Raw genomic sequence first — 68,947 nt, 5'->3', positions numbered from 1 at the left:
TACTTCTGGTGAGAACCTGGAGGGAGGGCTGAGGCTGGGGTCTAGGGTGCTGTGAGCCCACTGAGTCTGGACACTGACCCTCCCTCCTGGCCCCTTCGGCAGGCCTGGAGGTCTACCCGTCACGCACCCAGCTGCCAGGCCTCCTGCCACAGCCTGTACTGGCCGGCGTTCTGGGTGGGCTCTGCTTCCTAGGGGCAGCTGTCCTTGTGAGCATCCTGGCTGCTTGCCTAACCAGCCAACGCAGGGCTGTCCGCCACCGCCACCGCAAGCACCTCCGCCAAGGTAGGGCCAACTCCCATCAGTGCCTCCTACTTTGAGGAAAGCCCTCCTTTCTCCACCTTGCACCCTGCCTTGCCTACTCTATCCCAGCTGGGCACCTGCTGTTGGGTGAGGGTCTACATCTGGGGCCCTGGAGGGCCCTCGGTTTGCCTGTGTCACCTCTGGTTCTCCTGCCCTTACAGATCTACCTCTTATCTTCTCTCCACCCCGGCTGTCAGCTCCACCGTAAGTCCTTCCTCCTGCCTCCCCACAGTGTGCACCTATTGTTGGTTTCTGTTTGTGTACCTCAGGGTGGGAGTCCTGGGAAGTGGAACAGAAGTGAGAAGGAAGTGATGATGGGTTTGCAGAGCCCCATCCTGGGGGTGGTCCAGTGTTTGTGCCTCTCTCCACCTCTCCATGAGAGTCCTTTTTCACTTGCTTTACTAGCTTTGTTCTGTTGTGTACCAAACCTATCCAGGCCTGAGGTTGGTTCCTGGGAGAAGGGCTGGCCATTACCAAAGAACCTGATCTCTTGCCCTTCCTTAGGTCTGTTCCAGGCTCAGGCAGTCCTGACAGTGTGGCCAAGCTGAAGCTCCAGGCTTCCCCAGTCCCCAGCATGTGCCAGAGTCTGCTCTGTGGGGAGCCCACTAGACCCCCCAGTTCCCCTCCAGATCCTTCACCTAGCTGGGGACCCTTGCCCTTGGAGCCCATTTGCCGGGGACCAGATGGGCGCTTTGTGATGGGACCCAATGTGGGGACCCCCCAAGAAAGGTCAGGCCCTGAGCAGGTCGAACCTTGGACCCTGGCCCAGTGTCAGACCAGGTCCTATGACTGCAGCAGCAGCCGCAGCAGCCCCAGTGGGCTGCCCCAGCCCCTCTGCATTGCAGACATCAGCCCTGTGGAGCCCTCTTTTGCATCCTCGCCCAGTCCCCTGCCAGGTGCAGGACCCCTGCTCCAGTACCTGAGCCTGCCCTTCTTCCGGGAGATGAATGTCGATGGGGACTGGCCCCCTTTTGAGGAGCCTGGTTCTGCTGTACCCTCAGATTACACGGACATTCAGCCCTGCCAGACCTCACCTCTCCTTCAACCCCTGGACTCCCCCCCGGGATCCCCCAGGGCAGTACTTCCTGGAGCTGTAGTCTGTACTGGGGCTGTCACAGAGCCTGCATACACAGCACTGGCTGACTGGACACTGAGGGAACGGTTGCTTTCAAGCCTTGTCCCTGGTGCCCCTCGGGGCAGCGTCACCAGCCAGAGCAGTGGGCGGGGCAGTGCCTCTTTCTTTCGGCCCCCTTCCACTGCCCCCTCAGCAGGAGGCAGCTACCTCAGCCCCACTCCAGGAGACACCAGCAGCTGGGCCAGTGGCCCTGAGAGGTGGCCCCGAAGGGACCATGTGGTGACAGTCAGCAAGAGGTAAGGGCACACTCCCTGCCCATCCCTGCCCTGGCCCTAGTCCTGCCTGTCATCTCAGACTTTCTCCCCACCCCTCTCCTAGTATCTTCTGCCTTCTCTTTTCCACTCCCACCTTGGGGCCAGGAGACCTTGTCTCCTTTTAGAAGCTTTGGCCTGAAGTCTAGGGATCCTCAGGGGAAACTCATGGCCCTATCTGAATTTGGGAAGCCTAGGTTTCGGCTTTTCTGGCCACTCTTCCTCCACCCACCCCACACATTTGGCCCTTTTTATAGGAGGAACACATCTGTGGATGAGAACTATGAATGGGATTCAGAATTCACTGGGGACATGGAATTGCTGGAGACTCTGTACCGGGGCTTGGCTGGCCCTCGACCCCGACTTGAAGCTGAGTCAGAGCTAGGTGTGTGAGCTCTCCAGAAAGGCAGGCATTCCTGGCCTTGCTGGTCCATGTTCTCTCACAGCCTTAGGACCAAGTCTGTTCCCTGTTGGGCCTGGGGCCCCAGGCTCTTCCTCTTATTCCCTTGGTTCATCTGACCTGCCAGCCCTGGGGAGTTTATGGTGCCAGTCAACCTCAAGATTTTTGTCCTCTGGTTGTTCTGCCCTCCTGTTGCAGGTGCCAAGACTCCAGAGATGGGCTGTCTCCTGAACACTGCCCATACTCCTGGGCCTGAGGCCCGCTGTGCCGCACTTCGGGAGGAATTCCTGGCCTTCCGCCGCCGCCAAGATGCCACTAGGGCCCGGCTACCAGCCTATTGGCAGCCAGTCCCTCATTCTGAACAGGCCACTCTGCTGTGAACACCCTAATGTCAGGGTGAAGGTACATGGACCCTGCAAAGGAGACCCCAGCAAGACCCAGCTGTGGCCTAGGAAACTGCCCATGCGCCTTTGAGACCTAGGCATAGATGTTGACTGTGGGCTTGAGTGGGCATAGTGTGGGGTGTATGTGCTGAGCCCCTAGAGCCTGGGGACTAGAACAGGGATCCTAGGCCTACCAGGGTGTGTGTGTGTGTGTGTGTGTGTGTGTGTGTGTGTGTGTGTGTGTTCATAGTCTGGGTAATGTTTTATATGGGTGAATAAAGAAAATCTGGAAAATGTTTCTATGTCGTCTGGCTTTGAATCTAAGAGGGAAGTGGGAAAATGTTGAGCCCTTAGAACAAGGGACTCTTCCTAAATGAATGGAGGTGTATGCAATATCCATTCAAAAAGCATTTATTGCTTGTCTACTGAAGTCAGCTACTAAAGACCAGCCATAAAGCTAGATGTTGAGAAAATATGAAGTTCACTAAGTCATACCTCTGCCCTTGGGGACTCTCTTGTCAGTGAGGCAGACAACTGAAATAGTTATAGTATGATGCAGTAAGTTCTGTGATAAAGCAATGTGTTGGTTATTGTGGTAGCACAAAGGAGTCAACACAGTGAATGCTTACAGCATGGCTGGGACAAATGCTTCATGTTGGGGATCCTCAGAGTTTTTACAGAGTGAGAACAATGACAGCTAATAACTGAGCACTCCCCATGTGCCATCATTCCTCTAAGATCCTTACATGTATTGGTTAGTTCTTTACAACTGAGGTTGGTAGTACTGTTAGACTAGGAAATGGAGGGGTCCAGTGCTTTAGTAATTTGTCCACAAGTCAACAACAGTGGGTGAGAGGCAGAGCAGATGAGAATCTGTCAAGGGAGGAAAAGCACTCCAGACAGAATAGCCTGTGTGAAGGAGGAGTAAAAACCTGGAGGTACTAGAATGTAGGGTGGTAGGATTGGGGAAGAGAATGGAAAGTGGGAGGACACTAGTTGATGTCTTTTAAAAACCAGGCACAATAAGTTTGTAGCATACATAAAGAACTCCACTAATGGATGTAAGCAGGGACTCAGCCCCAGGGGACTTCTCACAGAAGCCTGGAAGGGGGGAGGGGGAGCACTCCAGCTCCTCAAAGTGCTCACTTCTACTTAGACTGAACTGTCAGCCTCCTCCACTGGAACCTCCTGTTCTGAGCTCTCCAGGATTAAGAAATGCCAAGTCACAGAAGATGACCAGGAGAGTAGTCCGAGTCTGAGCCCTGGGTCCTAGCACTGATCACACCTCTCAGGCACCAGGCAGAAATGACCTCATTGAGCTTTCCTGCCTAGGCTTGAAGTAGGCGCCAGTGCTGTCCTGGCCTGCAAGCCCGAATCCTGTCACACCCTAGTCAGTTTTGAGGCGCGGTGGGGGATGGAGGTGTGTTTTCTTGTGCCTCCATTTACCTACTCGCCCTTTTTGAACCAAGATTCTTCCCAACGTATATGCCCAACAGTCCTGAGCTAACCCTAGGTAGAAAGTGTCCCACTGGGGCACAAATCTATGGTCCTTGGGGTGGGGAGATAGAAGTCCTGGGTGAAGACATTGCCGCTGTTTGGAGGCCCGGACTCCCCAGATCCTTTAGCCCAAGCTCTCATTCATAGCCTCTTCTAACCACCGTCCAGTGCTTGCGCCACTGCGCCTTTAAACCCTCCCAGCCCTCGCCCCGCCCCCCGTCCGCCCAGTCCGCCCAGTCCTAGGAAGGAGCGGCTGAAAACCCCCAGCCCAGCCCAGGCGTTCCACACGCCCTGCAGCCCTCCTGGAGTGCGCGCTCTTTACCAGACGGTAAGAAGTTTTTGTTTGTTTGTTTGTTTGTTTGTTTGTTTTGAGAGGGGTTGGGGGATGTTCTCTGGAAAGCGAGAAGCCCTCGTGGGGACCTGCTCCACTGAGCTTGCAGATCAAAGGCTCTGGGAGAGGGTCCGGTGACCGCTTCGCCCCGCGTGGTCATATCCTGCCCCCAGCCCTGATCCGCATTGCTGGGCGATGAGGTCAGGCCATGCTGTGACTGCACAGACGGGGCATCCACCCAGAGCAGGGGCTCAGGGACTGTGCCCCACGCCCCGGCTTCAGCCCTGGGTCCTCTCCCGTGACGAAGGAGGGAGTCGAGGTTTGGCTAGTTGGCCCCGAGCTCCGGAGTGTCCCGGGGTCCCTGGGTCAGCACTGTGCGACCCTGCACTTCCTGGTCCCAGTAGCACGTGCAGACACTGCCTTCCCTCTGCGCCCTGAGGCTGTCTTTTCTGTTATTTCTTCTGCCAGCTCCTTTCCTGGGGACTCGGGGTCATGGGCTTGCGCTTGGGGTCCCACAGTAGTCTCTCCTTCCCCGTTCGGGAGGGAGTTGAAGCCTCAGTCTACCCTGGAGAGTCCCCGTAGTGCAGGCATTTGGGGACTGCAGCCAACCGGGATGCCCTGCCTGTGTGAGGCGGTGATGGGAGGGATGACTACTTGCCAGGCCCTCCTGCCCCTACATGAGCCGAGGTTCCCACCCCGTGCTTCCCACTGGAAAGCCGGTGGTTGCTTCGGGCAGGGTGGCTGAAGGGACGCCCAGACCACTGCGTCACCCTAGCTGCAGGCCCTGCAGGCCGTGTGACTCATCTCACAATAACGGCCCAGGGTGTGGCTAGGAGGGGGCTGGACCTGTAGGATCGGAAGTGGCCTGCCCGCCTTCCCACCCTGCAGTCCTCCTGGAGTCCACACCGGGAAAGTTCTGGGGGAACTTAGTATCAGGGAGTGGAAGGCGTCCCGTGGAAGTGAGAGTGAGGATGGACTGCTGTGGAGATCCCATGCAGGAGACTTGGATGGGCTCTCCCTAGTTCTTTCTCTGAATCCAGGGCACAAGACAGAGGGATATCTTCCTAGCTCAACTCCCATCCCAATTTCTCCTAGTCCACAGGGATGACCTAAAACTGCAGAGCCTAAGGCAGAGTGGGGCCAACACGGCCTTACTATTCCAGAACCAACAAGTAGTCTTTGTCCAACTGCAGTCCCTTTCTCCTCATTCCCAGTGCCTCTTCTGCCCCCTGGGGACTGGCCTCTAATCCTTTCTTTACCTCATCCCTTCTCCCAACAGAATTTTCAGGTATGGACCTCTAACTCATAATATATATCTTATATTCCCAGGGTATTTCTTCTCCTAAACTTTTTCCTTGAGTCTACTTCTCTGCCCCAAAACTCAGAACTTCTCAGCTTCTCCAAATGCACTCCGTACCCTCCACAGCTGCCTCCTGAGGAATGCCTTGCATGCACCTGGCTGTTCCTGAGAACTGCAGTGAGTTGGCACCTTTCCCAAGGACCCACCTCTGCCCCTGTGCTTGGAGCTGCCTCATCACTCCTCTGTGTTGCGGGCATGTTTCTGCCTGGTGCCCCCACCCTGCCCAGGGCCTGTTTGGTACACAGAAGCTATGGCAACACCCCCCTCACCCCTCCTCCTGCAGGCCCTGTGGCTTCCTGTTTGTGTAGCTTCAACTTTCTTTCCTGTTCACTGACTCTTGGTGGTGAGGGGGCTTACCCCATTGGTAGGTCTCACACCATCCTTGCTTCTGCTTGTTCCATGTGGTACTTTGCTTTGGGGACAGGTACCCCCATTTTGCCCTTTTACTATATAGTCTTAATCCTAAGTCTGAGTTGGGAAATTCCCCTGTATTATCTGCACAATGAATGAAGAGTCCCTTTTTCTTCCCAATTAAACCTCTAGCCAGGAACTCTCAAACCTCCCACCCCCACCCTGGATCCGCCTTTTCCTTGGCATTGGTTTGGGAGGTGAGGTAATCTTCCAGCCCAGGGTCTGGGCAGGGCTTAGAGCCCCAGTGCCCTTTGTGGCCTGTGCTCCTTTCCCAACTATTGTACCCTTTTGCTTGGGGTGTGGGGCTGTTCCCACAGATGCAGGCAGATCTCCAGTTTAGGTTACTCATAGCCAACCCACCCCCCAATTGGTCAGCTGTTGTCTTCCCATTGGATTGTCTGCTATAGGTATCTCCCACACAGCTTCTCCCTACCCTAGCAGGCAACTGGCTGTCATCCCTTCCTTTGAGGGAGAGCAGGAGTAGGTCCTGGTGGGCCACTTCTGCTCCAGCAGCCAAAGTCCATCAGCCCTCGCCTGCTGGTGTGGGGGTAGGAAGGAGAACCAGCTGCCACAGGCTGGACCTGGCTAGGCCTGCCCCTTCTGGGAGCTCTGCCCTATGACTCTAGCACTTCAGGGCTCTGGAGTAATGGCTCCAGAGTGGAGCCTGGACACTGCAGCTGGTGGCTGTGATGCTGCCAGCTGTGTCCAGGCACCAGAGTGGGGGAAGAGCCCTCAGAATCCACCCTGTGTCCAGAGTGGGTCTGTTCTCCCTGTGGGGGACACTGGAAGGGTCAGGCTTCAGGCCTGCTTTCCCTTCCTAACCCTGATGCCTGGGTTACTCATTCTCTTGCCCTTTCTTTCCCTGGGCCACTATGATCCCTGGGCTTGAGACCACTTGGGTCCATGGACACACAGCCCTAAGGCTGAAATGACCATAGTGAAGCTGCTCCCAGACGAGAGGTCTGGAAATTGAGCTAGGAAAGGGTGGCCTACTGGGAGAAGGCAGTAGCCCCCAGCCTCTGCCCCCTCCTCCCAAGCTGCCTGCCATGGCCCTGTGTGGCAGGGGTCATAGGTCATAGACTGAGTGATGGCTGAGCAGTTGGGGCTGGCCTGGGGGAAATCTAGTCTCCTTTCCACAGGCCTCAACTGCTGGACTGCCTACCCTCCCCCAAGTGAGTGTGTGTGGCTGGTGGTGTGGGGTCAAGGCCCAGACCAACATTTATCTGGCCTGGCCTCCAGGCTGGGGGAAGTGGGGTGGGGTGGGCTGCTCTTAATGTGGTTTAAAAATAACTGATTTATGGGGAGGATCTTTGCAGGAAATGTGTAGCTGGATAAGCTGGAGTGGAAAGGAGCAGCCATGTTGGATATGGGGGAGGGGGCTGGCCTGAGACATGACCACTGGGGCTGAGAGGCAGGAAAGGGTTGGGAGGCAGCTGCTGCCCCTGTGGCCTGGTGATGTGTATTGAGGCTGAGCCTTAAGGCCCATTGAAAAGGTGGCAGGATTGTTTAATCTGGAGTGCATGGGAGAAAGAGAGGCAGACTGACTTCATCCCTTAAATCTAACCTGGCCAGGAGCCAGATGTGAAAACAAGGAGTGGCTCTTTTTCCTCTCTTTGAGCACAGGTGCCTTGTCCTGGGGGATTCCCCTTTTATGGGCAACCAGACAGCTAGCTCTATTTTAAGCAGCAAGTTGCCCATCCAGGGAGGGGATGGGGTCCTGGCTACCCCTTGGCATTGGTAGCATTGCTGACAGGCTCCTGTGTGTGGGACCTAGGCAGTTAGTTGTGGGTGGGGACACACTGCCCACAGTGAGATGCTGCCAACGCAGGTCATTGGTCTGGAAACCACCCAGTTCTTCCTAACCTTGGTCCTCAAACTAAGTTAAAGAAATCTTCCTGTGTATTTTCCCACCCCTCCCTCTCTTCCTAGGTTTCCCTAAAAATACCATCCAGGGTGCTTGTATTCTTTTCCTAGTCCTACGGTAACAAATGACTACAAACTTAGTGACTTAAAGCAATGTACATTTAATATCTCACAGTTCTAAAGATCCCAACAAAGGTCTCATTGGCTAAAATCAAGGTGTGGGCAGGGCTGCATTCCTCATGCATGGGGTGTTTAGGGGAGAATCCATTTCCTTTCCTTTCTAGAAGGTGGAAACCTTCTAGAGGTCACCTGCATTTCTTGGCTCATGGTCCTACATCATTCTACCCTCTGCTTCCTTCTCACTTTCCCCACTTTGACTCTCCCACCTCCCTCTTTTGCTTATGAGGACACTTGTGAGTGTACTGGGCCCACCTGCATAATTCAGGGCACTCTCCCTATCTCAAGATTCTTAATTCAGTCACATCTGCAAAGTTCCTTTATGTCATGTAAGGTAACAGTCACAAGTTCTGGCAATTAAGATACAGACATCTTGGGTGAGGGGGACCATTATTCTACCTACCACAGCTTCCATGAAGGAAGGTAGAATTTGTTTTTATTGCCTAGTTTCTCGTAGGAAGTACCTTTTGCCTGTTGAAATCTGTGAAGGGTTTTCTCAGGTCTACCTCTTCCAGAAAGCCCTACAAGCTGTTTCTGCCCGTACTCTTCTGAATTCCTACAGCATATAGTCTGATTGAGCAGTTTGGTATTTGTGGTGTACAACTGCTACCCTTTCATATGCATTTACTTTGTCTCTGTAATGGCACTATAGGAACTTTAGTCTCTTCAGTGTCTTCTACAATTCTTAGAACAAATCTTGGGTGTTGAGTTAAAACCCAGTGGCTGATTAAGGGTTGATCCTGCCATTCCTCTATGTAGTTCCTGGCACAGGTTTCCCAAGCCACTCCATATTCTTTCTCTTTTCCTCCTATCATTCTCCTTCCCAGGGCTGCTGAAAAAATAAGAATTGGGGTTAGAATGACCAGTTTGCCTTTGCTAAAGCTTACCACTCCAAATGAGGGGCTAAACCCCCAATCTTTGCCTCATTTAACCCATATTCTATTCTGTGGGCTTTGTACTCCATTTTGGTAGTGGAACCATTCAAATGAAATCTAGTGGGAAGCCTGGCCTGTGTGGCCAGAGCTCTGAGTAGTGCTATTCTACCCCATGTCCTGGGATCAAGATGAGATTTCTCTCATGTGGCAGCTGTTCTCTCCTCTAGGGCCCTCCCTGGGGATATTGCATGTGTCCTTGTAGGCAGAATCTCCCACCACACAGCCAGCAGAGTGCTGACGAAAGGTTTGGGTGTGTCCCCTTTCCAGCTACTACCCCACTTCAGAATGGCCAACAGGGGACCTGCCTATGGCCTGAGCCGGGAAGTGCAGCAGAAGATTGAGAAACAGTACGATCCAGACTTGGAGCAGATCCTGATCCAATGGATTAGCACGCAGTGCCGCAAGGACGTGGGCCGGCCCCAGCCTGGGCGTGAGAATTTCCAGAACTGGCTCAAGGATGGCACAGTGAGAGCGGGGTCCTTCCTACTGGAAGTGCTGGGAGAGCAGAGCTGGGTCTAGGGGTCTGGGGATTATTTCACTTGAAGAACCGAGGATATACGCAACCCAGCTTCTTCCTGAGCACAGAGGGAATTCATGCTTTCCATCCTCCCACTGAGTGAAAGGGGAGGGTGAATAGGCCTTACTGCAGTGGAGGGCCCTAGATGATACATGGAATACTCTAAGGAAAGAACTGTTGGGAGGGTTACTCTAGTCAATTATATTAGAATATTGAGGTTTTCACTCTAGTCTCAGAGGCAGAGGCTGGTCAGGAAGAGCCTGAGGCTTACTTCAGGTGTGTTCAGGTAGGAGAGAAACCTCTGTGGTTCAAGCTTTCTGGAGCTGAGGGTAGTACATTCTGATCTTCAGTAGGCATGGCCTCACCTCTGCACAACTGCTGTCCTCACCCAGGTGCTGTGTGAGCTCATTAATGGACTGTACCCTGAGGGGCAGGCCCCAGTGAAAAAGATACAGGCCTCCACCATGGCCTTCAAGCAGATGGAGCAGATCTCTCAGTTTCTGCAAGCAGCCGAGCGCTATGGCATCAACACCACTGATATCTTCCAGACTGTGGACCTCTGGGAAGGTGAGCCAGGGCCATGGTGCTGTTATCCAGAAGACCAGAGATTGGGCTGGGCCATCTTGACCAGCGAAAAGGGGCAGGTTTCTGGCTTTGTGAGAAAAAATAAGGTTGTGTGCAGTGCATGTGTGTGCATGCATTTGTGTATTTTATGGAGAAGTTGGCCATGTTGGGGCTGGGATCGAAAAGGGTATGGGGATAAAGAGGAAAAGAATGGAACCTAGCCTACTGATTTAGTGATAGAGGTAGAACCCTGGCATTCAGGACCCCAGCTCTGCTGAGGCCAACACATCCCCTTCTCCTTCCCAGGAAAGAACATGGCCTGTGTACAGCGAACACTGATGAACCTGGGTGGGCTGGCAGTAGCCCGAGATGACGGGCATTTCTCTGGAGATCCCAACTGGTTTCCTAAGTGAGTATGCTGGGGCTGCCCAGGCTGTGGGCAGGCCTGCCCATTTCCGTCCCTAGGAAACAACTGATCTGCTATAGCAGCTGGCCATTTACAAAGTACTTTTACATTCTTTATTTCACTTAATCCTCTGGCATGGGACTGCTCCATTTGAAAGATGAGGCGGTGGCTTCAGAGAGCTCAAGGCTCAAGGATAGAACTGGTTCAAATACTCAAGTCACAGCAAAGCCTGTGCTCTGTCCAGGGAAGACATTACTGGGGCATCCTCAACCTCCTCCTAACTGACACTCCATCTCCACCTAGGAAGTCCAAGGAGAACCCTCGGAACTTCTCGGACAACCAGCTGCAAGAGGGCAAGAACGTGATTGGGTTACAGATGGGCACCAACCGAGGGGCATCTCAGGCAGGCATGACTGGCTATGGGATGCCACGCCAGATCCTCTGATCCGCCCCCAGCCTTGCTTCTGCCCTCCCTTGGATGGTTTATATATATATATACTTTTAGCAGTGACATTCCCTGAGTGCCAGGGTGGGGGCCTGGCCTGGTGTGTTTTTTCTGGGGGTGCCCAGTGATGGCCTCTTTCCCTGTGCTTACTAATACATTCCCTTCTCCAGACCTATAAAAACTGGACCAACTGACCCCCTTTATCACCCTGGGACCAAAATGTAAGGCCTCTTCCTCTCTCTTCATACCTCTTCTCCCATGACCTCTGTGCCTTCAATCCATTCCTTGGCTAGGGGTCAGCGATGCTGCCTTTAGGCCTTCTACAAATAATGCCTTGCCCACAGCTATGGCTGCAGGGACTTAATATACAGGGAGAGGTCTGTGGCAGCTGCCATCCTGCCACAGCTGGACTGGGCTCACCCCACATTAGAGGCAGCCTGCCTTGGCAGAGGCCCTCTCTGCTTCTCATTTTCCATTCCCCTTGCTATGGCTAAGGGGTGGGGTGGGGTGAAGGGAGAGGGAAGGGAGGGCTGCCCACCATGGGCTGGGGCTTGAAGAATCTGAGTTTGCTGATTAAATAAAGAATCTCTTTTGGATGGACTCTGGCTATATCTGGGGCTGCTGAGCCCACTGTTGGAAAGGGAAGAATATGGGGAAAGTGCTATGACTGAAGGGTATGGGGAAGGTTTTTGAGATGAAAGGTTGCAATCCTCACCCCATCCTTGATTTCCTTTTCCATCTTTCTCCTTTTGTTTAGGTGAGCGTAGGTTGGAGTTGAAAAGGGACAGGCCCTCTCAACTCTTCTTGGGTTAGGAGTCATAATGCAGGATATGTGGTCAATGTCCACAGGGAGTGGGGCCTTCACACACCCAAGGAATTGGGCAATCCTGCCAGGTGCCCAGCAAGAACGCTTCTCAGCCACTGCAGGAGGGTGGGGCTGGCTGTTGGTATAGCCCTGAGTACTGGTAAGTCTCTAGGGTGGAGGCCAGTCAGGCAGGCATGGGGCAAAGTGGCCAGACTAATTTAGGGCCTCAGTTAGGGGTTGCTATGGTGAGGAAACACTGGCAGGCAGTTGGTAATGACTAGAAGGAAGAAGCCTTGTTGGTTGATCTCTATGAATTTGTGAACTGCACGCTGGGGAGAGCCGAGCAGCAAGCTTCCCTTCTGGATGCGTGGCCTTGGCAAAGATAATCAATTTTGGGGTCAGGTTGTCCCGAGCTCCTAGCTCTCACCAGGCATGAATGTTTCACCCACATTTCCAACCCTGGATGTCTCACCTTTACTCAGTGGACTTCCCATGAAACCTTGTGTCGGGGGAGAACTTGTGAGATCGTAAACCAGCCTCCCATGTCAGGTTCCACCCCAATCAGCCAGCCCAGGGGCCTGGCCTCCTTCATTATCCCTCCCCACTTTTTCCTTCCAGGCATCTGTTTCCTTAGGAGGAGAAAGCCTCAACATTGTGCCTGATGGTGACAGATTACGCAGATATGATAACCAGTGAGCTTTCATCTTTTCTCCCATATTCCCCTGCCCTACTGTGGCTCCCTCTGCCAAGAGGCACCTGCTGTGTGCCAAGCCCCTGCCAGGGCCTTACAGGAGAGGTCTGACACACCAGGAAAAGATAGTATTTGTTTGCTGACTGCACTCCCTGGGCTGTGGAGAAGATAAGATAGGCTGCAGCCTATGTACAAATTCCCACTCAGGAAGGCTTTATGGAATGCCACAGAGAAAACATTGAATTCATGGATATTTATACTCAAAAGGCAAACCATTTGCACACTTCCTTGATTTAACTATAGCTACAAATTATTGGCTGATGCATTGTGGATGAGATACGAGACAAATTCACACAGACTGCCAAGTCCTGTGGAGGAAAAGGGACCACATGGCCACTCTCTCAAAGGGAGAGCTTCCTGACCCTTGCCTTGACAAGCTTTTATTGCTTTTCTGGGCACATTACATGATGGTCCTCATTTACTATGCACTGGTTTGCTTTAGGTGGTTACCTTTTACAGAAAACAAAGGAGATAATCACATCACAGAAGAAGGATATTTGCAAATGCAAAGGGAAAAGTGGTTGAACTGGTTACACTCATCCTTGGAAGGTTTAGCATAGATTTTAGGAAATTACTTTAAAGATAAACAGTAAACATTTGCTGCCACAATTCAGGGTGAAGGAGTTTTAGCAAAAAGCAAGTCTTAAAGTAGCCTAGGTACAATGTAGGTCTGATTCCCCGTGGGAAAACCTATCTGGGCGTGGGTCCTGTCTGGTCCCATGCCACGCAGAATGGTCTCCTATAATGGGCCACATACCTCACAAGTTCCTTAGACACAATGTTACAGAGCAAAGAGAGAAACTGCCTTCTCCCAGTAGATTCCCACAATAATCCATGAGGTGGATATTACTGTATTTTCCCATTATGTTTCCAAGTGAGCACACTGGGTCTTGGGGTGAGAAACTTGCCCAAGGACACTTAAATAGTAAGTGGAGGGACAGGGATTTGAGCCTGGGTCAACTCAGCCATGAGCCTGGCTAAATCTGTGCTGTTCCAGCGAAACAAGAGGGGCTGCAGGGAGATGAAGAGGAAAACAGGTGTTGAATGAATGAATATCACGCTGCTTTCATGTGCCTGAATTCCCTGGGCTGGTGACACAGCTCTGGCAGCCCAGGGTCTCATCAACCCTCCTGTTATTGGCTCTGACCGTCAGTTCCCAGTGCTTCCTCATTGTTCGTTTCCAAAAGATAAAACCCATAAAAACTCGGTGCTTCCTATAGCCAGAGAATAGAGGTTGGGAAGGGAATAGAGAGCACGGTGTTGCTTTGGGCAAGTGGAAGGTACATTGAGGATTTGGGAGAAAATGGGAGGAAGGCAGAAGGAAGAGAGAGGAACCAACTTTGGTTTACTTAACCCTTGTATTCCTTGAAGTGGAAAATCATTGTGGAGGTAGAAAGAAAGTGCCCTTTGTGGCCAATGGAAAGGAGAGCTGGAGGGGGAGGAGGGAAAGGAGGAGGAGTAAGTGGTGATGGGAAGGCTTCAGATACTCCACCTAGTTTGGCTTACCTGTGTAGGGGAAAAGCATAGATCTGTTTCATTTCTTCCTGCATGTGTGTGTGTCCAGGTATGCGAGAATTCACAAGACTAGGGCTCAGGTGGAGGAGATGAATGTATGACTGTATAGAGGTTGTCTATGAGCATGTGTTTATCTAGTACTGAGGATTACGGATGCAGAGAGGTGTTATGTCCTGTGAGTGCAAGTGGGCATGTAAGCATCTGTGAGCTTGCACATGACTCTGTGGAGAACAATATGTTCCAATCTTACCTCTACAGCTGAGGGAGGCCTTTGAGAACTTGGCAAACAAGCCAAGGAACAGTGGAACAAGGAAAGGGCTGGCTCCAGGGAGGCAACAATCAAGGGCCTGTGCTAAAGGGTAAATTAGTAATTGTGTCCTCACAAAGGAATAAGTTTTAGTCTCAGTGGCTATGAGGGTAGATGAGAAGAAAATGCACTAGAAGTTGCATTTAGAGAAATTTAAATTAGATAAAGAAAAATGATCCTCTTGACTGAAGGTTATTTGCCTCTGGAATCTTAAGGATCACGAGGAAGGTCTTCAATAATAGGACAAACGTCATCTTTATAAGGTGGAAAATGGAAAATTCTGCCTAGGAGAGCTCATATACACCCATTTATTCATTCATGCATTCATTCATTCAGCAGTTACTGAGATTCTACTCTGTCAGGCCTTATGGGGAGTATGAAGATTAATATGTGATCTCTGCTCAAAGAGTGCACAGTCCTGTAGGGATGAAACACAGCAGTCATGTTAACTCTGTAAGCCAGTGATATGCCCCTCTAGTGAAACGCAAATGAAGCTCTTTTCAAAGGATCAGTTGCTAACCTCCCATTCCTCTTCATTTCTAGAGTGGAGGCAGGTGGTGATGTCATGGCAATTTGGGCCTTCTTATCTATGGGATCCTTTCTCCTGATCTGCCCAGGGCAGTGAGTGGGGCTGCAGGTTAGGGGAACTCCTCCAGAAAAAGGATCAATCACTGGCTCTGTGGTTAAAGATTAAGTTTCAGTGGGGGTCTCCCTTTGCTGCCTGCATTGGGGATGGGCAAAGAGGCCTGAGTGAGGATGAAGACCAGGCATTGGGTAGGGACAGATCAGTATCACTGGAGAGGAGAGAAAGGAGTATTGTATAAACATCTCCACACTAGGGCTATCACACCATTTCACTCACTGTTGGCAGGACCTGAATTTTAAATTGGGTTTTCATTGGAGAGAAGTGGCTTATTGTGAGACTGCACCATGATGATGCTGATGGTATTCATTACTTAGTCAGTGAGTGTGCTAGGAGATTTACCTGTATTTTTTCTTTCATTATTTCAAAAAATGTTCCTTGAGCACCTATTCAGGGCAAGGCATATGCTGGATGGTGCGGGGTATGGCAGTAAACAAGACAAATATAGTCTCTGCCCTCCTGGGAGGAGCTAGAAAAGCAAAGAGCCAACTGTGATATACAAGCGTGGTACTTGGTGTAATAAGGGGAGTTGAGGAACTGTGAACTCACAGGAAGAGGCCTAACACGGGAGGGGTGTCAGTGAAGACTTCTAGAAGATGATGATGAACTGAGGATTTAGGACAATTAGAAGCATGAAGAAGAGGCCAGTGGTGGCAAGGAGAGTGTTCTAGGTAGGTATGTAGCGTGTGCACAGGCTGGAGGTGAGAATGTGTAGCTATGGACTGTACAATGTATGTGTTTAGAGGTATGTGGGGTGAGGTGCTGAGAAATGCAGTTGGAAAGGGGTGTCAGGGCCAGATCATCCAAGTTGCTGCAAAGTCAAATGAATAATTTTAGACATTATGTTAATGGCATGGGGAACCACTGAAGGAATTTATGCATGGGAATGAAGAGATGAGAGTTGTACTCTATTTAGAAAGTTCCCTTAGATTGCAGGGTAGAGAACATCCTAGGGTTGGGGAGGAACACTGAGGCAGGCAGGCTAGGGGAGAGGTTATTGCAGTAGCCCAGGCTGAAGTAAAAGTAGCCTGGGTTAAGGGGCTCATAGTCATGGATTTCAAAATTGTTTGGTGATTTATGGTTGACTGTTGACCATGAAGAAGGGGGAGAGGGGTCCATAAAGACAGGCTTCTGGCTTCAGTGACTAAGCAAACTGTATTGTCTTGCTGGGATGAGAAATCCAGGAGAAGGTCTTGAGATCACCACAAAATACAGGGTGGGGCTAAAGCGGGTTAAGAGTAGGTTTACAGTTGTCTCTATGGAAAATAATGCAACAATTAATAAGTAATAATACAAGAATTAACTGTGTTTCATGTACTCACAACTGTGAACCTACTTTTGCCCTACCTGTCTTACTCTCTGCCATTTTACAGATGAGAAAACAGATTAAGAAAGCAAAAGTAACTTGTAGAACCCAGTAGTGCTGACCTGGGATTTAAACTTATGATAAAACAAGTCCAAGCTAATTGCTTTTCCTATCATGTGGCTCCTCTGTGAAGTGGCTGACCCTGGGGCACAGTGAGGAAGGGAGAGGTCAAGCCGGGGAAGAGGTGCACAAAGGTCAGCTTTGCAGCTGCTTCCCCTTTAAAGCAAATGAAGATCTGGTAGCTTCAGAAAGGAACTAATGGAGAGATCCTGAGGCTCAGCCCTGGATCCCACAACTTAGGGTTCCTGTCCTCAAGGCTCCCTGACCTTTTGGAGTCCCACAACAGCCCAACTTTTACCTCCAGCAATAAAAGCCACCACAACCACCAGGACAATATCAGAGTTTCACTTTCAGGGCACTTCCATAGGTAATAATTCCAGGGAAGCTCATCACCTCTTGGGAAGGTTTTAGTATTTTTATACCTTTTGAAGAGAAGAAAAAAGCAGAAACCTAGAGGCTGTAAGAGATGTGCCAGGTCTCAGGGTTCTTGAGAGTAGAAAGCATACTTTGTGTATATGCTTTCATATGGTTCATGGTTCTCAGAACAGTAGCTCCTGACCTGGAAGGAGCTCCACCAAAGCTGTGGTTTTGAATTGATTCTGCATATACTAGAATGCAGGTATCTCACTACTGGTTACTCACTGGAAGTTGAAAAGACCCAAAATCAAGCACTTCTGGGGATGGGGCTAGCTATAGTTTCTAGTGGTCACAGGATGGTTGGGATGCCCCAGGCTCTATACTGTATCTTCCCCCAACCCTGCCACAAGGAGTCCCAACTCATGAAACTTATTCTGCTCTCTAAGTGCTGTCCTCAGACTGCCAGCATTGGAATGACCTGGCGTGCTGGTTAGAAATGCAGATTCAGTTAGTCTTAGGCTGTGAATCTTCAGTGGAGGCCATGGGGGTAGTGCCTCAAATCTGCATTTTAACCCTCCTGCCCCCATAATTCTTAGGCACTGTCCTAGGAGATGGGAGAGAGGTTTCTCTAACATGAAAGTTGAGGGCCCTGGCTCGAGAACTTGAATGGGAGTTGTTCCTACCCCTTACCCTGCACTGGTTGGTGACTGGCTGGGTTGTCAGGGGAGCCAGGTTACGTAACTTTCTGACATTGGTGATTTCCCCTTCTTGGCCTTATCTCAGCATCTGACACCCAGTTCAGGGCCCATGCCGGTCATGCATGTAGGTAGGGAAGCTGGTGCCAGTCACGTGGAGGTGAGTCCAGGGCACCAGGGCAGTGCTGGCCCAAGGACCTGGGATGGGCTAGAAGGTGGAAATGATGTTTTGAAGGGGGTGGAGGAAGGCAGCAGATTCCTTAATGTCTTTTTTCTTGACCTGGGGAGTATCTGCCCAGTGGGAATGTGGCCAGGTTGGGGGAGGGTTGGGAAGAGTGTAAGTGTGTGTGTGTGTGTGTGTGTGTGTGTGTGTGTGTGTGACCAGCAATGGAGCTTTCTCTGTCACTTCTCTGGAGATTCATCTCCTCATTCATTGGGTGGAGAGCACCACTATCAGAAGGTGATATTGCCCTTTTGGTCTGTGTCCTCTCTTCTTTCTCTCCCTCTTCACTATGGATCCAGGGTCTCCAGCCACAGGCATCCCACAGTAGTCCCCACTTCTGCTTTCACCCTAACCATCTCCCTACTGTATCCCTACTCTGTTACTGGGACTCACAATCTTTCTCCTTGGTCTTGAATTTCTTCTTGTTCCTCAAACTCTCTCCCTGCTCCTATCCTGTGCCTGGTATCTCACGCTGTAGCTGGAAGGTCCTACAGTTGTTAAGAATGAGAAATAGAGCCCTGGCTGGCGTCGCTCAGTGGATTGAGCGCGGACTGCGAACCCAAGTGTCGCAGGTTTGATTCCCAGTCAGGGTACATGCCTGGGTTGCAGGCCGTGACTCCCAGCAACCGCACGTTGATGTTTCTCTCTCTCTCTCTTCCTCCCTTCTCTCTCTAAAAAATAAATAAAATATTAAAAAAACAAACAAATAAAGGATAAATTTTAAAAAAGCATATATAAAAAAAGAATGAGAAATAGAGAGTTTTGAAGAAAGGGGCAAGGTAGCAAATACTTTTGAGTGAAATAATTCATGCATTTAAGTATTTATTTATGTTTTCAGTCCTCCTTTGGTTTAGAAAGACTTGAAAGTAGTGTTTGAGAGTTCGAGTGTTCCAGGAAGAAGGGAGTAGTGAAATAGCCTTTTAGACACCCTTGCAACTGAGGATTTATGGTTTGATTCCTGTTGTGTTTATACTACACTGAGGACAAAGACATCCCACTTTCCCCCAACCCCCACCCAGCAATATACCCTGCTCTAGAGGAAGGAGAAGGGAAGGAAATCCACCAGGCACTGTGTAAATTGGTTTTTGGGCCTGGTCTTCTCTTCACAGCTCCTCTCTTTTGTGCTAGTACCCCATCTCACAGATAAGGAAACAAGACCCAAGTAGGTGGGCAGGTTGTGCAAGGTCTCTCAACCACAAGTGTCTAAACCAGGGTTCAAAGTGTTAGTTTGGCTCCAGAATCAGTCATTGATTTCCTTCCTCATTGCTGTCCCAGGCAGTGCTGTTCACCAGGGAGCTTCTCCTAGACTGTCCTAAGTGGAATTGTTGGCTATGAATCAGCCTAGAAGAAATGATGCTTTACTGAGAACTGAGTGGGCACCCCAGAATTCCCTTCACAGGCAGTTGGTCACCCCTAAAACGGGAGCAGAAGCTACATAGGGCAAAAGAGGCAGGTCTACACAGGGCCCAGGAGAGGAAGGAGGTGTGGCTCCTATCCTAGAGAACTCCCAGGATATGTGTAGCATGGAGTTCAGGAATAACAGGAGCAAAATAGACCACCACCAACAAAGAACTATAATACATATACTTATACAAAGTCTTCCACAGCAATATGGGAGCCCCATCTCTTTTGTGCACTCTATACATGCAACACCCCTACCCTCATCTCACACTCATCCTCAACATCTCTGATCCCTGTGCTGAGAAGGGCAGGTTCCTAAATGAATTTAAAGGAGGGATGGAGGGAGGGAGGGAAAGAGAGAGCCAGGAATCAGTCTTTTTTTTTTCACTGTTCTTAGACAGCAGACATACTCTAATGAGAGTCCAGACTTTTCCTTTTAATCAAATGGCTCCTCTGGGTCCTGTCTCCCAGGCTCCTCCCATTTAAATGTGCTTATTCATCAGACTCAAAAATTCCTATCCCTCTTGCCTCAGCTAGTGGAGCACCTCAAGAGGAGAGCAGAGTGGGGGCCTGCATGACCAGCCCCCAGGAAGGCTCCTAGGCCCAGTGAGGTGAGGAAGAGCTGTGGGACCCAGCCCAGTCCAGGGTTGCTGAGCTCTCTGCTCCCAGCTCTTGTCTCCAGGCTCAGAGCTCCTGGCCCCTGGCCAGCAATCAGGGTTCTTTCTGAGACTTCTCTGGAAGTGGCAACCTGATAGGAAGAGTCATGCAGCCAGAGTTAGGTTAAGGTTGGTTTGAGAATGTAGACATGCTTTATTCTTCAGGTGCCTTTGTCTTCTGTTCTTACCTGTGGGGCAGTGAGACAAAGCACAGGACAACAGTGAAATGAAAGCTTGAGGATGATATAGAAAGAAGCCCCAAAGATGGCAACAAGTAGAAATGAAAGAACAGGAAGAGCTCAGGGGCAAAGGTGGGAGAAGGGTTGAGGGAAGGATTGGGCACCTTCCCCACCCCCACCAGATATGACTGCAATTTTGAGTCAAGATTTGCTGAAAAGGGAAAGGCTGCCTCCCTACTTATTTATGCAATTTTGGAAGCTCCATTTAAGAAAAATAAAGTTTATTACAAGATTGATACAAAATTGATTATAAGAGTAAACATTTATTTAGAATAATAAATCACAACAAATTATACATTTTTAAAGCTCAGGCAAATACTATAAGCATAACATCTAAAAGTAACACAGATTTGTATGAATTAACTGCCTGAAACAACTCTCAAATAGTTCGCCCTTACCTTTTTTGGCTTCTTTTTTTATTTTTAAATTTTATTTATTGATTTTAGAGAGGAAGAGAGAGAAAAACATCGATTCATTGTACCACCTATCCATGGATTCACTGATGCTTCTTGTATGTATGTGCCCTGACTGGAGATTAAACCCACAACCTTTTGGTGTATGGGATGATGCTCCAATCAGCTGAGCCACCTGGCCAGGGATGCTTATTCTTTGTCTCTCCAAATGACAATGACTTTAAAATCTTACTTTATATAGAAAGAATGGAATGATAATTCAGTCTTTCCTCTGACATGAATTGATCAACACCTTTATTATTATGATACATTAGAATATTTCTTTTCATTTCACAGTTTCTTGGTAAGATATTAATTTCCATAACATCAAAATGGGAACATCTGTGCCAAATTTCTTACATTAGTTGTAGGATTTCAAGACATTGTTCAGTAATTAGTCTTAAATGTTCTTTGAATTGATGGTACTCATTAACCAGATTATCCTCATTTTAGTGGACTGAGTTTTATGCAGTCTCCATCAGTGTCAATGTTTTATGTCAATCAGGAAATTTAATATTTCCCCAATGTGTTCATATGATTTTCTTCTCCTTGTTAATTGGATTATCATACAATCCAAGTGCCTGTTTATGATATTTAAAATTTGTTTATTCGCCCTGGCTGGCGTAGCTCAGTGGATTGAACGCGGGCTGGGAACCAAAGTGTCCCAGGTTCGATTCCCAGCCAGGGTACATTCCTGGGTTGCAGGCCATAACCCCCAGCAACCGCACATTGATGTTTCTCTCTCTCTCTCTCTCTCTCTCTCTCTCTCTCTCTCTCCCTCTTCCCTCCCTAAAAAAAAAATAAAATAAATAAATAAAATCTTTAAAAAAAATAAATAAAATTTGTTTATTCCTCTTACTAAATTACCTTTTTTGGTATAATCTGAAAATTGTTTTTTATAATTTGCTTCTCATTTTCCAAATAATTTCTACTGATTTCATGGCTCATTTTTATCACTTGTTTCATAAATCCATTATTTTTTAAATTGAGATTATAATTAACATATATTAGTTTAAGTATACAACATAATGATTTGATATTTTTATATATATCTCAAAATAATCACCATACATAGTTATAATTTTTTTCTCATGGTGAGAACTTTCAAGATCTACTTTCAGCAATTTTCAGATATATACTACAGTGTTGTTAACTATAGTCACCATAGTGTACATTACACCCCCAGGACCTATATTATAAATAGAAATTTGTACTTTTTGACCACCTTCACCTATTTTGCCCATGCCCCGTCAATCATCAATTTGTTCTCCATATCTGAGTTGATTTTGTTTGTTTTTTAAGCTTCTACATGTAAGTGAGATCATACAGTATTTTTCTTTATCTTATTTCACCTAGCATAACGCTCTTAAAGGTCCATTCATGTTGTTACACATGGCAAGATTTCCTTCTTTTTATGGCTGAATAATATTCTGATATATATATATATACTACAGCTTTTTTAATCCATTCATCTATTGATGGACATTTTGGTTGTTTCCATATTTTTGCTATTATAAATAATGCTGCAATAAATGTGGGGTTGCAGGTATCTTTTTGAATTAGTATTTTTGTTTTCTTTGGATATATACCCAGAAGTGGAATTAGTGGATTTATATAGTAGTTCTAATTTAGTTTTTTGGAGGAACTTTCATGCTGTTTCTCACTGTGGCTGCACCAATTTACAGTCCCACCAACAGTGCACAAATTTCCCTCTTCTCCACATCCTAACTCTTGTCTTTTTTTACAATAGCCATTCTAACTGGTGTGAAGTGGTTTAGATTTGCATTTCCCTGATGATTAGTGATGTTTTCCATCTTTTCATGTATCTGTTGGCTAGTTGCTTTTGTTTTTTTCTTTAAAAGATTTTATTTATTTTTAGAGAGGGGAAGGGAAGGAGAATGAGAGGGAGAGAAATATCAATGTGTGGTTGCCTCTCAAGCACCCTCCACTGCGGACCTGGCCTGCAACCCCAGCTTGTGCCCTAGACTGTGAATCAAACCAGCAATGCTTTGGTTTACAGGCCAGAACTCAATCCACTGAGCCACACCAGCCAGGGCTATCTGTTGGCTATTTGAATATCATCTTTGGAAAAATGTCTATTCAGTTCATCTGCTCATTTTTAAATTGGATTGCTATTTTTCTATTGAGTCATATGAATTCTTTTTATATTTTAGATATTAACCCCTTATCAGATATATGATTTACAAATACTTTCTCCCATCTGGTAAGTTGCCTTTTCATTTTGTTGATGGTTTCCTTTGCTGTGCAGACTAAACCCATTAATTTTTAAGTAAAATTTCTGTTCTTTAATACATACATTTTAAGTTGACAAAAGAAAAAATATACTCTTGACATATGTCCAAATCTGTTAAATCTCATTTGTGTTATCTGAATCTTCATGGAGGCTTTCCAAAATGTAGTTTAGAATACCATATTCAAGTTGTATCAACTTTTCAAATACATTTTTTTTAATTTGTTTGTGTTTCTCTTCCAAGCCTTTGAAAATACTGCGTATCCTTCAACTATTGTTGTTTCCTAGCAAGGTGAGGTGGGCAGAATAATGTACCTCTTATCCTCTAAATATCCACTTCTTAATTCCCAGAACTTGTGAATATTTACCATATATGACAAAAGGGACTTAGCCAATATGATTAAATTAAAGATACTGAGATAAGGAGATTATCTTGTATTATTTGAGTGGGGCCAACCTCATTATGAGAACCTTTCCCAGTAGAGGGAGATGTAACTACTGCAGAGTGCACAGAGGGATGTAATATTACTGTCTTTAAAGATGGAAAAAGGGGACTATGAGTCAAGGTATATGGGTGGCCTTTAGAACTGCAAAAATGATTGACTCTAGAGCCTCAGGAAGAAACGCAAACCTGCTGACACATCAATTTTACCCCAGTGAGACCTGTGTCAAACTCCAGAACTGCAAGATAGTGAATTGGTATTATTTTAAGCTACTAAATTTGTGGTGATTTGTTACAGCAGCGCTAGAAAACTAATACACAAGGCTGGGATTGTTTTAAACAGAAAGATCATCTCATTATACAGAGAAAAATTCAAGTAGGCACGTGTGTTTAAAATACTCTATGAGAGGAATGCAAAAAAATATGGCTATTGGAAAAACAGAACTGTCAATGTGTGTGATTCCTCTGGAGGCAGCTGTTTCTCTGATATGCTGTTTAATATGTTTATAATTATATATGCTGCATTACTGGTTCTCCTCCTGACTGGAGAGTACTTTAGTTTTGACCAGGCGTTGATTAGAACAGAATCCCCATTTACAATTTGACACAACGGAGGGTTAGCGTTTTTTCACAAACTGTCTTCTGGCTTTGCCTGTTTTTTAAACCTTATTTTTTCCTTCATTTCTCAAATACTTTTGGTGTTGGGCAGTGTAGAACTTGTTCACATGGAGAATATGGCCAACACTTGTCTGTTGAGACATCAGGTGAAGTGGAGCACCAGCACAGAGGGCAGTAGTGTAACAGTACACATGATGGAGAACCTCCTAAACATGTTTTACTAAATTCAAAATAAATGTATCCCCCAACGTACTTTTGCAAGTTAACAAAAATACATTGCCAAGTAGACACATTGCTAAGAGCCCTGATAGAGCTTTGCAAAGGGTTCATGTAAATGAGAGGCCTGAAGCTTAAGCACTGATGGCTTTGAGATACATTCAAACAAAATCCTGTAGGTGATTTCCTTATACTGCAGTTTATCATCCCTTCCTTCTTACCTCAACTTAACACCTGTCCTTCAGAGAGGCAGCCTGAGTTGAGATAAGAACACTACCTCTTTGCTTTAGACAGTTTTCTCTCTTGGCCATAGTTTCTTCTTTGGTAGTGGGGATAATAACCACCATATAGAGATGTGGCTATGAAGACTGGGTGGAAAACTTAAAAGCATCCAGTCCACAGTGTGCTGATTATTTCTTCTTGCCTCTCTTGGCTGTGGAGAAGAGGAGGTTATGATGCTAAGGCTCAGAAAGGAAGGGTGCCAGGAACAGAAAAGCCTTTCCCTCACTCCCAAGCCCTGAGGGGTTGTGCTCCCCTTCTTCTGGCCTGTCCCTGAAGGGCCTACTTTTGCCTCCTGCAACACCCCCCCCCCCCCCCGCATTCCACCTCCAGCACTTATTGCTCCACATCCTCCCCACCTCCAGCTTGTTTTTTTGAGGATCCCAAAGGAGATAAGGCTGAGAAATCTAGGGAAGGAATGTAAAGTCTGTTGCAGCAAGTCCTTTTAAAAGCAGCTGGAGGTGGCTTCACCTCCCTCTCTCCATTCCCCTGGAGCTTGTGAATGGCCCTCAATGCCCCTAGCTCTGTAGCCAATGACACAGGATGCAGTGATTGGCTTCGAAAAGTCAAGTTGGAGTAAACTTCAGCAAGGTCAGCTGTCAGGATTTGGAGAGAGGTTTGGGAGTGGGAAAGCAGCTCACAGAGTCCCAGAGTCAACACATCTTTTTGGTTTAAGATTTCAGCCAGTCAACACTGGAGGGAAAAATCTCCTTAGTCATGTAGGAAAGCTTTGGTGAGGGCGGCAGCCTGCAGCCTGTTTAATTTTGTGTCTGCAGATTGGGGGCCATAGTGGCTAATCCAAATTGGGAAAATCATAAAACTCCTAAAGACCCCTCCAGAACAGTATGTACAAACTGGGAAGTGTTAAAAGGCCTAGAGCCTGTTCCGAAGATTTCGATTCAAATCGTTATTAATAAGTTCTTCCAGGTGATTCTCAGCTGGAGAACTGAGGCCCACATTTTAAGGAACTGCTCCTGAAACTGCATAAACATCCTCATAGCTGGAAGTTCTTTCTTTGGTCTGACCAGATTCCCCTGTTGCGAAACTTGTTTCTTCTGATCCTGCTTGCTTCTTGCAGACTAAACTCTCCTCAGTTTGGCTTGGCACCTCATTGGGGCGTCTGGGGGAAAACCGTGACCCTGGGCCTGGCTCTCGGAGGGGCTGCTGGCAGTTAGACCTCCAAGGCCCACGCTTTTCCCTTGAGGGCTCAAATCCTTATCCAAAGCGAGGGGAGGGACAAGCACCAGGAAGAGCGAATCTTTCCAAGCCCAGGCTCCTGCTCGAGAGAGCGGCTGTTAGGTTGGAGAAAGGTATTGGGACCGCTGCCTCCGCCCAAGGGAGCCGGGGGTAGGGGCAGGGCCTGAGCCGGAAGCAGGGCTCCTGGTAGCTATGGCAACGCATCAACACCCAGCACCTCCTCCACGGTGCTGGCGGCAGCGGTGGTGGCGGCGGCGCGGATGAGATGGTGAGGTTCTCTTTGGTGCAGGAGAATCTCCGGTAGCCAACTGTGTACTGAATTAGATTGGATTTCTGAGCTGGAAAAGTGGAGAACTGGGGAAGACAGAAGTTAGGTCACGGTCTGGGTATCAGGAAGGCCCAGGAGCAGGGTGGATACCTCTAGAAGAAACAGGGAAAGTCCTGAGAAACTTCCTCCTCCAAAGGCGGGGTTCAAAGGGATTGACAATGTGTAGTGGTGCTGAGTCTGGGAAGTGGGGAAAAGGGATGTTTCAATCTTCTTCCCCTCCAGTGGGCTGGGGACTGTGAGCTGTGATAGGGGTAAACACCACTGGTGAGGAGGCCAGATAACAGGAGATAAAATATCTGTACTTCTATATATCTCTATACATCTATATATCATTATTTATATCTATAATCTATAATCATCTGTTTAGCTGTTCTGCCACTAATCAGCAGAGTGATAACACATAAATCACCTAATATTCTCAGTTTTCTCTTCTGTTACTGGGGCTTGGATCACCCAGCACATACTCAACAAACATTTGCAAATGAATGAATGAGGAGAGTACCAGGCTAGAAAAGCCCTGAAGAGCCATTGGAACAGGTCTGGCCAGCCTGGGGTTCCCTGAGGTGGGAAGGACTACCCCAGTCATGAGGGTTGAGAAGGGCAGTGGCCTGGGAGGAGCTATGCAGGGGATGTCTTGGCTCCAGTGAAGAGTGTGTTGGTCCCTGAAGGATAAGACAGTAGGTGTTGTGGCTTTGGGATATTGGAAATAACCTTCAAATTTCAGGGGCACACCAAATGGGAAAAGTGTTTCTTTGGGTGTACTGGTGGACATACTTCATGACCAGAGGTGACACTGCTTTTCTGGGGCTCAGTGGTTCAAATGCAAGGTCCCTAAGTAGAGATTTCAAAAGAGCTTTGTTAGTTAGAAAATAAACAAGTCTCCAGCAAAGAGCAGTTCCCCTCTTTTGAGGACTCCCTGCAGTGTTGCAGTGGCATCCCTGTCACTGTAGGCAGTTATCCTATTATTCTCAGCTTTCCTCAGCGCCTTACTGGCACAGTGGTGCCTGTCTGTCTGTGAGTGCCTGACATCATGCTCAGCATCTAAGGGCATATAGTAAATGTTAGTTCTTTTTTTCTCCTGTTTAAAAAATTTCATATTTCCAAGCCCAAATTAATCAGTGAATTGCACCTAGGCTACACTTGTGGGCTTTTGTGCACTTAGATTAGGGATTTCCCATCCAAGGGCCACTCAGGACAGAGGTTTGGCCTGCTGATTGAACCCTTCTGAAATCCCTTGAACATGACTGGGCATAAGTACACCTTTTAGAAGCATCAGGTCAAGTTAGTGACCTCTGAACTTCTGCTAGGCCAGGTGTGTGTGAGCGAGGGTGTGTATATATATGTGTATGTGTGGGTATGGTACTACTCACTAGTTTTGAGAGTGTTTGGAGGAGTGGGGAGAGGTGGTGGTGGGGAGGGGCTCACAATTAGGCAGACCTCCAGGACCTTTACAAAAACAAGGAATAACAACATCTTGTAGAAGGAGGGATAGACCTCAGTACTGACTAGGATGTCATTTTCAGATGGCATCCCACAGATGGCCAACATTGTTCCATTTGAGGAAAGAGGTAAACTGAGTGGATCACTTAGTAAATAGGTAAGGTGTCTGCTGCATGGGCATTCCTACCTTCTCAGTAACCAAAGCCTACAGAAAAAGAAGGTAGGAACAGGCCAAGAACTTGAATTTGCTACCCTGCAGTGAACCTGTATGCAAAAGAGGAACTAGACCCACTGTGAAGAGGACATCCAGGAAAGGACATGCCTTTGTCTATGTTCAGTTGACAGGTGTTACAGTTCTCTCAGGAAAATGTCACACTGACCTGTTCCAACCCCATCCCAGCTCTGTCTTGCTGGAATTGAGTGGAACATCCTGTGACATAACATGTGCAGTTTTTAAAGGGCTAGACTCAGCTGTGTTCAGAGTTGGGACATCAGGCCCATTGTCAAGTTTTGTTTTCAAATAGAAATAGCATTTTTTCTCTGATCATAAAAAGAGTTACCTACCCATTGCAGAAAATTATCCAATACAAGAAGCATCTTATGATAATGCTCACCTGAAATTAAACATTTTTTGGAACATTCTTTCACTAACACATTCTGGGTGCATACCCTCATACAAATACTTTTTATAGAATTACATGTCTTTTATAATCTGATTTCTTTAAAATGATGTGTAGATCATCCTACATTAATGACTAAGTCAAAATCATGTTGTGATTGACCCTCTTATCTTACTGTATCAGAGTCTCTCCCAGAGTTCCAAACAGTGGCCAAATTTTTGTGTTGCTGGGATGGGATACTTTTTGAAGAGAAAGGAAGTCAGCTAAGTCACCAAGAGAAAATATTAAAGCAGATCTCGCATCTTTATCTGTCCCCAGTCCTCATCTTTTCCAATTGCTCTTACCTCCTTAGCTATTACTACCAATCTCTCTTCCTTTTCTTCAAGGGCTGCCTTCGCCCAAAGACTAGGCAAGCTTTTTTCTAGGCACTGCTCAGTTTCTTGTGGATGTCTGTTTGTTCATGAAAAAAATATAACCAGCTCTTCAGCACCTGAAAGGACCTTTTGGGTACTGCTCTGGCCCAGAGGTATCTAACTTTCCATTTCTGCTTGGTTCTTCTTTTTTTTTTTCCTAGCATTTTTATACAGTGATCTCTCTAATCCTTCTTGTTACTCTTAACAAAACTGGTTGTTCTAACCCTAGTGTGTGACTTGTGGCTTCAAAGTCAGCATTTCTCCAGTGAGGTTTTCTTAGCCACTCAGCCCTAGAGTGCTTCCCTCTGTCCTGCCCAGTGGCTACTTTTTGTGGTCCTCTGTTTTATTTCCTCTGTTTTGACTTCTAGACTCAGGCAGTCAAGTATCTGAGAGAGGGGAGAGAGAGAGAGAGAGAGAGAGAGAGAGAGAGAGAGAGAGAGAGAGAGAGAGAGACTGACTTCCTCTTGACCTGGGTACTAAGGGTGTAGGAAAAAGGTGATGGAGTGTCATCCCTGGGGAACCGGCAGCCTGGTGGACACCTGAACACAAGGGAAATCCTGTAAGACTCCTTGAGAAGAAATGTGAAAACAAACACAAAACAATAATAATCTTTCCATCTGTCTTCTAGTTTTTTCACATATATTATTTTCTACAGTGCAGGCCATATGTGATGTGGAAAATGCGGAGTGGTGGAGTGACCTGCAGTCAGGGAGTTGTATTCCAGAAAGGCTTCCATCTCAATCTGGCCTGCAGCCCTTGAGAGTTCATCTTGCTTGGTTTCATTCATTAATTCTCTATCAAATGCATAGTGAGTACCTATGTGTCAGGATCAACTGCAGCTTTTTCCTTAATTATCTACAGAACTCACACCATCCCTCATGATCCAGTGCCTTCCACCTCTTCTACTTATTCCCATTGCTTAGCCTCAGTCTCACCTATTGCAGTTTCTACTCATTTCCTCTTATTTTGTCTTTGGTGGAAAGGGGGAGCAGTTGCTCTCCACTCACCATGAGTCAGTTATTAGGCCTTCATGGGGCTGCTGTATTTGCCTTTTAATAAATCCGAGCTTTTCTGAACTGCTCTATTGGGGCTCACTGAGTCTTCCAAGGGAGGTGTACTAAGCCTGTTTCTGGCTCTGCCAGGCAGTGAGGGACAGGGTACACAGCAGGCTCCTTGTATGGAACAAAGCCAGCTGGAGAATAATTAGAGTGAAAACCTGATACAGGTGGAACAGGTGCTGGGGTGTCTGGTTGGTCATGGCAGATGAGAGAGTTTTCAAAACACATGGTCCAGTGTTCAGTGACCTGGAATGCACAGTCCATTTCCTGTCCATTCTGTCCCTGGAGACATCCCAGCTTAGAGAACCGTGGAGATGTGGGCTTCTGCAAAATGAGGTTTGAACCAGCTTTGGATTAAGCCTGAAATTGTCCCTCAGTGCTCATAGAAGCCATCTTCTAGAGACAGTCATCTCCTCTGGGGACTGAGCTGAAGGTGGGTGAACTCTGGGAACAAAGTTGTGTTAATCAGGGTTTTTGGTTATAAGCATCAGAGCCAGAACTCTAATATAAGGATTTTGGACTTTACACCAAAGGCTGTAAATCCTTACTTTCACAAGTCTGAGGAACTAAGCTTGGAAAATGGAAACAAATGGAGAAGTTTCAGCCAGAATAGAGGCCGAAATCATAACCCTGATCCGGACACCGGCCTGCAGTGTCCGAGGCGTTATGGATGAGACAAGATAAACTCACACAGACTACTGTGTCCTGTGGAGGAAAAGGGACTGCACAGCTACTCTCTCAAGCGGAGAGCACCTTGGAGCAGCCTGGCCACTGTATCAAAAGGAGAGCTCACCGACTCTTGCCTTGACAAGCTTTTATTGGCTTTCTAATAGCATACATCAAAGAAGATTTTCATTCATTATACTTAGGTTTGCTTTAGGTAATTACTTTTTACAGATAACAATGGAAGAGATGTTACTGATTACTTCTTACAGATTAACAAGGAAAACATGTTGCAAATGCAAGGGAATGATAAGAGTAACAGGTCTGGTTACACTTCAGTCCTTGGGAGAATTAGCACAGACTTCGGGAAGTTACTTTAAAGATATGCAGCAAGGGCTTGCTATCTGAACTCGGGGTGAGAGTGTTTTAGCAAGAGCAAGTCACAAAGCAGCCTAGGTATAATGCAGGCCTGATTTCCCATGGGAGAACTTCTTCATGGGCGTGGTCCTGCCTGCCGACTCACCCCCCATGGTTTTCCATGTGGATGTTGAGCTACATTTCCATGTTCCGTGAAGCGGTTCCCTACACAACCCAGCACTGGTCTGGGAAGGATCCTTAATGATGTGTTGTATCCCCAATGCTGGCAGCTTTGGCTGTGGGGTGCTGCTGCTGGTGTTCCTGTTAGCATTGCCCCAGACACCAGATATGGTTGCAACTGCTGCCTTTGCCAGAAAGGTTTTCCTTGTTCTTCTTTTTGCATCACTTATCCCCTAATCCTTCGCAGGCATGGGTGATCTGATGGGCTTTGCTGAGGCCTGGAGGGAAAATAACTGGTGTCTTCAGCTTTGATAGTCAGAGATGACCCTTGTCTTCCACAGCTTGTTGATGGGAACTTTCCAAACATAGAAAGACATTGGGTGGTTAAAACTGACTAGTGCACGTTAAAGGGGTCCTGGGAATGAAAGCCACATGGTGTTATGCACTGGTTCATCTGATTATAGCTGGCAATCAGTCATCATTTATCTGCTTAAGTTTATTAGGCACCAACTGTGTGCCAAGCAGTGGATGAGGTGCTTTTCTATTCTTAATGTCCTCTGGTACCCACTGTAATCTTTTGAGATTGTGGAGATGTAAAGGAGTGTTCACAAATAGTAGTGTCATTTGTGAAGGGGGCTTAGACTCCACATTGAGAATATTGGAGGTGAAGAGGACACTATACATTTGTGGGGAGACAAGCTGTAGTGGACTCACAAGAGAGTGTCCTTGTGGGAAATTGGGACTGGGACAACAATGAGGTCATCCTCCTGCCATCCTCATTTCCTACCTTCTTTCTCCCATATGGCATGATGACTTGGCCTTCTTCAGCTCTGGGAATACAGAGATGCTCCTTCTCAGTGAGCTAGTTGCTTGGCCCCTACTCAGAGACTTTCTGTTTCTTTGTGGGTGTCTTCTATGTTTCAGGGTTTACCCAGGTGTTTTTCCTCAGTGACTTTTTCACATGCATCCCTACTTACCCTGGCATGGGCTGGTGAAGTGTTTACCTTGCCAAGGTTCCAGGTGGTACCCAGTACTAATGGCTCAAACTTTTTGCCTTTCCCTGCAGCCGTTAAACACAACTGGTATCCTGAGCTCCTCTTCTGCTACTTCCAACAGGTCAAGGAATAGGACTCGCTATCGGACCAAAGCCTTGAGCTCCGAGGTAGATGAGAGCCTCTTTGGAGGTATCAAGGTAACTCTCACGCAGTTTCTCCAGGTAGCTGCCATGTGGAGGCAGTAACTTATACTAGTGTTACTCAGGACAAAGCTAGCACTGGGCATGTGACCTCTCCTGGTAACTCTTAGATGAAGGCAGAGGGTTGTTCTGAGATCCAGTAGTGGATCTCTGACATCTGATGGGGACAACATAAATAGGACACCTGGCGTCCTCCACCCATTAAACCTTCATGTCTGCACAGCATTGAAAATCTGTTGTAATATTGAAGGGGAGGCTCAGCTGCAGAGAGTTGGATAGTTGCTTAGTGAACACTCCATGAGAAAAACATTTTAGGGCCACACTGGATCAAGCTTGCAGACACAGAGCAATGTATTTTCCCCTCTATCCAAAAACAGCACCAGGGCAAATCACAGTCATTCTCCTTTCCCATGTGCTCAACTAAAACAATTTCTTAGCTTTGGGAAACAAGCAGGTCTTTATTTGCAAATGTTGTACTAAGAGGTTGACAACTCTTTTAGTCTAAGAAGGAGAGCTGGAATGTTAATTGGAATAATCTTGGTACACAGGGAGGTCAGTAGGTGAGAAAGAAGAGAGGCAAGTCTAGAAAGAGAATGAGACATGGAGAGAAAGGCCATGAGGGATTAAAAGAGAAAAGGGAGAGCAAAGATGCCAGTGGTGGCCTGAATACTGGTGTGAATACCTCTGACAGTGGGAGGGTTGAAGAGAGAAGTGACATCTACCTTTGCTACTCACCATCTTCACTGTGAAGGGACTTTTCAGATGGTTCAAGACGGTATCCTGCATTTAGATAACTCCCACTCTATAGCAGTTTTCTTATCGACTATGGAAAGAATCAGAGGAATGCAGTTTTACTTACATTTTTTTTTGTTTTGGGCCCAGAGTGACCCTTCTAGTCAAAGCAAAATAGATTTAGAAATGGCCGAGTTTCCTTTATCCTGTTGACTAGCAAAAAGGGCAGTTAGAAAGATGCCTGCCTGTTCCTGGTCCTGCTTTTTTGGACTTACTGCTGGGTGAGATTCCAGGAAGTCTCTCAACCAGCAGTAGGGGGCAGAAGGGGCCTGTGGTATGACTGACTTGTGCCAACTTGGAAGCAGAGATGGGCACCAGGTGGCAGCAGCAGTCTGGGACCTATGTGCAAATGAGGTTCTCAGGAAGGAAGGACTTCCATTGAGGCCACCTCACTGCCTCTACTCAGGACCATGCTTACTGCATTAATGATAAATGAAGGTCTTTGTGGTGTTCAAAAGTTCTCTGAAATCAGTGATTTCCTTTTCTTATTCACTCCTTCATGGTCAGAAAATTTTGAAAAACAAATCATATCTAATTTTTATTCTTGCTGAATTCTAATTCTCTGACTTTATCACCATATTAGATTTAAGGGCATGTCTTCACCAGGCCATTTAGCCAGTTCTCACACCCCCAATTTGGACTTCTTTGGGAATCAAAGTAAATTAATCCAGACCATTAGAAAGGATTAAAAAATCAGTATCATAGATTGGATGAGTCCATAACAAATTGTATTGCTTTAAGCCTACAGTGTGGTCCAAGAGAGAGAATTATCCCTCCTTTTATAAATCATGGAAAGAGGAGGAGAATTTAGAGGCCTACAATTTTTAAAAAAGATTTTATTTATTTATTTTTAGAGAGTGGGGAAAGGGAAGGACAAAGAGAGGGAGAGAAACATCAATGTGTGGTTGTCACTTGCACACCCCCTACTGGGGGCCTGGCTCACAACCCAGGCATGTGCTCTGACTGGGAATAGAACTGGCAACCCTTTGGTTCATAGGCCTGCACTCAATCCACTGAGGTGAGAGGCCTACAATTTTTATTCCTGATGTTTTTAGGTAAGGTATGTACACATTCTAGCAACCCCCTCCCTCTTCTTATCCATCCAGGAGTATCTGCACAAGTTATAGAGAGCCTTGTTCTCAGAAGAGCCAGTCAATACACAACACATCTGGCTATGTTCAAGTGCAGAACACCACACTGCTTTCTCAGTGCCCTGGCTACTTTTGGTGGTCCTGCAGTCTGGGCCCCAGCCAGCTTCCCCTGCCACTGGATAGGTGAAAGCCCCAAGAGAGTGGAATGCTGCACTTGAAGTTAGGACTGACTAGAGGTAGTGAGGTGACCAGTTTCTAAACTGTCCTTGCTGAACTAATAGACCGCGGCCCAGAATGACAGCCCCATCGTGCTACTCCAAGATAAACAGGCCATTCGGAAAACTTTCACCGCTTTGGGCTTGGACCACAAGCCGGAGACCATCCGGCTCATCACTCGAGATATGGTCCGGGAACTCATGTGAGTATCAAAGGCCATGTCTTGCCTTCTTGTCACAGCCTGCACTTCTGCTGAGGACTTGAGGATTCCAGGGCAATGAGGAAATCCACCTGGTTTCATTGTTAATCCATTCTCCACCTCTTTTGTCTTCATTTCCTCTTATCTGTTTTATGCTTCTCCTTCTTCATCTTGGCCTCTTTCTTTTTTCCTCTCTTGTATCTGTTACTTCCACTATTCTTGATTCCCATCTTCTTTCTCTGTCTGTCCTTCTGCCTGCTATGGAACCTAAGGGGACTTGTATAGGGGAGGTGCTTAATGCATCCTTCCTGAGTCCCATGAGTGCTCTTGGTAAAGGCAATGGTCCAGATGAATCATTTCCTTTTGGCTGCCTCAAGAATCTGAAGCAAAAGGAAACTGACCAGATGCCTAATTAGGCCCTTGACTTCTTCCCAGGCTCTGAGGCCAAAAAAGGAAATTCCCACAGGCTGTTGGTTTCTTTTGGGATTAGGTCAGCACAGCTCCCAAACAGAGCTGCCCCCTTGCTTAGCTCCTCCTATGGGGTGTAGGCCTCACTCAGCAATGTGAAATGAGCCAATCTTGTTGCTCAGTGGTTTAGCCCTTGTGCTAGTGCTTAATTCTCTGAAACCATTCTTCCTACTCTGGCTCCTCCCACTAAAAGCTTGAATTTCTAGCAAATGCTGCCTGTGTCATGAGCTAGGGTACAGCTAGGACAGCTGTAGGTACAGCTAGGACACAGATCCAGGAGCACTTTCTGGTTAGCCTTGGCATCAAACAGCCAGACTCAGTCAGCAGCCCTGTGGCTATCCCTGGGGCCTGAGAAATGGTTCCTTCTTGAAGTGTTCTAGTCCTGAAAATACACTGGAAATGAAGTAGCTGGTTCCTTGTCAGGGCTGCTGAAACCCCATGAGATGCTTTTTTAAATTCAGATTATTCCTGATCATTCCAGATTCCAGGCTGTTTTGAACCATGCCTCTTAGTCAGCCAGTATATCTTGGCTAAGCCCCATTTGCTCCACCTCCTGGACCTCCCCCAAACACTAGTTTAATTAAATGAGGTTTCACTTCCTGCCTTAGACATCTGTGTCTCATTGCCATGTGCCTGTTAAATGGCCTCACCCAGAAGCAGCTTTATTCCTACCCCCTGCATCCCTTACCTCCTCCTTTAATGTATGTCATTTATTTGTAATCATTATAATTACCTATTGGTTTGTTGAATGGTTGGGTGGCTGGAAAGGAGAGGTCTATAGACATGTCTCCAACTGTTGTTGATCAGACATTTTAATTAATATTTAGGGTTCAAAGCTTCTCACTGGGCTGAATGGATAGGGTGTTTAGGATTCTCACTAGCATTCATTTCAACCTCTCTGGCATCCCTTTGCTCTTTTTATGTCATCCTTGAGGAATAATCTGTCTTTAAAGTTTAATTCAGCAGCTTTGTTTTGAGTTCTTACTCTGTTCCCAACACTGGGCTGTGGTTAAGACACAGACCATGTCCTGAAGGAGTAATCTAGCAAGGAAACAGGCTATGCCCAGCTGGCTATAACACAGCCAGTGAGAACAGACCATGGTGGGCTCAGAGCAGGAGGTGGTCTGTTGGGTGTCCTGGTGGGGGAATCTGCATATATGTACATTGTGGGGAGGGCCATGGATGGCTACAAGAGATGGTGACATATAAGCTGGGCCTTTTAGAAAAAGTTCTTAAAATGTCCCTTTATAGCCCATGATGCTACTTCACCTTCTCCTGGGACATCTTCTCCCCAGTGGACCCACAGTGCAGTTGGCAGTCTTTTCTCCCACTGGCCATGTTTGCACAGAGGGTTGGCTGTAATGAGGGGAAGAAGAAAGCAGAGAAGCCTGAAGTGTAATGTGAACTCTCCTTTGCTTCCATTCCCTAACTTTGTTCATTCCTTGTGTCAGCATTCCCACAAAGGATCCCTCTGGGGAATCCCTTATCATGAGTCCTGAGGAGTTTGCTCGGATTAAATGGGCATCCCATGTGCTGACCAGAGAAGAACTTGAGGCCAGGGAGCAGGCCTTCAGGAAGGAGAAGGAAGCCATCTTGGTAGCTAACCCCTTGAGCCCTGATCTCTACAGATGGGAGGTAGAAGAGAGATGTGCTGGGGAGAGGCCAGCTTTCCATGAGACTGGGGACTCTAGCTAGGGGACCCTGGAACAGAGACATGCTATAGAATAAAGACCAGTTGCGGGAGCAATTAGGGGGAAAGAGGAGGGGTAAGATAAGGCCAGGGTGAGAAACATCTGGGTTCTGATGGCATGATGGGGTGGAGCAAAAATCACATTGGGTCACCTGTGGTAGTCAAGCTAGTGCCCAGGTCACAGCACAAAGAGCAATACCACACTGATGCAGACTGGTCTTCTGTAGGATGCAGTGACTACACGTAAGAAGGTCATGAAACAGAAAGAAATGGTTTGGAGGAACAATAAGAAGCTCAGTGACCTAGAGGAGGTGGCCAAGGAAAGGGCCCAGAACCTGTTGCAAAGAGCCAACAAACTACGGATGGAGCAGGAGGAGGAGCTCAAGGACATGAGCAAGGTTGGAGCTCTACACGCTTTTCCCCCTCTTATTCACATATTGGCTCCAGCTGGAGATGGGGCAAGGCGAGGGCAAGGTAAGGGGTTTGCTGGGGTGAAGGGGAGGTGAGACAGACCTGCATCTGCCATGTAATTGTTGTAATCAGAGGGAGCACTGGCTTTGCCTTGTGTTAGTTGTGTGACCTTTAGCAAGTCATTTGACCCCCCTGAGCCTCACTTTCTTCATTTGTAAAGTGAGGGTGGTAAAATTACTTGGCAGAATTAATGAACTCATATATGGGACAGGCTCTGCACACTGTGGATGGATAAATAAATGGGAGGATTTTACTTTTATTTTTATCCTACTAGTTTGATTCTGGCCCCAGAGGGTGGTCCAGGCATTTGGGTTCTTTTGTAAGTGCCTTAGCTGACAGTATAAACACCAGAGGCTCATTTGAATTCTTCGTTGGCATGTGGTTTACTTCCCAACCAAATGAAAAATGTTGACTCCCCAACCCCTTTATCTATGATTTCTGTCTGTCAGGTTAATCTTCTTTACTTAATACCTTCTTTTATTTTCAAGAGCTTTTACTTTATGGTTCTTATTGATGGTCCTAGGTTTTCATCCCCTTCTACATCACACTGGGCTCTTTCAGCTTAAAAATTTGGTGGCTTGGCCTCTGCAAGAGTGTTTTAGTTTCCCCAAGGATAGAACAGGGGTCTCAAATAGGGTTATGGGTCCCTAAGGCAGACCATAACCTCTAAAGTTTCATGGAGATTTTCTTGTCTATATGAACTTTATGGAGGACGGATGCCCGTTGCTTTCATCATAGTCCCAAAGTGTGATACATGGCCTGGCCCTCAACACCAAGACCCATTTCCCCGAAAGAAGCACTTAGCAGGTGCACAATAAGTGTTGTTTGAGTAATATTAATGGGAATGTCAAATATAAGAATGTTCTTGCTTTTTTGGGCTTGTCAGCAGCCATGTTCAGTGCACTTTATAGTATTCTGCTCCCATTTCTCTCCCCCCCAACTTCCACACCCTCATTGTGCATTCCTCCCTAACTTAGCCCTAGACCTAGTGCCACAATTTCATTTCTACTCCCCAGATCATCCTTAATGCCAAGTGCCATGCCATTCGGGATGCCCAAATCCTGGAAAAGCAGCTGATCCAAAAAGAACTGGATGCAGAGGAGAAGCGGTTGGATCAGATGATGGAGGTGGAACGGCAGAAATCCATTCAAAGGCAGGAGGAACTAGACAGGAAGAGGAGGGAGGAAAGAATCCGGTAAAGAGGAGGTTTTAACAGTTCTCTTTCTGTCTTTTCCATGTATCTTTAGGTCCATGTAGGCTTTCACAGAGGTAAGAGATGAGAAATAGCCATTATCACCATCTATTATCATCTCAAAACCTTCATGAAGTGATTCATGGAACCGCAGAACTTCCTAAAGCTTATTTCCAAGATTTTAACAGGTGCTTCACAATCTGGCCCTGATTCAGCCTCATTTGTTATAATTTCCTACCATCCGCTCTACATTTTCTCCCATCCTGCAACTTGGCAGATCTTGTCACAAGGTCGTGATCTTGCCATGTCTTGTTGTTCCCACTGCTTTGAATATCCTTTTTTAAAATTTCTCCTGGAAAACAGTCTCTTCCCTTAGTATGTAGTTTACTGTCATATCCCCTGAGAAACCTCCCTTACTTCTGCAGGCAGGCTCAGTGGCTCTGTCCTTTGTGCCCCATCACACTGTATTTATACCCAGCACACCACTTTTTGAAATGTGGCTCTCTGACCCTTACTAGACTACGTGGTCATGGAGGACAGGGTCCCTATCTCATTCATTTCTGTAGCTCCTCGGCTTAGGAGAGTGTTTAGCTTATTGTAGGTACTTAATACATGTTAGAATGGACAAATTTAGTTCTCTTCATTTTACAGGAAAAGATAAGACCCAGGGCAGGTAAATTATGGAATCACAGTGTCCTAGATTTAGTATATCAACCATAAAATACAAAAATCACCTCTATAAATAGTACATGTATGATACTGAATGATAGTTCTCTTTCTCCATCTGTATTCTGTTCTCTTACACCATTCATCTCTGAACTTCTAGTAGGTACCTGGTACACTATCATAGGCTTCCAATAAAAGTTTATTTAATGGCTAAGTCGCTCTTCATCTTTTGCATAAATATCTCCAATCAAGGAAATATCTCTGCCTCATTAGGCAGCTCTAATGATTTGAGCTGGTCTTTATACTGAGTTCAAACCTGCTTCCATGTAACTCTTACTCATTATTCCTGTTTATTTAATTTGGAGTCATAAAGACATTCAAGTGTTATATCTGAATGATTTTTTTTACACTTTCTTCTGGATTCTCATTCTAATCTGTGTCTTCTCTTATTCTCCCAGACTTTACTCATATATGATGGGTTCTGGGTGCTTCCACATTTATTGACATCTCAATAACACACAGGGAGCCACAGCAACACTGATTATAGAGTTTGGTTCCTCAGATGCAGCCTGTTCACTGGTATCTGACAGTCTTAAAATGTGAGATAGGATATTAGAAAGACAGTTAACAAACTGCACAGGGTGATAGCTGAGGTGCTGGAGGAAGGAGAAGCCATGGTCATTTGAACTCTTAAAGCTCTGTGAAGAATCTGTGAACTCTGTGAAGCTCTGTAATCATGAGAAGCCAGCTCCTTGTGATTATTCTGGAAAGGCTTGGGAGGCGGTAGGATTTCAGAGCTCTTTACATGCTGAAAGAGAGAAGGTGCATTATGATGCCAGGTGCACTCTTAGGAGCAAATGAAGAAAGGGAATATTAAGAAATATGAGCCCCATTACCAGGAACTCAGAAGAGATCCCCTTGAGACACTGGGGAAGGACTTTGGTCTGGGCTTAGGAGACATAGCAATGGGTAAGTCACTTTTCAAATTGTTCCTGCCACACCTCCCATCCTGGGAGTCATTTGGGTGAAAGTTGGAGAATAGAGACACAGACCCTTGATTTCTAAGACAGTGTGGCCCTGTTTCCTCCAGAGGAAGACGACACATTGTGCAGCAGATGGAAAAGAACCAGGAGGAGCGATCGCTGCTTGCTGAGCAGCGGGAGCAGGAAAAGGAGCAGATGCTGGAATACATGGAGCAACTCCAAGAAGAAGATCTCAGGGTAACAGGGCTGGACAGATATGCCAAGTTCCACCAACACCAGCAGCAAAGTCCTCCAAGATTTGGAGATTCCAGGGTGTGGACTAATGTTTTGTTAGGCACATGATCATTTCACAATATCATCACTGTTAACTTTTTTTTTTATTGCCATATTGAACATTTCTTTGGCTTTGGTGCCATCCATGCTAAGGATGAGCAGTAATTTGCATAGAGACTGTCCTTTCCTCCCTGGGACCTAGGTCCAAAACCAACATGTCCATGTTATAAATATACGGCTGCTTGCCTTACACAAATAAACAAGGATATTTTTTGGTCTCCCCTCAATTATCTAGGGATATTACATACTTTGTAGATGAACAGTAGCAGTGTCAGAGCTTTAGGCTCCTGCTGTTATCTCATTCAAATTACATAACATCCCAGTGTCATTAATTGTGTCGAGGAGCAAAAGTATGCATATTGTTTGCATAAGAAATGATGGCATACCTGCCCAAACTAAATAGGCTTAAAATATTCTCTTCCATTTGCCTTTTCTAGTCTATTGCAGTATAAAAAAGCACAGCAAGGACATAGCAAGCATTTGGAGTATCTACTATTTTTTCCCTCAATTTTTTACTTTTGAAAATTTTATACACACAGACAAGTTGAAAAAATTGTACCACATCCATCAATGTTTTACTGATTTAATGATTGCTAATATGCCTTAGTTGCTTATCTCTCTTAGATGTATATGTGTATTTTGTTATTGCTAAACTGTTTAAAAGTAGTTGCTGATACCTTGACACTTTGCTACTAAATGCTTCAGTCCACCTCCCTGAAGAACAAAGCAACAAAGTATACATGTCAACAAAACCATTATGACATCCCCTGACAAAAAGTTGAATCCAGTGACTCTATATCATTTAATATTTAATTAATATTCAAATTTCCTCAATTGTTTAAAAAATGTATTTCAGTTGTTTTCCTTTTTCCAAACCAGGATCACTCACTTAAGTCCTTTAATCTGTTTTGATCTAGAAGAGTTGTTCTGTCCTTCCTTTCTTCCTTCCTTCTTTCCTTTATTCACTCATTTATTTTTAAAGTTAAAAAAAAGTTTTTTATTGGTTCTAGAGAGAAGGAAAGTGGGAGGAAAAAGGGAGAGAACCATCAATGTAAGAAACATCAATCAGTTGCCTCCTGTACATGCCCCAACTGGAGACCGAACTTGCAACCTAGGCATGTGCCTTGACTGGGAATCGAACCTGTGACCTTTCAGTTTGTGGGATGATGCCAAACCAACTGAGCCACACTAGCCAGGGCTCATTCATTTATTTTTAGAACACTGATGTTTTGAAGCATCCAGGCTGGTTGACTTGAATGTCTACATTGTGATTATTTCCTCATGGTGCCATTTAACTTGTTGAAGATGTATGCTTTTATTTCTCTCCTCCTTCCCCATGTTCATGGATGAATGAGTTGTCATTTAATGGTGCATTTGATGGTGGTGAGTGACAGGGAGTCCCTGAAGAAGTCTTATAATTATGAAGACTTCTCAGAGCACCCTGTGGTATGAGAGGAAGATCACCTGGATAGTTAGTGAAGATGAGGGGCCATGTAGCCTTGTGAACTGCTTGAGAAGGCAATCGACAGGGCAGGAAGACAGAGATACCTGGTCAAGTTCCTGGCTCAAGAAAGAAAAAGGACCAGGAAGGAGAGGTCTGGGACAAACACATAGGGAAAGACGTGAGAAATGGAGGCTGGAAAGTCCAACTAGATTGTGGTGAGTGGGGATTAGTGGGCTCACTGAGAAAGTTTCAGGTGTCATCGAGTCAACACCATTACATTGATGTCTCATTGTCATTTTGCTGTCCTTCTAATAGGCATTTGCTGAGTCTCCAGGAAGTATTGTTAGGCAATTTTAAGGTAAAAACTTGTGCTTCTGCAGCTCAGATTTTCCTTATCTTCTCAGGATGGTGCAATGGCAGCTTTCCCCACCTTGCTAGCAAGATGGCAAAGAGTGAGGGGAGTTCATCTGGGGTTGCTTTGGAATGGCTTCAAAGATGAGAATCAGGGAAGGTTCTTTGGTTTCTTATAAATGAAATGAACCAACAAAAACAAAAAATTAAATAAGTAGGCAAAAATGTAAATACCTGATTGTATGATATAGATCAGAGATCAGCAGCTTTTTTAGCTTTAGTGTCAATGGGATTAAATAATGTCTAGGGTACCAATGACAGGCCTAAAACTGGGGGAGGAAGGTAGAAGGAAAAGGAAAAAAGGGAGAAGGGGAAAAGGAGTGTGAGAGTTGGAGTGGCAAAAGGGGAAAAGTGGATTGTGCAAGGAGGTAGGTACAGTGAGAGTGAGGGAATGCTGGTAGCCACAACTCAGGCTTCACATGGACCTGGCTAGAGGCAGACAGTGCTGTGCTGATCTGGTTCAGAAAGCTTCCTGGGAGAAGGACCCCTGAACTGGGCAGTGAACCAGTTCACTGCTGAGGGAGAGAAAATAGAATTCCCTTGGATGAGGCAGGGTAGAAGCTGGGTTAAGGAGGTTTTGGAAGATCAGGGAGGAGTTTAGCCTTTGAAGAAATGGAAGGAGTTGGAAACAGTGTGGAAGATAGGGTGAGTTAGTGAGTAGAAGAATTTGAAGTAAGGAGTCCAAGTTTATTTGGAGGGAATAGGGAGGCAGCTGCACAAAATTCCAGTGTCCCTCAGCACTGAGACTTGAGAATGTGCTTGGCTCCGAAGTCCTGTGATCAACAGGTGCTTCCAAAGGCCAGGGCTGGGAAAGGCAGAGGCTTCTTTGTTAGAGGGGATCTTGCCATTCAGTGTCACATTGGTTCTCTGATCTGTATCTCTCGTTGTGTTTCCCTGTGCCTAAGATTTTTTTTTCTTTCTCACATGCCACTCATGTTGAGAAATTCCTACTTTCCTGCCTCATGTTGAGAGGGTCGCCACTTCCCTGCCTCATTCAGCAATAGTTTATTGAGTATTTTCTGTGTTCCTCTGAATTGGGCTACACGTTGTTGTGAAAGAGAGGAAATACGACACATGATCCCTGTTTTCCAGCTGTGACAGAATGAACACACAGAAAATTCACAGGACCTACAAGGTGGTGTATTATTAAATCCCAGGAGGCATGGCACCATCTTAAGTGCAGATAGATAATCAGCAATAAAGAAAGAGTTGAAACTTGGGACAGTTGAGCAAGATTTCCAGAGAAGATTGGAACTTTATTTTAGACAGATCAGGTTTCAAAATCCTGGCTCTGCAGTTTATTAGCTGTTTAGTCCTGGGCAAATCACTTTAACTCTGGGCCTCAGTATCTTCTTCTGCACAAGAAAAGATAACAAGGCCTAACTTTCAGGGTTTGGGGATGTGTTTAGGTGTTAGAGATGGGCTTATGTGCTCAATGAATAGGAAGTACCCAATTAGGGCAATACTTATTTAAAATAATTACTATTGATGATGACCAAAAGTTTGGGTTTAAATAGGAGAAGGAAATTGAAGGCAGTAGGAACACATCATGAACAAAGCCATAAGGATGGTATTTAGCATGACGTGGGAGACACTGATTGGAATTTTAAGATCCTGTACTTCCTGAGAGTATACATAGATCAACAATGTCAGAGGCTGCCGCAAAAGTTGAATGAAGACTGTAAAGAGGCCATTTGGCTGGAAGAGGTCATTGACAACTTGTGAAAGAACAGCTGTAGCAAAGGATAGCTTTGGAGGCATTTGTCTCCCTGAATCTATGTGTGTCTCTCTATCCTTATATGCCAGTATCTTTTGGTCTTGTCCCCTTCTACTCTGAGGCTGTCTTTCTTTTTCTGGCAGGACATGGAACGAAGGCACCAGCAAAAACTGAAGATGCAAGCTGAGATAAAGCGCATCAATGATGAGAACCAGAAACAGAAAGCAGACCTGCTGGCTCAGGAGAAGCTGGCAGACCAGATGGTGATGGAGTTCACCAAGAAGAAGATGGTAGGGACCTGGTTTCTGATGCCTGGGACTGCTGGCCAGGAATGAAACGTCTTTCATAGGGAGAGGCAGGCCTGAGAGGAACTGAAGGAACTGCAGTGCAAGGCAGCACCATCTTCATTCTAAAACTTTAGTCCTTAGTTCAACATCCTGGCTTCTTTTTCTCTTCATCTTGGCCAGTCCACTTGTTCCTTAACAGAGAAGAGCATGGAAAAAACACCTAGGGTGTTATTATCCTTGTTAACACCTTTGATTAGAAGTTGGAATGAGGGTCAGGTGCAGGGAGGGAAGAAAATTAAGACTGTTGGTGAAAGTAAAGTTTTCTGTGGATTCCTCATAACCTGGATACGATATACTCAGTAATCATTAGTCAGCTTCCCATAAATTTCTTCTGAAAATTATTGTATTTGGCATCCTGTACTAGGTGCTAGACTCAGAAAAGAGAGTCTCTCCCATCCCCCACTGTAGAATCCATAAAAACAAATGAACTATGGAACAGAGAACAATACTTGCAATAGTTACGAGGGGGATGAAATTAAGGAATATGCAGGCTCATTCTGGGGCAAATATGGGATAATGGAATTACTGGGTCTAGAGCAGGGGTGTCCAACTCATTTTCAGAGGGGGCAACATCAGCCTTGTGGTTGCCTTCAAGGGGCTGAATGTAGAGCTCCTTGCCCCTAGTTAAGGAGTAGTTACATTTATACAGTTCTAAAATTATATTCGGCCCTTTGAAGGTGACCATGAGGCTGATGTGGCACCTGACAAAAATGAGTTTGGCACCCTGGTCTAGAGGAGTGGTGGGTAAAAGAAGCTTTTAAGTATGGTTTAGATGGAGTGAACATGAGTTTATGTAAAAAGAAAAGGAAGGACTCAAGGTAGCTGGAAAGTTATTCAATTCTATATGTGTTGGTCCTGTCCTCTAGTTTTGAGGTTTCATAATGACAGAGGGCACATCGTACTTCTCTATAGTAAGTTTTAATGATGGACAAGGGGAGGGAAGGTGTAATTTGAAAAGGCATATATAATATACAACATACTCCAAATGCAAAGCACAGAAAATGAAGCTCAACAAAGCTTATTTGTTGGCTTTGGCTTTCTTATTAGATGCAGGAATATACAGGGAACAGCGAGCATGCAAGATGAGGTTCATAGATGGTTTGTGCATAATAGTGATCACACACTGCCGTTTGTTGAGTGCTTAGTTTGCATACAGGCTCTGTGTCAAGTACTTCACAAGTGTTGTCTCATTTATTTAATCATTACAGCCACCTTGTGAACCTAGTCACTGATTGATTCAAAATATCCTGAATGCTTCAATGTATGTCCACTGTCAGTCTAGGCCGAACATACCTAGGCTCATAGTTTGGAACTCAGTGGCTATTTCTCTGAATGTTGGAGTTGGTAAACAGGTTTGCTGGCTGCAGCAGAGCATCTGTGGTGGCCATGATAAGAAATGAGGTGGTGAGGTGACAGAGAGCTGAGAGCAGTTGTTGGGGATGACTTGGATTTTGAACAGAGCTAGAAGCATGGAACAATGAGAAATCATATATTTCTGGGCAGGAGAGGAATATGTCTTGTCTTCATACATGGAGAGAACATTGGCAGAAGGAGTTGCAAGAGGTCACAGCCCACTGTAAGTATCCAAGTATATGACAAGCCCTTTGCTGATCTCACAGTGGTCTCTGTTACAGCCAGAGCTGCCTCTTTAGAGCTAATTGTCTGTGGAAGCCTCCAGAGTTTTCTGCCCTGCCATCTAGAGCCAGGGAGACCAGAGAGACCAGCTTGACACACAGAACGTGCACAGCTTAGAAGCGGGCAAGTCATTGAGCTGCACGGAAGTCTAGGACAGTAGAATGAGGGCTAAGGAATGTTTCTTATGGAGAAGATCACATCTCCACCCAACCTGAGCCATTACTCTATGACTGCCCTGGAATGGTTGTTGGGAAACTGGGTTTGGTAAGCTCTTTGGGATATATGTTATTTCAGAGGAGTAGCAAAGGGAGCCAATTTTGATGGTTCACTTCTTAGGTATCTGTCAACCACTGTGGGACTGCCCAAAGCATGTTGGCCATTTGCCTAGGGACTAATGAGATAACCTCCACCTGTTAAACTTTACAAGCCAGGCAGGGAGACCCAGTTGTTACTTCTAAAAACTTGGTTCAGTGACCTTGTAACTTGGGAATTGTGAAGTAGTAGAAAGAGTATGAAGGCTATGCTCAGGAAACCTGCATTCAAATCCTGTTTGATAGCTGACTAGCTATGCAATCTTAGGCAGGACCCTTGATCTCTATGAACATCAGTTTCTTCATCTATGTCTGTCTCATGAGATGTGAGGACCCTTTGGGATTATATAGGAGAAAACATTTTATAAATGCTAATTGGTTTTATGTCCTTGCATTGCTAGTCATTTTACCCTACTAGAAGGAGTCCAGAGGTGGTAGGGGAGATACAAGACAGATTGGTACAGGGGCTTGATTTCTCTCTGCAAGGCTGTCTCAATGAGAGCTGTTCTACAAAGCATTTCTTTTTTGCAGGCTCGAGAAGCAGAGTTTGAGGCTGAGCAGGAAAGAATCAGGAGGGAGAAAGAGAAGGAGATTGCCCGCCTGAGGGCCATGCAAGAAAAGGCCCAGGATTACCAGGCAGAACAGGTACTGTTTAGTTTCTGCTTCCCTCTACCTCTCCCATTTACTTAATTATTCCTGTGACAGCCTGTAAAATGGCCTCAAGCAGGGAGAGATTTACAAGAAAGGATGCTAGTTATCTAGACTCCAATCATCTGAAGAAGGGTGGGCCTGTGCCCAGTGCCTATGGCAGCAAGGACCCAATGTGCATTATGCGCTTAAGGTTCAAGAGAAAGTTTTTGTCAGCTTTGTAAAGAATTTTCAACCTTAACTAACCATTGAAATGTGTCACCAGAGAAAACTGAAGCGTCTCCATTATTAGCAGTTTTAAAAATTGGAAGCAATTTCAGGACTACCTGGAGGTGTTTGAGGTATAGGAAAAGAATTGGGATGAGTAAGCTGAAAGGACAAGATGACCTTCTCAGGGTATCTTCTGACCTGAAAGTTCTATGATAGGATTTCATTTATTCTTTCCTAGAATAACCTTGTTGCTAGAGAAATTCATGGACCTTCTCAAAGCAGTTTATGTCAAAGTCTATGAAGGGGTGTCTTCCCTAAGGCACCTCATTGTTTTGCACCCTCACCGGTATCCTCATCCTCTCCTTTCCCAGGATGCCTTGCGGGCCAAGCGCAACCAGGAGGTTGCAGACAGAGAGTGGCGCAGAAAAGAAAAGGAAAATGCACAGAAGAAGATGGAAACAGAGACCAAACTGCGGAAGAGTCGGCTGGAGCAGGTGGCTTTAAAGGAGCACAGTCTTGCTGTTCAAGTGCAACGGGACCGTGATGAGTTTGAGAGGATCCTTCGGTAGGAGGGGTGGGAACCTTGGCTTTCTTTTCCTTGTAGTATGGCAAGAATGTCTATGTTGGGTAGAGAAGCTTTCTGGCCATGTCCACAGACAGATGCACATCCACCTTGACAGGGTCAGTGGGGTCATTCTAATTAGATAGATGGATGAAATGTTTCAGATACTTGAGCTGATTAGAGAATTGAAAAATGGCATCTGAAAGTGTTGAAGGAATAGGGGATTATTGGGATGATTTATCCTGAAGTGTTAAAGGTGTAAGTAAATGTATACATCTTGTCCTTTCTGTGAACTACCTCCTGCTCCATGTTCCCCTGCAAGTTAGGGATGAAATTGCAGCAGGGAAGTTGAGGAGAGATGGAGAAAACTTCAAACACTGTTGGTTGTGGGTCATTGGAACAGGGCTTTAAAGGAGGTCTTTGCCATTCATTTGACAAATATGTGCTAAGCACATAAATTCAAGGCTCTGTGTTGGGTGCTATGGGAAATATTAGAGATGAACAAAATACTTTTCTTGCCTATTCTATAAGAAGGATGTCAGAGACTCATTTAGATGAACATCACCTATATCTGTCCATGTCTCCTGCCTTGCCAGCTCTTTATCCTTTTATTTTTGTTTTTTCTCATGGCTCAATGATAATTCCACCACATAAATGAAAGCTAAGTGTTCACATCTCTTACTGTCACTGCTTTAAAGCAGTCAGCAGTCACAACTGCTCTGGTCTGCCACCCTCAGATGTGGCCCCTGGGGTGTTCTCCAGTCTCTAACTGTTCTGGTCTAACTGGGAATGACTCCATTCTTGCTTTATAAGATCTTCAGCTGTATAAGATTAGAAATTTTCAAAATGAAACAAGCCAAACAAAATTTGAGTGTGTGTTGGGGCGGTTGGGATAAAAATTAATGAAATTGTGCTGAGATAAGTAGAGACTGAGTGGCAGTCCAGCTTCCTTGATATACATGTGCTAGGTCCTTCTTCTTCTTCTTCTTCTTCTTTTTTTGTTATTTTTTAAAGATTTTATTTATTTATTTTTAGAGAGGGGGATGAGAGAAAGAGAGGGAGAGAAACATCAGTGTGTGGTAGCTTCTCATGCACCCCCTACTGGGAACCTGGCCCACAACTCAGGCATGTGCCCTAACTGGGAATCGAATCATTTACCCTTTGGTTCACAGGCTGGCACTCAGTCCACTGAGCCATACCAGCCTGGGCTAAATCTTTCTTTTTAGTACAGCCAATTACTTGTATGTCAGACCAGGCCCTTGGACTCCTGGCTATAGGCAGAGCAGATCCATACGAATCTCTGTTCTTGTCAGAGTCAGATTCATAGTCTTTTATTGGACTGTGTACCCCCAGCCTGTCCCTACTGGCTGCAATGCCCTTTGACTCTGTAGCTTTCCCTTCCCTACTCTCAAGAGTTGTGCCATGGTCTCTGAGTACCTGGTAAAGAAGGCAGCTTTCTTAATGGTCCCAAAGATTCTGCTTCTGGGCTGCTGTCTGCCTTTCAGATATCTGCCTTCCCTAGCCTCTATGCCACTGGACATCTGTATTGCCTTTAGCAGGGACTAATAAATGTTAATAGAAAGAAATTAGAGTTCTACTTCTGCCACTGACCCACTTATTTGTTCTTTGCTCTGTTTGCCTGAAGCATATATATTGGCCAGTTATTAAATATAGACCAGCCCTTTGGTGAAATTCAGTTTTGCCTGTTCTAGGATAGTACCCAGTGTCTCCAGTGCCATGTAGCCACCATGATGGGTGTCTTAAGTGCTGGGAGCATCTCTGCCATAGCCAAATTTTCCTACTTCAAAAGTATAGCCTCCTGTGTAGCCTATATATGGACTTTCTGCTTCTGGACAGAGATGCCTTTAACTCTCAGCCTGTTGACTAAGCAGAGACAACTAACCTATCCTACCCAGTGGTTCCTAGAAATGCCTGGGAACTTTCAAAAAGTACTTATGCCCAGGCTGCATCTCCAAGATTGTGACTTAACTGGTCTGGGGTGAGGCCCAGGCATCAGTGGTTTTTGGAAGCCTCCAGATCACTGCTCTAGTACTGTGAAATGTCCAGGTTCTTCCCTGTTCAGATTTTCAACTGTCAGCCACCCCAGGGATTCTCTAGTGACATATACAGGTTCCCCAGTGTCACCCTGTTTCATGTAATGTGAAACAATAGGAAACTGTTCTCTATATAGAAAAATAATAGCAAGGCAAAGAGGAGAGACTTCCTGCTGCCGTGGATATGCCTGAACAGTGGGGATTTGGTGTCAAGAAAGTCAGCACTTTCTCTTCTGGTAAACTAAGAGGGTTTTGTTTTGGGAGTAGAACTTTAAAAGGTGTTTGCATAGTATAAAAGAATTGCTGGGAGTTGAACTCATACCCCATGTATAGCTAGAGGGAAATGATAAGTGAAGCAGTGCTTTTGGTACCTTTGTTTAGGTGTGAGTGATCCCAGGGGAGCAGAGCAGGTGAGAGATCCCTGCCTAAGATGATTTTACATTTTTTATTATGTTGAGAAAGAAATAAAATGATATCTCTGGATGGTTTATGACTGTATTTCCTCTGAGATATGAATATATTTCATTTGAGTTTTTTCTGAGCCTATCTAGTCTATATTAGCCATTTCCACCTCCTCATGTCAGAGTCCATGAAGTATTCCTGTGAAACAAGCTCTTTGGTTCATGAAGTATTCTTGTAAAAAAGACTCCTAAGAGGAATTTGGAGAGTTGGAGCAACAAGAGAACTAAAAGATATCAGGCTGAGTTCCTTTTTTCTTCCAGCAATTAAGGAGAGCTTGCATGACAGATTTTACCACTTCCTTTTTAACTTCCTAAGTATCTCTATTGTTGGTTTTGTATTTTATCATTACTGTTCATGAGAAGGAAGAAAGGAAAGAAGAAAGTTAGAGAAGGAAGAAGGGAGAGAGAGAAAAAAAATAAAGATATCTTAGAACAAGCTGGAGGGGAGTTATGCTTTGTTATAGGAGAGAAGAGTAAAAATAATAGCTTCTAGTGAGTGAAACCATGAGTGTAGGACCAGCTACATAATTTGCAGGACCCAATGAAAAATGAGATTGTAGGGCCCTTTGTTTAAAAACTGTTAAGAATTTCAGAACAGTGACAGCAGAGCATTAGGTCAAGCATGGGGCCCTTCTAAGTGTGCAGGTGGCATACTGTTGCATGTCCTGGCTGGATGAGAGGGGGGAGCATGTGCAGAGGCAGCCTTGGAGGCTGATCTCTGAGCCACAAAAAAGGATCAAAGTATGGGTCTCTGAGACACATCAACTGGAGGAGCCCACCCTGGAGGTTCTCCCAGTGCCTTTCCTTGGCAGGGGCAGAGCAGCCTGGCCAATTACACAACCTGTGTTCCTCCTCCAGGGCTCAGAGAGAGCAGATTGAAAACGAGAGGCTGGAGGAAGAGAAAAAAGCCACAGGGCGTTTACAGCATGCCAACGAGCTCCGTCGCCAGGTGCGTGAGAACCAGCAGAAGCAGGTGCAGGACAGGATCACCACCTTCGAGGAGGGCCGGCGCCTCCAAGAGGAGGCCCAGAAGCGGCGTGAGCGCATTGATGACATAAAGAAGAGAAAGATTGAAGAGCTGAGGTGCTCTTCCCCAACTCCTCTCCCCTTCCCCAAGGGGATGGCATGGCTGGAAAGCTGGGATTCAGGGAGTGAAGGGGCATTGCAGAGACACTCAGGAAGGTTGCCTTCTGAAGGCAAACCTCCAGCAAAAAGTCCTGGGATTTGGGTTTTCCTGGCTTTCTGAGAACTACTTGGCAGGATGATGGAGCTTTGACAGGAATATGTTTGGGAGATAAATCCTGGGAGTGGGGTTGGGGGTACAGAACCCCAGGTTCTGAAAGCCCACCCAAAGTCCACTCATTTCCTGCTGCCTCCTCTCTGGTCTTACCCTCCCCTTACATCTACCCCATGCTTTTCCTGCAGAGCCACTGGCCTTCCTGAGAAGTACTGCATTGAAGCTGAGCGCAAAGCTAACATCCATCCAGCCACCTCTGTGAACTGAGGGGTGCCTCTAGCTACTCTGGATGCCTGCAGGGGAAGGTTTCACCCAATCTCTGGGTGTCCATGATTGCTGCTGACATTTCGTAGTTACAGATTAAATCTATTCTACTTTAAGGAACAGCCCAATTTCCTTGTGTGGGGATGTGGCTACTACAGGGTAGTGAAGCAAAATAGGTTATAGGAGTTCCAGGTGTGGGTGGTGTGACACTTAGGGGCTGGGAATACAAGGATACTCTTCATGACTATCCTAAGCCAGGTAGTTCATTTGTTCTGGTGGATCATGGCCTCTTTGTGACCCTTTGGGGTGTTTCCATCATGTCAGCTTTCAGCACAGTCTAGTTGCCTCCAGTCCACACCCAACTCAGTCATTCTAGGGCTGAGGCAAAGAGTTAGAGATGCTCTCAGGGAGAGGCTGGGGCAGGGTTGGGCTGGGAAGAACAGGGAAGGAGGCACTGGACTGCTTGAGGCAGAGCTCTTACTAGACTCAGACCACATCTGTGAAGTAGGTCGTGTCTGAACCTAGGCTTACCCTCGTGTCTCAGCCCTCTCCTGCCTGAGCCCTTTCAACTCCAGGCAGTGCCACAACACAGACATCTGCCTGTCCCATGGCTTGGACATGGTGGGGGCAGTTATAGGTTACATGAATCAATTTGAAGCCAGCTTCAGATGGGGAAGCATAGCTACCTCTGAGCAAGTGAAGCAGGTTTGGGAGAGAAGCTCAGAGTTAGCCCTTAGGGTTGTCCCCCTGTAGGAATTCTTGGAATTGACTCATGATGTGGAAGAGAGGTTTGGCTTCTTCTTTCTGGATTCCCAAGAAACTGCTTCAGGACTGGCCTGACTCATCTGTAGAATCTTGTCCCTAAAAGTGGGACACTACTGACAGCCAGGTCAGTAGCTGGCATCTGAGGCTAGCTGGCCACTTCAGGGAATCTTTTATAAAAACTCCACTGCTCTCACTCGTGAGTGGCAATGGGAATAATTACAGGGAAAAGTACCTGGTGTTAACTGGGGGCTGGTGGGGCCAAGCATGATAGTGTTGGCAGAAACAGCAGGGGATGACATCAGTCCAACTTGCAAAGGGGAGGGGTGAGACCTTGAGACAAAGAAGAGAGAAAACCAGAATTTGTGGAAGACTTAGTGACTTAGTGGGCCTGCCAGCTCAGGAATAACTAGCCTCAGTCTTGTTGCTAGAGGTTGGGCCTTTGAGTGGGCCATACTTTCTCTTAGGGTAGCTTCAGCTTTCCCTCCTAGTTCTCAGAGGATGAAATGAGCTCTATACGTTCCTCCAAGCCACCGAATCAGCTCAGAGGTGTCTGGGAAACTGCAAAAAGGAGAGTGGTATTGGGGAAATCTTGGGATGAGTAGGAAGTGCTGTTTGGTGTGCTCCCTCGATTGATGTAAAGATGTAAGAAGCTTGCAGGAAAAAAAAAAAGCGCCTAAACTACTGACACTTTGTTTTATGGGTCCCTGATTGGCTTCCCAGCTCCCTTTCTTCTGCCCTCTGGTCTTCTTGTCCTTACAATGTCGGACTGGGCTTGTGTAGCCTGGAAAATCCAGTGGTTGGGCTCTATCTTGGAGCACCGAATCAGATCTTCAGCAGTGACTACCTGAGCATGTGTCCCCTAGCTTCTGGCTGGACTCCATGCCCCCCCTGCCCACATATGCTTGTTGCCTGTGGCATGCTCTGCTGTAACTTGGAGGCTGTCTCAGGACCGTTGTGCCTGCCAAATAAGCAACTCCAGTTGGTCATGACTCAGCAGCCTGTCCTGGTGGCCACGCCAGGCTGCCTCTGACTCAGTGGGGTGCTGGGATGTCCTCTGAAAGCCAGCATCCACATCTGTGACTTAGGTCTGGGCATTAATTGGTCTCAGTAAAAGCGCTTTGATTAGGCTCAGGTAAAAGGGGCCCCCAAAAGTTCAAAGCCAGACAGGTTTTTGGGGTGAAGAAAGGTGGCAGCTGTTTAGTTAACAGTGGAAGGGAGATGCTGGAGTCTCAGACAAGAAGTCTGAGCCATGGATCCCACAGAGTTCCTCACTTGCATGCAGGGAGAGATGAGGATGGGGAGGGGTCATGCCAGACCAGAAGTCTCTTCCCCAATCCTAGGCTGCTGCCAAGGTGACCTGCCCCCTACCCCCATTCCTTCTCCCTTTCATACTCTGAGAGAGATACTGGCAAATCACACAAACGTTACCTGGAAGAAGCTCATTTTCAACATCATAGAAATCTGGAGTCCAGAAATGTCTAAGTTATTCTTGATTTGTCTGCCTTTAAAGAGCGTAGACCTTCCCTTTGTTTTAGTTCCCAGCCTCCTTGCTGGGATGTTCTTGCAGTACAAGCTCTGCATTTCTTCCTTCATTCTCCATGTCTTTTTGGGAGAGGGGGTCACCATTATCTCAATGTCCTTTGATGACTTTGAGACTGGGACAGAAATAGGGTTGAAATTTCAGGTGGCTTTCTTAGGAGACACCTGGAAAGAGAAATCAAGGCAGTGGGAGGGAATGGGGAGCAGGAGAAAGTGCCCAGAGCTACGAATCTTTTCTGCATGGTCCTTGGGGAAAGACTCTTGGTCCCTGGGCTAGTGAGTGTGAGCCCCAAATCATAGAATCTCAAGGCAGGAAGGGACCTCAAGGAGCCTCTGGTGTTTGAATCTCCTTTGTAATCACTAATCAAATGGTTGGACAGTCTGAGCTTGCCTGCACTTTCTGAGATTCAGGGTGCTTGTTATCTCATAAAACAACCCAAACCATCTCAGGCCAATCCTGATGTTTAGAAAGTTCTTAACATTGAGTCAATATATATCTTCCTGTGCATTCATTGTACATTCCTAGTGCATTGGGACCACACTAAACAAGTTCAGGCTTTTTTTTAACACAATGTCCCTTCAGATATCTCCTGCCCCAGCTCCTTCACAGCCTGATCCTATGTGGGGGAGTGCCCAAAGTTCTGGAAACACATGGTTCTTCTGAACATTTTTTGGGGAGGGAGAGGTGAGTGGGTTGTTGGAGAGAGGAAGATGGGGAAAGTCGGGAACCTTCCACTTTATCTTTGGGCTGGGCATGTCTGCTGCCCTGGCTGAGGTGTATTGCTTCTGAGCCCTGCCCCCTCTGGCACCACCTTTCCCAACACTCCTTCCCCTTTCCCAGTGTCCAGGCAACAGGAAAAAACATGGAGAGCAGAGGGAGGGCTGGTCAGAACAGGCTTAGTGGGGAAGGCTCCAAGGCAGATACACCCCTGGCTTAGCTCCGCCACCTGCCAGCTCCCACACACCTTCCCTGGCAACTGCCTGGACAGAAAGGCAGGTCTGGGGCCTCCAGGGGGCTGAGGGAGGACCATGGTTCCTCTCTGCAGATAGGTATTGCAGGAATCCAGATGGCAGAATAAAGACAAAATTTATACAAATTCAAGGGTCAGGGTCTCAGTGGGCATATGGATTAGTCCATGACAAGGTTTCTCTCTCCACATACAAATATGCATATGGAAGGCCTGGCTAGTCCATGCAGAAGGCCTGGCTCTGATACCACTGAGTGTTCTAGTGTAAGGTCCACAGAGATTCAGTTCCTCAGTCCAAAAATAACCATCAGTGGTCTCTCTTGACTTTATTCTCTTCTCTGTGGTCTCTGACAGGGCCCTGGTTTATTTTCCAAGGACCAAAGTCCTCTTTCAGTCACCTCTCTCAATCCTCCTGCACATCATCAGATATCCTTCAGAGTTCTGTTTAAAACATTCTTCCCACCAGGTCAGGGGCCTTGCCATGATCACTACAGTTCATCATGCTGGGATGAGGGGCTGGCTTCCCTTCCTTTGTTTGTCTCCCTGACCAGACAAAATGCTCTAGAAGGATAGACACTGCATTTCATTAATCACTGCTGCCCAGGGCCTAGTACAAGGCCCAGCCCATTTGCTGAGTGGAAGAAGGTTCTGTAGTATATGGTTGATCTTGGTGAGGTGAAGATCTTTTATCTTTAGGGTTTCTTAATTCATCTTCAAGTCTGTCATTAGGAATGCCCATACTCTTTACAAGCATTTCTTCTTTCTTCCATTACTCCCTTGATAACAGTTCAGTTCATAACATTTAATCAACTACCCTTTGTTATGGTGTTCTGCTGATGGCCACTCCTTTTTAGCAAGGGGGCCCATTTCAGTGCTGTTTGCTCTTATGAGTCTGGGCCAGCTCTAGGATATCACTTGATGGGAGAGCTGTGGGAATATCCAGGCTCCCTCCCAACATTCCCTCTCCTTCTGAGGTGGACCAGAAGGAATCTCCAAGACTTGAGAAGTCAGTAGGGAGGGGTTCAGGGAGTCCCTAGGTCACAGGTGTTCAAAATTCTTGTCTGCCAGCCCTCATCTAGACCTCAGTCCCTAACCCTAACCCAGATCCTCAAACAGAACCCTACACATGGCTTTCATTTCTCTCTCTCTAACTAACTCTAACCCTTCCTCAACTGAACTTGACATTCTATCACATCACCTATACCACCTCTAAGCCCCCTACTCTTCTCATCCAAGCATGGTCTCACCTGGTAGTCTTCCAACTCCAAACCTTCACCAAGAGTTGGGTGAAAAGGCAGCAGTTTCAGCAGATCCCTGGCTTCTCTGTGACTGTGTCCATGTGGTGCCTTGACTGCCCAGTTTGAGATTTAGCATGTTGTCCATCCCATGCTGTTCATGACTCTTGCTTTCAGACCTTTCCTCAGACGCTTGTATGGCTATTCCAGGAGGCTGCTGCTCACTCCTGCGGGTTGCAGGGGTGAGCCTGGTCTACATGAAGAAGTGCTAAAGAGCCTGCTGACTGTGTGTGTTTTAGAAGGGTCAAGTTGCAGACCTGGAGGCTGAGAGGGGAGATGGGAACCTGAGCCTGAGCTCAGGGGGTCTCAGGGATGGGTTCAGGGATAGTTGGGGTGGAGGAGGGCAGGACCTACAAGAGTTGTGCTGAGTTGCTGTGAAGGGCACTTTGGAGAAAGGTGGGTCAAGGCCACCTCCTGTCCTTCCCCCAAATGTTCTGGGGTCAGGCTGCACCTGGTGTCAGAAGCAGTCTCTGGGCTTCTCTGGGTTCTTGACCTCCCTCTTCCCCTCTCCTCTGTGTCTGTTCACTGCTTTCTAAGCATATGTTTTTGAGTTTCTGCTTCTGTCTTACAATAGAAGCAAATACAACCCAAATTGTGGTGTATGCACAAAACGGGCCATTTTCTCCCAGAGAGCTCTAATTTCTCAGGAAAAAGCAGGGAGCCTTTTTGGAAATTGTTGTGACTTTCTACCTCCTTTGTCTCTGTCTATGAACCTCTGGATGAGCCATCTGGATGCCACCTGTGTTCCTCCTCTTCTTAGTGATCACTGTCTCTCCTGGGAACTTAGAGAGCATCCCAGTAATCTTGGGATTCTGTCCAGACCTTTATGGGATCTGGAAAGGAAGTGGGTGGGGAAATGAAATGTTTGAGGTGGAGGCTGGGTAGGGGAAATGAGAGGAAGAAATTGGGGTAGGAGCCCTTCTAGGAGTAGGCCCTCTTCCTCTGCTTAAGTTGAAACTCAGAGAAGCTGTGGGCTGGTCCCAGAGGAAGGGGGCCATAGGCTAGATCTATGCTAGAAAATTAAGCTGATACACAGTCCCCTCACTCCATCACTGTCCCCCCAACCCATGCAGGGCTCAGGGCACAAGGCAGGAAGCCTGACAACTTCTTTTATGAGCCCCAAATTGCAAGGAGGTGGCAATTAGCCCTCAGTGGGTCTGAGGAAAGAAACAATGTGCCTTGTCTTTTGAGGCTTGGAGGGGCCCTGGTGTGGTGCCCTCAAAAGTGGCTGTTGTTCTGGGAGTACCTAGGCCCTCAGTCTTCCCCAGTTCCCATCTCTTAGACTCCAAAATCAGGAAACAACCCCAGTAAAACTGCTTCTGATGGACCCCATCTAGCAGTTCATTGTGGTGTCAGAGGCCCACTCACTGGTAGTTTCCTGCATCCCCTTCCCAAATCCATTTCTAGGAACTTAATCATTGGTGAACTGAGGTTGTGGAGCAGGACTTCAGAGGTTACATTTGTCATTGGATTAAACTGCTTCATACCCATCAGATGGGTTCATGAATATGTGCAATTGTCTCAAAAATCTTGGGTCCCCAATCAACATGTGCCATTGGTATTCTCCCAGAGCACAGGCATAAAAATTCTAGCTAAACTTGGCTTAAGCAGATGGAGGCTAAAACCTTTCTATGTCATAATTATAGTCTCATTTTTGATCCCCATGAATCCTCCTGACCTTTAATTTATATTCTAACCCTAACCACAGTCTATTCTGTCTTATACTCCAAATTCAATTCTAACCCAGCCATAATAATCCCAATTCTACATCAACCTTTGAGCTGTAACTGCATTCTCAAGCGTACCTTTAAATGAAACTAAAATCCTATTCCTTATCATAACATGGATTCTGGCCATCACACTTAACCTCAGTTATAGTGGTTATGCTAACCCTAATCTCAACCTTAATTCCCATCTCAACCTCAAATCTGACCTCAGCCCCATTCATGATTCCAACTAACCCCAACCTTCACCCCAGCCTTAATCCAGCCCTCATCTCAACTCTGACATTGGATGAAATCCAGAACCCAATGAAACTCCAACCCTACACTTCAATTTAATGAAATAACAATCCTACTCCTTTCTTTTCAGTCTCCCTCTTCCTGGTCCCACCTGTTGTCCCTTTCACCCATCACTGACCTTGCATGCTTTGTCCCCATAGGTGGGCCTAGTAACCTGTAAGGTCACCAAGCTGTTTTTCTTGGACCACTCTGGATCGAGAATCAGTATGCCTGGATGTTCCCCAAAAGGCCCTAGCAGCTTCACCTGAACTGAATTCTTGTTTCTCCAGGCTTCTGTTCCCATTTTAAAAAGTGCTTTCCAGAATGTGCAGGGCAATCCTATGAACCTCAAAATAATAAGGAAATGAGGATATTCATTGTGTTCATTGTGTATAATAAGGAAATGAGGATATTCAGGGTCCCAGAACACCCTGTTATTGTTGGAGGTGTGGGTGGGGGGGGTTTGGAATATAGTGATGCATGGGTTCCTTGTGCTTCCTTATTGTTCTGTCTTATTTTTCCTGGAGGGGCAGGCCCTGGCAGTGTCCTTGAGTCTCATAACCCTCCCCAAGATTCTTCCTCCTATCCTTCTTGTGCCCTCTATCAGGGAGAAGGGTGGGCTGTTGAACAGGGTCACTCATGACCTGACCCACCTCTCCTAAAGCCCACGGGAGGCCTCGGGCCTATTCTGTCCCCCCTGGACCAACTAGCAAGGGTTGTCCCCCACTTTCCCCCTCTGCCCACCAGAAGCATCCCACCCCAGCTCTAACCTGCCCAGAACTTGCTGGCTTATGCCCTGATGAACAGTCTAAGTGATGAGGGACCTTGGTTTCCCTTCCTGTGTGAAGCAAGGACACCAAACACTTACTAAAAGAAATGCACACAGGGGGCTTAGCCTTCCTCAGTAGAGATATAGCACATTCCAGTGAGTGGGCACACACATAGGCATGCCCCCTTCCCTTGCCCTCTTGGTGCTATTCTCCCCAACATCCCCTCACTAACCCATGTACTTGCTGTGCTCCCTGCACATAGCTTGGTCTTTCTCCTTCAGGCCTCACTGAACTGGTTTTAGTTCAGTGTGGGAGGTTGGGCTGGATCCCTATAATACCCCCACTTCCAGTGATCCCCTACATTCAAGGATGACCTTGCATCAGGTATGGGTTGGGTGCATAGCTCCAGAGGGGGCAGCCAGGAGAAGACCCTGATCCCAAACACACCCCTTTCCTCTCTCATTTAGCTTAGGAGGGCTGACTCCTTTTGAAGGGCCAGAGGCCTCAGGTAAAAGGCAGGTTGGGCATTCCTGGGTCCCATTCATCTGCCTGGGCCTTCCTTCCAGCCCTAGTATCCCCTTCCCTGGTGTTCCTTCCCACTGACCTGGGTAGGGTGGAGGGGGGTATCTGTCAGTAGATCAGGAACAGGAGGGGCCACGATTTGTAAAGTGTGTCAGACTCCGGTACCCTGGGGTCAGTGTTAACCCTACAAAGCTTGGACACCCTTCCTCCTCAAGCCTGGCTACTCCTTCCTCTTCCATTTCCCCTGAGGAAGAAGGCAACAAACCTGAGTAGTGAGAGGAGCTCATGCATGTCATAAAATGGGGTGACTGCTGTCACCTGAGGAAGATGGGGCCAGGAGGAAGTGGAAGTTTAACAGGAGCCTAATTATAAGTCCCACTGGCAATCCTGCCTCACTCTCTGGACAGGGAAGAGCTTGGGTGATGGCTGGGTAGGCCATTCTGTCACCCTGATAATTAGGGTTTTTGGGACTCCTCCCTGAGGCGGGGACCAGGCCCCCTCCCTTCCATACAAATAACTCTGGCTGTTCCCCAGCCGAGCACTCATTGCACCTTCTTGCCACCCTGGGCAGCATCTGGGTCCTCAGCTCCCCCCTCTTCTACCCATTCCCACAAACGCAGTACCACGGCCCGGGCCGCCCTGGCCCCACAGCCACCAGCCCAGGGATACCCAGCCCAGGCGGAGGAAACACCGAGCCTAGAGACATGGGAGTTCGAGGAGCATTCCACCTTCTACTCGTGTGCTTGAGCCCAGGTATGGGGCTGGGCAGCAGGCAGGGATGCCTGTACAATGCTTGATGGGCAGAGAAAAGGGCAGCAAGGGGCACACAGAGGAGCCTTGGCAGTTGTCTGAGATGCCCTGGGACGATGCAGCACACCCTTGCCCTGCTGCCACCCAGGTTTGGATATTGCCAGGATCCTCTCCTTAGGAGAGCCCCATGCCTGAAGTTTTGGGGCAGAGGTCTTTGACGGTCCCTCAGTGTGGGGCTCACGCACACATGTGCTGTGACTGGGAGTACAGGGCTTTGGGAACTGGGAGTGGGGTGGATAATCATGTGAGTAGCAAAGCTGGGTGGGAGCTAAGGAGGAGCCTGGTAAGGAGCCCTTTTCACTAATATGTGTGTGATTCCAGCAGGAGGGCCCCACACCCTCAGGCCAGAGCCCAGGTTAGGGAGTTGCCTCCAGAGGGCAGAGTCTCTGACTAATGTGGCCAACACTGCCAGTTACAGTCCTGACCTGAGGCCTCCACTTCAGGCCCATGTGTTATGAGAGTTCCAGGGTAGTGTTCACCCTCCAGGATGATGGGGACAGCACCCCACTGGGGCACATGTTAAGGTTGGAAACTGTGGCTACCTGCCCAGGTTGGGACAAGTCTCAGCAAGGGCCACTCTATGTGGATATTGCTGGAAATGGCTCTGAGACCCACCCTGGGGTCTGAGTTGGGGGATGAGAGATTGTGAGGGAGGAGCTAACAACGAGGAAAGTATTTTCAGCCTGTGTGTGTGTGTGTGTGTGTGTGTGTGTGTGTGTGTGTGTATGAATGATCGAGTTTCCATTAGAATGTCTGCAATGCCCTCTGTCTCTGGCAGAACCCATGCAAGAAGTTCCAGCTTTGCTTTGGGAACCTGGGATATCTCCATGTTTGTGGTGTATATCCTGGGTTTATTCTGTGTGTATTTATAAACCAGTATCCTCTTGTGGGGGCTGCCTTTTCTCCCCTCCCTTCTCTTCTCCTTCCTTACCTCCAGAAGAAGGGTTAGGAGCTCTGAAAGCAGCCTGAAATTCACAAAAGATTTACAAGTTGAGAATTAGACTATTGAGGTGATATGCACAGAGACTGTGTAGCCCCTGGTGTTTTTGTAGGGAGACAATTAGTTACTACTGCCCTCTTTCTTGGAGCCCACTATGATTTCCCTCCCTTTCTCCAAATCTTGCTCAGAATTCTCTTCTACTCTTGCTTTCTTCCTTTCTCCTGTCTCTCTCTTCTTTCACATTTCCTCAGTGCCACAGCAGGAGAAATCAGGGTCAGACACGAGGGAGAACTTCCCCAGAAGAGTGAGGGAATGCAGAAGGGCTGCAGCTTTTAGGAAGAGGTTGAGAAAGCTTTTAGGGAGAGTGAACGGCTGGGGTGAGGCTCCTTAGCCTGGGACAATGTAAGACACACAGCCTAGTGCAGGGTGAAGGCATTCTTCCAGTTTGCCCCTCCTTCCCAAACTCCCTTCCCTGTATACTTACCCTCTTGCTCGCTGGCCCCCAGGCATAGAGAAGAGTCCTCTCTTTGTGGGTTGCTTCTAGGAGCTGTTCCTTAGGGTGGAGCCTCTGCTCTCTGCTTAGTTCTGGCTCATCCCTGGCTTGCCTTGTGCCACCCTAGGATATGGCAGATGGCATCAGGATCCTTATCTCAGAAATGAGCTTATGTTCACTTGGCCTGGGGCTGAAGGAGGCCTCACCAGGTCCGTTAGAGCCCCAGCAGCTAATCTGCCTGTTCTGGGTCCCCCTGGAGCCTAGTGGGGTTAGGGCATGGCTGATGGTTTAGCCAAAGTTCTTAGGGGCAAGTTCAGTTGATGCCTGAGCTATTGGGCATGTTGGAAGAGTGCCTCCTGGCTCTTTAGAATGAGGGTAAGCTTCTTCGGGTATGTCTGGCCTTGACTAAGTACATGTGGACCTTGTGGTGTGTAGTGGGTGTGTCCTCTGGATAACTCTGGACTTGTGTTTGTGTGCAGATGTGTGTCTGTGTGGATCTGATAGTATTTGTGTGCAGGAAGGTGGGACTGCATAAGTATGGACCTGCATTTGGAAGGCTTATAGAATGTGTCTGTGTGTTTATGTGTTTGGCTGTGACAGGGTATAATTGTGTGTGTGAGATGCTCTCTAAGTGGGAAGGTGGTCTTAAGAGAGACTCAGAAAAGGGCAGAGCAGAGTGAGTTGCTGAGACCAGGGGCTGAAACTCCAAAGGACTTGCTCCTTCTCAACAAAGAAAGGAGGAGAGTGAGCCAGGCTAGACAAAGGGGTGTGGGGAGGGTGGGGTGCAGGAGACTGGGAAATGGAGTGTACTTGTCCTGCTTGCCAAGGTTGGAGCCCTGAACACACCCCCTTCTATTTCTTTGTAGGTCCAACTGGTTGGGGCTAGTGCTTGCCTGGGCTTCTGAACAGGGAGGGAGAGGAGCTCAGTGCTGAGTTTCCAGATGCCAGGTCCTCACCCAGGCTGACTCAATGGAGTAGGATGGCAGCAGCAGGAGGGGCCCCAATTGGAGTGAGCATGTGGGGGCAGCCAACAAGCCATACAATCATACAAGGACAGGACACAAAGTCCACACTGCTACATTTCATCACACAAGGCTCACATTGTCCTATAGGTGCATGTGGTCACAGTCCCAGGTACACACCATCATTTACTGTCACAAACAAATACACCCCAGTCACAGCTTTCCCCTGTCATCCACAGGCATGCCCTATCGCTCAGAACACTGACAGCCAGGCACCAGCTGTCAAACACAGGCATATAGTCACACACATGCACTGTCATACACAAGACACATGGACACCTCCCATCTTCCATTTCTTAGGCTGGGAAGGGATACCAGGGACCATGGTGTCCATTCTCCTGCTTCCAGATAGGAGCACCTCACTTGGCCCAGACAGAGGCAGTCTTTAACCAGCCAGGCTCCTCTATCAGAGCATTTAACAGCTCTGTGTGCTCCATGTGCACAATGTACACACACACAATTATGTAAATATAAAAGCAGACACCCTACCCTGGTTATGGCATGAGTATCCTTGCAGTACACATAAGCAGCCACAAATACTCATAAACACATATGTACACATGTGTATACACTCATGTGCATACACAATCATGCACACATACAAGCATAACTAATAGCTGTATATAAATAATCAGGATTCAGATGCAATCTTACACATCATAGAATATAAATGTGCATACACAAGTGTGCACAGATTTGTATATGCTGCTTCACATACATACACAGACACACACTCAGAGCAGCCCCTACTCTCTATGGAACCCCCAATGAGCCTGGATTGTTTCTGATACAGAATGGTGGAGGGAGAGGCTGAAGTTGATGACTCAAGTTCTGGTTCTATTCCCCTCAACCTACCTGTTCTACCCTTCCCCTAGCACTGCTGTCCTCTGTGCGGATCAACGGGGATGGCCAGGAGGTCCTGTACCTGGCAGAAGGTGACAATGTGAGATTGGGCTGCCCCTATGTTTTAGACCCTGAGGATTATGGTCCCAGTGGGCTGGACATTGAGTGGATGCAGGTCAATTCAGACCCCTCACCTCGGGAGAATGTGGTGAGTGCTGGGCACCTGGTTCCTCTTACCCTACACTCCATGGTCTGCCTGGTGGGCAGCAAATGCTCTGAGGGGAGAAGGGCAGATAATAAAACCAAGACCTTGAACTTCCTCCAAGGATCTCATGGAATTGGGCAGGGATGAAACTCGACCATCATTCCAAAGGGGTGGTACCTGCCTTCAAAAAGTTCCTAGCCTGACCTTATGCTTTCCAAAGCACTTGATCTTATCTGATCCTACACATTTTGTAAAAGGTCAGTGGACCAGGCATCATCATTCCCATTTTTTACCTGAGAAAAGTGAGTCTCAAATGTTGAGTGAATTGCCCAAGGGAACCAATCCACATGGCCCTCCTTGTTTCTGTCTGTCTCACCACCTGTTTTTTTTTTTTCCTCTTTTCCACAGTTCCTTAGTTACCAGGACAAGAGGATCAACCATGGCAATCTCCCCCACTTGCAACAGAGGGTCCGCTTTGCAGCCTCAGACCCCAGCCAATATGATGCCTCCATAAACCTTATGAACCTACAGGTATCTGACACAGCTACTTATGAGTGCCGGGTAAAGAAGACCACCATGGCAACTCGGAAGGTCATTGTCACCGTCCAAGGTATGGCCAATTTCTTCTAGGCTCCCCTTCCCCAGACTTCAGAATCAAGGGTGGCTTGGCCACTCTGAACCTGGCTCTGCCTCTTGGCTGAGCCTGTCTCACAATTACCTGCTTCTCTGCAGCTCGACCTGCAGTGCCCATGTGCTGGACTGATGGCCACATGGCACATGGCAATGATGTGGTGCTGAAGTGCTTTGCCAATGGGGGCACCCCACCTCTTTCCTACAAGTGGGCCAAGATCAGTGGGCACACCCACCCCTACCGTGCAGGATCCTATCATTCCCAGCACAGTTTCTACTCTGAACTGTCCTACCAGGAGTCCTTACACAGCTCCATAAATCAAGGTGAGGGGGCCCAGAGAGAGGGGGGAGAGATGAGTGGAAGATCAGGACTTTAGAATTTGCTGGGACTTTCCCTGAGTCATCAGTGGCACCAAGTCAAACCTATAACCTCTGTGGGAGATGCCTCCTCTGAGCCTGTTTCAGGCATAGGGGTAGGGGAGGGTCAGCCAAAAGCAGTATGGTTAATTTGGAAAGAGCATGGTCTGAGATAGACAGCTGGGCTTGAATCCTGGCTGGACCACTGATTGACTGCAAGACACAGGCAAGTGGTTTAACCTCTCTGTGCCTTGGTTCGTCATATACGGAAAGGAAATAAGAATACTAACTTCCAGGGGCCTATGAGGATTAAATGGGGGTGAAGTGTGCAAAGCTGCCAGCACACAGAGAAGCTGGCTAGTACTCAAAAATCCAACCAAGACGATTGGAGATGGTGCGAGCCTTAGAATTCCTTTAATCTAACTCCATCTTCACTACAAAGATAGTGAAAACAAAGATAGTACAAAGGAGGAAACCAAGGTTCAGAGAAGGAACCTATTTCTCTAAGGGCACAGAGTGAATTAATGGTGATGTCCTGTTGCTGACAGAGGGGTCCTTCCTTTCCTCTTTGTTTCAGCAGGGGGAAGGCGACTCACCTGAGGTGTGGAGTGGACCTGGGTGTGTGCATGCACACAATGTCCTTCCTTCCATCTCCCACCCTACAGTACCTGAGGTTGGGGTGGGGCTCTGAGACATTCAGGACCCTCTGCCTCACTATAAGCTCTGTGCTGCAACTTCAGTTTCAGGTCTATTGAACAACGGTGACCTGGTGTTGAAGGATATCTCCCGTGAGGACGATGGGCTGTACCAGTGCACAGTGGCCAACCATGTGGGCTACAGTGTATGTGTGGTAGAGGTGAAGGTCTCAGGTAGGTGCAGTGGCTTTGGGGGCCCTGTATCTGGACTGGAGGAATCTGGGCTGTCTTTTGGAGCTCCAGCTGGCTCTTCCTGCCTGATGTGTTGAATATAGGTCTTAGTCTAGGGCAGCTGGGGAGCCCTCGGGGTAACATGCAAGCATAAGGGGTTAACAAGTTAACCTTGAATCTCTCCATATCTTCCTCACTGGGTGTCCCAGGGTCCTGAAGGCCCCTTTCTCCCAGACACTCTGCCCTGGCACCACTTGGTTAGTCAGGCACCTGTTAGGCTGCAGAGAGCCTGACTGGCCTCTCCTTCTCTCCACAGACTCCCGGCGTGTTGGCGTGATCATCGGAGCAGTGCTGGGCTCTTTGCTCTTGCTGGGCTGTCTGCTGCTGGGCATCTGGGGGCTCATCTGCTGCTGCTGTGGGGGAGCTGGGGCCGGCTGTGCCCGCGGTGCCTTCAGCTACAGCAACGGCGGCAGTGGAGGGGCCTGTGGAGACTTGGCTAATGAGATCAGGTAAAACCTGATGCATGCTGCATGCTGCTGTGCAACAGGGGACTGGCACCCTGCCCCTCCTCGCTTCTACCTGACATCCCAACCTTGCCCACCATTGCCACAGAGTGCTGGGACCACAGCATGTAGACATGCCACTTGTTACGTGGCTTTTCTCTTTCCCCTTTCCCATGCCCAGTCTTCAGCTCTGTTCCCATGCCCCAATCTCCCTGTGTGCACCCCTCTCTGTCTTATCTAGACTGTAAGCCCTTGAGGGCAGGGCCTGTATTCTTCCACTTTTCCCCTGTATTGAGCTGGTGAGAACTCTGGACATATTTATTTAAGAAGAATTAAGAGTAGTGCTAATACATTATATTAGAAACAAACTAGAAATAAAAATAGAACAAGACTTGTAGTGCTGATGATTATAAATAACCTGGGGATGGAGGAATAGATGAAGATTAAGGGGCAGGAGGTGAGAAGAAAGTGAGAGAGGGCAAGGACAAGATAAGTTAAAGAAAGAAGTACCCGAAAGCAGCTCCTTCTGGATCTCCAAGGTTCGCTTCCTATTAAAGTCGGCGGTTCTGGGAAAACATCAGAAGGGGACTGGAGAGCACCTAGATGGGGCTGCATGCCTCGGGCGGTCGGACGAACACATATGGACAAGCCCTGTCTGCGCAGAACCGCTGTGGTGTCTCTGGTCCAAGAAGAGGCAGAGAGGAGAGTCGGTGGGGCAAGGAGGTGCCAGGGGAGGGGGCGCAGGACCCAAGAGGTGGCCAACAGCCACCGCTCTGCTAGGCCAGCCCACGCCACGTCGCCTAGGAATCGGCTCACCTGCCCACCTGTTGTCTCCACAGAGAGGACGCCGTTGCACCTGGGTGCAAAGCCAGTGGGCGCGGCAGGCGCCTCACCCACCTGCTGGGGTACCCGACTCAGACCGTCAGCCGTTCTCTGCGCCTCAAGTATGCGCCTCCGCCCAGCGGTGGCCAGGAGGACGTGGCCCTGGCGACCCGCACAGCTGCTGCTGCCTGCGAAGCGGGCCCTTCCCAGGTTTATGTCAAAGTCACCAGCACCGAGCCCACCGACTGCGCCCAGGGGTCACTGCCGGGCAAGGACGGCCTGTTGGTGTGAGCCAGGCTGTGCTCCGGCAGGAAAAGGGTGCCGGCTCCCTATGTCGCCGCAGGGGACAAACTCGGGCTGCTCAGACCCCACCTGCCCAGGCCACCTGGAGGCTGTGGACTGAAAGCATTTCCCTTCAGAAATGAGTAGGGAGGCAGAGCCTTGTCCCCAAAGTAGGAGGGGGCAGGGCGGGCAGATAATGTCTACCAGGAGCCCTCTCCGCAAAACCCGCCCCCACTTCCCCCGCCCCAGGCTCCCGGAGAAGGAAGAAGTGTCTGAAAGAGACTGAGACCAGAGAGGCCCAGTATCCCCAGCCAAGGAAGAGGTTCCCAGGGCAGGGCGGGTATGGGTCTGGCCTGAGCTGGTCTATGTGTGAGATCTGAGCTCTGAGGCGGCAGTTTTTAACACAATAAAGAAACTGTAAGAACTGAGACAGGTGTCTTTGGTTCCACGGAGTGTTGTGTATGAGGTTGGATGGAGGTTCTGCTTCCGTATCAGGGATGTCGCTCGCTGTCGTCCTGCACCTTCCTGTATAATTTCCTCTTTAGATGGGGAGCAGTCAGAGCTGGAAGGGGCTATCTAATCCTATTCCTTCACTACACAGATGGGGATACTGATACCCCTCAGGCTGGGTATAAAGTCCAGAATCCTGCTTTTCTCTTTTATTATAGATGGTCAGAAGTGGGGAAGCAAGGGGCTGGCAGGGATGATTTCTCTGAATATTTCCAGACTATTCTTGACATTCTTCTTCCTCTGCCCCCCATCTACCTCATTCTGACTTTCTTATTTCTCCCAGATGTACGCCTTCCCTTTCAACAATTAGGAAGGGTTTCAGGGTCATGCTCTGGGGTAGAAAGACCTTCAAGTTCCTCTAACTAGCCCCCCTTTTAATGGTAAGGGGATTGACATTTATTAGGCACCCAGTTAGTCCCAGGTGCTTCTTGATATTTTGTCTTGTTTAATTCTTACTTTAATAGTATGGAGTTGTGCATTATCCCATTACACAGATGAGGAAACTGAGGCTCAGAGGGATTAGGCATGTTGATCAAGGCCACACAGGTCATACCACAAGTTTTCATTCAGGCATGTTTGACTTTTAATTCTCTCTAGAGCATTCCTGACAAAGGCTATTCCAGCCTCTTCTTGAATACCACCAGTGGCATACGTCTCTGACTTTCAGAGATATGTTCTTTCTATTTGGTCCCCATAGAGCTTTTATCCCTTGGTCCAAGTTCTACTCTTAGAGAACCCTCAACTTCACATGTCCAGTTCCACTAATGGACAAAGTGGTTGCACTACATACAAGATGGCTGCAACAGGCACACAACTGCACCTGTGGCTGGTCTAGGGATTGAGGGTCCTCTGAAGAGCATGTGTGGTACTTCATAGTCACTCTGTTCTACCTACCTCTGCCCAGCCACTTGCCAGTTGAGAGCTAGGCACTTCCTTTTTACTTTGCCTCTTTTTCTTTCCAGGCAAAACAGGGCTTCCTAATTCTTTCTGTTCCTACCCTAAAGCCACATGAAGCATGGGTATGGATGGATCTCAAAGTATCTGGTTTTCAAGCTTCTTAACTGAGAAAACCCAGAAACTCTGCTTGGTTAATAAATAACTAGGAGGCCCTTTTGGTTGGCTTGGGTATTTGCAAAAGAGCAATGGCATTGCTGACTCTGCCTTGACAGACTTGGGGAAGAAAAAAGAGACAATGGTGGCACAGAGGGAGCCAGGGATGAATGTCTTGAGGTGGAGGTGGGGAAGTGGGAGGTTCTTGGGGATATGTGGGGATACAGGGAATGAGGGGATTAAACAGTGAGGTGAACAGAGAACTGTAGGAACCATCCATCCCTTCATTTATTTACATACATTTATGTATACCTGTAAGATGAATCAGTAGATAGAGAGTTAGACCTTTGGCAGGGCACTGGGCCTGGCACATGTTTGCCCTAAATCAAAGAACTGACTACGATGACTTGGGGAAGGCCCTCCCAGTCTGAGGATCCTCCAGCTCAGCCTCTTGCAGGGTGGTGAGAGAGGCAGGCAGCTAGCTGGCTGTATGTACAGGTTGTGTTTAATGACATCACCTTTCCCACTCCAGGAATCAGAAAACCATCTCAGACTTAGCCTTCATTTAAAGGATGAGAACAGTGAGGTTCTGGCAAAAACAACAAACAAAAAAATAGTAAGCAGTAAGAGAGATTTTTTTCATTAAAAAGC

The 68,947-nt window shown here is 47.2% G+C and overlaps 4 protein-coding genes across 11 annotated transcripts in view; all 4 read left to right on the top strand.

Moving 5' to 3' along the window:
• Nucleotides 1–2,754, top strand: part of IGSF9 (immunoglobulin superfamily member 9) — a 17,127-nt gene extending 14,373 nt beyond the window's left edge. For all 7 annotated transcript variants that reach the window (XM_045841511.1, XM_045841510.1, XM_045841506.1 and 4 more), the window contains 6 exons: nt 1–8; nt 103–282; nt 462–504; nt 805–1,671; nt 1,944–2,071; nt 2,285–2,754. The exon at nt 1–8 is cut by the window's left edge and continues 77 nt beyond it. In XM_045841511.1, coding sequence (XP_045697467.1) covers nt 1–8; nt 103–282; nt 462–504; nt 805–1,671; nt 1,944–2,071; nt 2,285–2,466 — 1,408 coding nt within the window. In that variant the 3' untranslated portion in view covers nt 2,467–2,754. The remainder of the gene's footprint in view (nt 9–102; nt 283–461; nt 505–804; nt 1,672–1,943; nt 2,072–2,284) is intronic.
• A 1,391-nt stretch (nt 2,755–4,145) lies between these two features.
• TAGLN2 (transgelin 2) lies at nt 4,146–11,575 on the top strand. Of its 2 annotated transcripts, XM_045841601.1 has the most exons (6): nt 4,216–4,294; nt 5,627–5,774; nt 9,311–9,508; nt 9,953–10,127; nt 10,431–10,533; nt 10,834–11,575. In XM_045841601.1, exons 3-6 carry the CDS (start codon nt 9,329–9,331, stop codon nt 10,973–10,975), a joined length of 600 nt encoding a protein of 199 aa, XP_045697557.1. In that variant the 5' UTR covers nt 4,216–4,294; nt 5,627–5,774; nt 9,311–9,328; the 3' UTR covers nt 10,976–11,575. The 2 variants fall into 2 exon arrangements, with proteins under 2 accessions (XP_045697556.1, XP_045697557.1); XM_045841600.1 differs by lacking the exon at nt 5,627–5,774 and having other exon boundaries at nt 4,146–4,294.
• A 19,968-nt stretch (nt 11,576–31,543) lies between these two features.
• On the top strand, nt 31,544–51,220 carry CFAP45 (cilia and flagella associated protein 45). The gene is made up of 11 exons (XM_045841611.1): nt 31,544–31,699; nt 33,867–34,003; nt 35,920–36,064; nt 36,386–36,556; nt 37,646–37,824; nt 39,578–39,707; nt 43,519–43,665; nt 46,200–46,313; nt 46,898–47,091; nt 50,462–50,686; nt 51,029–51,220. Exons 1-11 carry the CDS (start codon nt 31,544–31,546, stop codon nt 51,105–51,107), a joined length of 1,677 nt encoding a protein of 558 aa, XP_045697567.1. The 3' UTR covers nt 51,108–51,220.
• Nucleotides 51,221–57,233: 6,013 nt separating this feature from the next.
• VSIG8 (V-set and immunoglobulin domain containing 8) lies at nt 57,234–67,143 on the top strand. The gene is made up of 7 exons (XM_045841310.1): nt 57,234–59,716; nt 63,104–63,279; nt 63,685–63,886; nt 64,009–64,230; nt 65,004–65,132; nt 65,446–65,638; nt 66,472–67,143. The coding sequence occupies exons 1-7, from the start codon at nt 59,668–59,670 to the stop codon at nt 66,743–66,745; spliced, it is 1,245 nt and encodes a 414-aa protein (XP_045697266.1). The 5' UTR covers nt 57,234–59,667; the 3' UTR covers nt 66,746–67,143.
• The last annotated feature ends 1,804 nt before the right edge of the window (nt 67,144–68,947 follow it).

This window comes from Phyllostomus hastatus, unplaced genomic scaffold, assembly GCF_019186645.2.
Source record: "Phyllostomus hastatus isolate PE091 unplaced genomic scaffold, TTU_PhHast_1.1 phas_contig_36, whole genome shotgun sequence".
NCBI classification, from domain to species: Eukaryota; Metazoa; Chordata; class Mammalia; order Chiroptera; family Phyllostomidae; genus Phyllostomus; species Phyllostomus hastatus.
This window is presented reverse-complemented; position numbering and strand designations above follow the sequence as displayed.

Excerpts from the sequence above, each read along its gene's own strand:
- VSIG8 (XM_045841310.1), top strand. The coding sequence starts at position 59,668 with ATGGGAGTTCGAGGAGCATTCCACCTTCTACTCGTGTGCTTGAGCCCA. Across the intron at positions 59,717-63,103 it reads ACTCGTGTGCTTGAGCCCAG|CACTGCTGTCCTCTGTGCGG; the intron begins GTATGGGGCTGG and ends CCCTTCCCCTAG. Across the intron at positions 65,639-66,471 it reads GACTTGGCTAATGAGATCAG|AGAGGACGCCGTTGCACCTG; the intron begins GTAAAACCTGAT and ends TTGTCTCCACAG.
- CFAP45 (XM_045841611.1), top strand. The coding sequence starts at position 31,544 with ATGGCTCAAACTTTTTGCCTTTCCCTGCAGCCGTTAAACACAACTGGT. Across the intron at positions 46,314-46,897 it reads AGGATTACCAGGCAGAACAG|GATGCCTTGCGGGCCAAGCG; the intron begins GTACTGTTTAGT and ends CTCCTTTCCCAG. Across the intron at positions 50,687-51,028 it reads AGAAAGATTGAAGAGCTGAG|AGCCACTGGCCTTCCTGAGA; the intron begins GTGCTCTTCCCC and ends CTTTTCCTGCAG.
- TAGLN2 (XM_045841600.1), top strand. The coding sequence starts at position 9,329 with ATGGCCAACAGGGGACCTGCCTATGGCCTGAGCCGGGAAGTGCAGCAG. Across the intron at positions 9,509-9,952 it reads ACTGGCTCAAGGATGGCACA|GTGCTGTGTGAGCTCATTAA; the intron begins GTGAGAGCGGGG and ends GTCCTCACCCAG. Across the intron at positions 10,534-10,833 it reads GATCCCAACTGGTTTCCTAA|GAAGTCCAAGGAGAACCCTC; the intron begins GTGAGTATGCTG and ends ATCTCCACCTAG.